This window comes from Humulus lupulus, chromosome 2 (genome assembly GCF_963169125.1).
Source record: "Humulus lupulus chromosome 2, drHumLupu1.1, whole genome shotgun sequence".
NCBI classification, from domain to species: Eukaryota; Viridiplantae; Streptophyta; class Magnoliopsida; order Rosales; family Cannabaceae; genus Humulus; species Humulus lupulus.
In genome coordinates, this window is record NC_084794.1 from 51261719 (window position 1) to 51333807 (window position 72089).

The following is a 72089-nucleotide window of genomic DNA, read 5'->3' on the forward strand; positions in this document are numbered from 1 at the left end:
GTGACCCTCAAAGAAGATTGAGTCCAATGATGAAGGAAGTAGTAAAGACTGAAGTCTTGAAACTTCTTGATTCTGGCATAATCTATCCCGTTGCTGACAGTAAATGGGTCAGCCCAACTCAGGTTGTTCCTAAGAAATCTGGGGTAACAGTGGTACAAAATAAAAAAGGGGAACTTGTTCCTACCAAGGTCACAATTGGGTGGCGCATGTGCATTGATTATAGAAAATTAAATGCAGCCACCCGCAAAGACCATTTTCCACTTCCATTCATCAATCAAATATTGGAACGTGTGGCAGGTCATCCTTTCTATAGTTTTCTCGATGGTTATTCAGGGTATTACCAAATCGAGATTGCCCTAGAAGATCAGGATAAGACCACATTCACTTGTCCTTTTGGTACTTTTGCCTTCTGGCGTATGCCATTTGGCCTGTCCAATGCTCCAGCCACTTTCCAGCGATGCATGATGAGCATATTTAGTGATATGATCAAGAAATATATGGAAGTATTCATGGATGATTTGACAGTCTTTGGAGATTCCTTTGAGTCAAGCCTTCTCAATTTAGAGTATGTGCTTAAATGTTGCAAAGAGAAGGGCTTGGTACTCAACTGGGAAAAGTTTCATTACATGGTGCCATCAGGCATAGTCTTGGGGCATGTCGTGTCAGAACGAGGAATTGAGGTTGATCAATCAAAGATTGAACTCATATCAAAGCTGCCCACCCCCAAGAATGTTAAAGACATTCGATCTTTTCTTGGGCATGCGGGATTCTATAGGAGGTTCATACAAAATTTCTCAACAATTGCTCGCCCTTTGTCAAACCTCCTAGCAAAAGATGTTGTGTTCAGTTGGACACCTGAGTGTGAGGAATCTTTCCGAACGCTCGTTGCAAAACTCACTTCTGCCCCTATCATTCAGCCACCAGATTGGAACTTACTGTTCGAAGTCATGTGTGATGCTAGCAATTATGCTATAGGGGCCGTCTTAGGTCAAAGAAGGGAAGGGAAGCCCTTCGTTGTTTATTACGCAAGTAAAACTCTTAACAGTGCTCAAATGAACTATTCTACCACTAAAAAAGAGTTACTTTTTGTAGTATTCGCACTTGACAAGTTTCGTTCCTACCTGATTGGTTCACCTATCACAGTCTTTACGGACCATTCCGCCTTAAACTACCTCATTTCCAAAAAGGATGCTAATGCGCATTTAATTAGGTGGATCCTTCTGTTACAGGAATTCGATCTGACCATAAAAGACAAGAAAGGAGTTGAAAACGTGGTAGCAGACCACTTATCTCGTCTTGAATTTTCTGATTTCGCTGATGGCCCATCCATTCGAGATGACTTCCCTGATGAACATCTCTTCGCAGTCACTAAGTTGCCATGGTACGCTCATATTGTTAATTACTTAGTGACTGGCGAACCTCCAACGGCATGGAGTGCACAAGATAAACGTAAATTTTTGGTCGAGGTTCGTAACTTCTATTGGGACGATCCATATCTATTTAAGTATTGCCCCGACCAAATTATGAGACGTTGCATTCCAGATGATGAAATTTTTAGTGTTCTCAACTTTTGTCATAATGAAGCTTGTGGTGGTCATTTTTCTATGAAAAAGACTGCTGCAAAAATCTTACAGTGTGGTCTTTATTGGCCCACTTTGTTCAAAGACACTAACAATTTATGTCGATCATGTGAAAGGTGTCAGAAATTAGGTGCTTTGTCCCGATGACATATGATGCCATTAAACCCAATTCTTGTAATAGAAATATTCGATTGTTGGGGGATGGACTTTATGGGACCATTTCCACCTTCTTCTGGCTACCTTTACATTCTCCTCGCCATAGACTATGTCTCAAAATGGGTGGAAGTTGTGCCTTGTCGACATAATGATAATACAACTGTTGTGAAATTCTTAAAGGAAAATGTGTTATCTAGGTTTGGCACACCTCGCGCTATCATAAGTGATCAAGGCACCCATTTTTGCAACTATTCTTTTGAAACCTTAATGCAAAAATATTTTGTAATTCATAAGGTTGCATTGCCTTATCACCCACAGACAAATGGCCAAGCTGAGTTAGCCAGCCGAGAAATTAAGCAAATCTTAGAAAATACGGTTAATCCTGACTGCAAAGATTGGTCCTCACGACTTCTCGATACTCTCTAGGCATACCGCACTACTTACAAAACTCAGCTTGGTATGTCTCCTTATAGGCTAGTCTATGGTAAAGCCTGCCACCTTCCTGCTGAGCTGGAACACAAAGCTTATTGGGCAGTTAAAAGCCTAAATTTTGATCTCAAGGCAGCAGGACTCAATCGTAAGCTTCAGTTATCAGAAATTGAAGAGTTAAGGAACAATGCTTATGACAACTCTAGGATCTACAAGGCTAAAATGAAAGCGTCCCATGACAAGCAGATCCTGAGAAAAGAATTTGAGCCAAACCAACGATTACATCGTTATTACTCTCGTCTGCATATCCACCCTGGAAAGCTGAGATCAAGGTGGACTGGCCCATATGTTGTGAAATTTGTCTTTCCCAACGGTGCTGTTGAGGTCATAGACCCAACTGATGGGAGAGAATTCAAAGTAAATGGCCAACGACTGAAACACTACATAGAGAGGGTGACCCAGCCTGAAGAAGTCACTCTCGTGGAACCGGTTTAACAAGTCTGAGTAGTGTTCCAAATTGTTTGTACATGTGTTTGTTTTCTGTTTATTTCCCTTTTGTAATTTTATTTTATTTGTTATCATTTTGTGTTTTCAGTTTTTCATGTTTTAGAGAATCAATATTCGCTCTATCACTCGATGCTCGCTATCCAGGTGTTCTCTTTCCTTGCTCTTTTACATTTATTATATATTGAGACATTGAGGACACTGTCAGATTTTGGTTGGGGGTAGTGAGCATTTTCATGCACGTTCATATTGATTTTTGTCATATTAATATTTTCATGGTCAAATTTTTTTAAAATTACTTATTTATTTTTTCAAAATGTTACTTTTGAGTCAATTTTTGTTATCTGTATTACTAAGAGTTTCTCTAGAGTTACCTAATACACATGCCAAACATTGTGGTAAGATGGGTGTTAGCACATATTTGCTTAGAAATTTTCCACGTTTAAGAATCCATTCTTTTGTGTGAGAGGTGAGACTTGAGAAAACAACTTTTAAATTTTTATTGATTCTTAGAAATGATTATAATTATTTGGACAAGGTATTGTGGTATGAATGGATGATGTTTTAGGGATAATATTTTCTATAGACAAAATCTTATTAGAGAGCCTTATATTATGTTCTTCATGAAAAAAAAAGAGTCGAAAAAAAAAGAAGAAAAAAAAAAGAAGAAAAAAAAATAGAAAAAAAAAAGAAAAAGAAAAACACAAGAGCAGTAGTTCTATCATTTACAATTATGTTGTCTCTTGTGTAAAAAAAAGTGTTTATTAATTTCATGTTTTATTTTATGGCTCTTAGAATAAATGTAAAGATTGTCTATTTAACTTAAAATCTCGAAAACCTGGTTTTGTGGTACTCTTTATGGTGGTTGTCCAAATAGTTTATTTCCTATCTTCGTTTCAATAATTATTTAAGAGTTTGTCCTAAATATATACCCATTTGATGAGTGCTTACTTCTTTTCCAACTCCATGAGCGAAACCCTTAAACTTTAAATATTTTCAATTACATGAGAGGTTAATGGTGTTGAGACTTTTACTTGGCATAATTTCGAAGGCTTTATGTGCTATGGTTTGCGGTAAGAAGGTTCAAGTTTGGTGCACACACTCACAACTCTAGATTTATTCAAAGTAATTTTTGATAACTCTTGTTGACTTGTTACTAACATTTTATGTTAATACATAAGTTCTTTTATAATTTTTGACCGGAAATATATCATGTTGACATTTATCATTTCGCTTGAATTGCTAGAGACTAGCAATAAGCTGGTTGGGGGTTGTGATTAGTGTTCAAAAATATCATTTTATTAGTCTTAAAAGTTCAAAATTAATTGAGTTTTAATTAATATTTTCATGGATTTATTGCCATATGTTTTATATTTGAAAATACTAATTTTGATTTAATTTGTGCTTAATTTTTAGGAAATAAAATGTACTTTTGACACAAACAAAAAGAAAGAAGAAAGAAAGAAATATAATTGAAAAGAATGATGATAAAGTGGTATTTTTTACAAGACTAGGCCCAAAATGGAGCCCAAACCAAAGTTTCAGCTGAGCCCACTTGTCCTTCCAGCCTCGAGCCGCGCCGAAGCCGAGCCACCTGACGCATCTGACGCCGCGGGTCCCACCAACTGCCAGCTGCCTGACGCCGTCTGACGCGCCAGCCACCCGAGCCAACCAATGCGTGCCACATCGCCATGCTGCTCCCCACACCCCAACAAAGCAGCTGCCACGATCTAATTGTTGTCTCCCACTTGTCCCACTTTGCACCTATTTTGCAGTCATTTTTCCCACTCTCTAGTACACGATTTTAACACATTTTGGGTCATTTTTTTCACTATAAATAGAGGACCAAATAGAGTAAAAAAGTATCAGATTGTGGAATGAATTTTTGGAGAGAAAAACACTTATTTCTTAATTTTCCTATTTTTCTTTTACATTTCTTTGAGTGAAAACAATGTCTATTTTAGGCTAAATTCTCTTGTGGAAATGCTAGATTGAAATTCATGTTTCACATTTTATTTTTAATATATTGATTCTTTATTTTGCTCTTCATTTCTATATCTTTATTACAATTAAATTTATTTTCTTCTAATTTTTATTCTAAATTTATTAGTGTCTTTTACACAAGTCTAGTCATGCTCTTCTTATGTAATTTAGGCTCTTAATTTAATTTAGGATATTTTTTATATTATATGATTTTTACTACATTCTACCATTGGTATTTTTTCGCTCTAAGATATATAATATGGTAGGTTTTTAAAATTAGAAGTTAGTATAATTTAATTAAAGAACATATTTTAAAGTGAGCTTTATTATATATATTTTCCAACTATAATTAATGGTGTAGAATTATAGTTGAGTAGAATGAATCAATTTTATTAATATATATATATATATGTTTGCATGAATGAAACTTATGCCTTCCATATTTTCTTTCTGATTCTAATTCCTCGATTTTGTTTATTTAATGTTTATATTCTTTTTCAAAGTTACATTATTTCAAAGTTTATTATTTCTGATTTACTAATCTTTCTTTTTACTTGTATTTTACCTCTCTGTGGATACGACATAGCCTGATTACTACTGCGACTGCTTAGGAGTTATTGGGTGATATCAACGACCAATCGGGTTTTTTTGCGCAGGTGTTCTCACTTTTATTGTCATAATGTCATGTGGAATAAGTCACTCCTCCTCGTTACCAGTAGGATATATAAAGTATGTGTAAGAGGACCTCCATGTCTCAATTTTATAGTAATCTGAACACAATGAATAAAAGTTCACCCCTCGCTTAAGGGATCCAGATAGTGCATGAACATATGGGATACCAATAAGTTGAAACACGCCACATGTGCATGTCTTATTTAGGAGGTCGACTTCACCATTCAACTCACCATCTAACACATGGAACTCATGCCTCCCTATTGCATAAGGGATCAAGAATCGAGCTTTCTCAGCCATATCCACCAAATCTTTTTCATAGGTCGGTGCAAGAGTTATAGTTGTCTTCTTGCTATTTTTTCTCCTATCACATAACCAAGACTACAGTGTGAAGCAAATAAATTCGACGATTGTAGTTTATCAGAAAGCTCCTAGCGTCCCGGGTTTTATTGTTGAAACTTTCAGCGTAATTTCTTGTCATTATATTATTATCCAGGAAAACTAACATTTAATAGTAATGTACATTTACAAGATTTCATAAATTAAAATACAATTCACAATGACATATCTATTTCCAGGAAAGTAAGCACGGGACCACTTATCAAAACTCATGCCTTCTAGGTATTGAGCAATAGCTGGGTCTTTTGATTTGATTTTTTCGAAGTGAGCGTGGAACTCAGATTTCCTAAAAGCATATGTCGTATTATACATCAACACATGACAATGATCAGTCTTGAATTTAGCAACCACATTCATACAAATGTGGTGGTAGCAAGCACCATGATAGGCATCAGGGAAAATAGTTTCCAAGGCATGTGTAATACTTGCATGCCTGTCAGATACAAACGCCGGGTCCTCAACTTCCCCAATCTCTTCCTTTAGCTTTGACATGAAATACTTCCAAGAATCATGATTCTCACTATCCACAATACCAAATGCAACTGGATATAGATGGTTATTTGCATCTAGTGCGACTGCACATAACATCTGCCCACCGTATTTTATCTTTTAAAAAGTGTCGTCCACACATAACACAGAACGACATGTACGAAACCCTCTTCTACTAACTTCGAGTGAGAAAAAGCAATATTTGAACCGTTCCTCCTCAGTGACAAAATCTGTCAACGTCCAGGGATTTTTTTGTTGAAGCATGAACAAGTACGATGGTAACTTCTGGTAGGATGCTTCCAGTGTCCCTCTGACATAAGAAAGAGCCTTCTCTCGGCATCTCAAAGCTTTTCCATATGACAACTCAATGCCATAATCATTCTTAATGTCTTCTCTTATGTTGTTTGCCATGTATGCATTCGATCCAGTTTGATATTTTTTCTTTATGCAATGACCAATAACCCAAGGTGCAGCTTGGTGATGGCCTTTATGTCGGAGGTCAAGTGAGCAAGTGTGTTTATTGGTGAAACGAGTTATCTCGAACATATCAGATTTAGGCATTCTCTTCCCCCTCAATCTCCACCCACAATCAGGATCCTTGCAAGTGATATACCAAACTTCAGTACCTAACTTCTTCACCACAAACTCGAAGTTCTGCTTCATTGCATACAAGTGTGTCTTCGTCTTCAACTCTAACTTGTTCTCAAAAACCTTCCCAACTTCTATTACTCCACAACTCACTCCAAATAACATGGGGAGAACATAAGAGGGGCATGGGATATCTTCAGCAGTATATGCCGGAGAACTCCATCTATTTCTATCGTCTTGTGTAGTTGGACGACTGCTCTCTGAGCCAGCAGTCCTCCGTCTTTGGCTTTCTTGACGTCTTGGCAAGGGTCGTACATTTAAATTAACTACTTGAACCATAGGTAGCATCGACAACCGATCCTCGGAGTTATCATCAGAACTACTACACCCCTCAACTCTTTCATCATCATCACCAAAATGGGCAACTGGATCGTCATTGACATAAGACTCATACTCATACCCATTATCATGCGGGAGATTTGTTGGGGGAAAAAAGTTTCATTATGACTAGGACCTCACATGCATACACTTGGCCCAGGAGTTGTTTGTGGAACAGTCGTGCATGATTGATTATGATTTTCCATATTAACACTCGCTCTAGGAGATGGATCAAGAAGAGCAATGTTCTTTGCAATCGAACTAACACATAAAGGAACCCAATGTCTTAAGGACTTTGAATTGTCAAGAATAAGAGCACTAACTCCTTCATCATCTGTGATTTCAATGGGATCTACGCTAAACTCATTGCATGTAAACGACACTTCCAACTTTAAGTCAAACAGTGATCTATCCACTTTCAGCTTTGAATACAACTTCTCCAATGATTCTATGTAACCAACATCAATTGGTACGTGTATTATAGTGTTCAAACCAGCTTTGAAATTCCATTTCTCTCATTTCAGTTCCCAAACACCGTTGTAAGAAACAATTATATTAACTCTGGAACCTGCAAATTTACAAAAAAAAAGCATAAGAAAATTATAAAAATAAAGTGTAATCGATGATGAATCGATGCCTATGTAAATATGTATTGCAGTTCAACATCGATGCCACATCGATGACATTTCAATGCATAATTGATGCTGATGGTCGCCATCTGTACATGATTCCATTTCGATGCCATATCGATGCTGAACCAAATCAACATATATGGCATCGATTCAACATCGATATACCATCGATATTATATCGAAAATAACATCTAAATTAGATGTTCGCCCCAACATCAACATTCCATCGATGTACTATCGAAATGTCATCAATTTATCATCGATTTTGAAATGGCACCCACATATTTCCAAATCCGAAGAACAGATCAAAAAATGCAGAAAAAATACCACACTCAAAAGCGGAACAGTTCGAATCTAATATCTAACAATGGCATTTCATATTCACAAGTAGATAGAATGAAATGATACTTACCCATGATTTTTTCTCTTAAAAAACGCAAAGAATGACAATTTCTTCACTTGAAATGAAACTTCCAGATTCGAGCAGTCCAATTTCTTCACTGATTTCAGTATATTCGACAATGGGTTACTGTGAAAATGGTTGTAAATGATAGATGAGAGAGAGAGATAGAGATAGAGATAGAAATGTGTGAAGTGTAAAATTTTTACTATTTTTATCTGATGAGGATATTTTTGTCCAAAATAAGGGAGGAGGCATAGTGGGAGAATTTTTACGATGGCATGTTAAAAAATTTAAGTATTTTATGATGCAAATTTCCCTTTCAAATTACCTTACCAAATAGATGTTTACCCCAAAAAAAATGTAAAACTTAATTTTCAGAAATCCCATTCCATCACTATTCTTCGCACCTGACTGATAGTATTTTCGTGTTCAATTCATGAAGGTGCAAATAAACTCATTTCGACTATTTTGGCAATTATTTTCTATCAATTTCTTTTGTTAAAAGAAATTTGTAGCTTGAATTAAGAGCAATAAACCGAGAAACTTCTATATTCACATACCTATTACAAGGCAAACTTAAGACTTTCAAAACGGAAAAGGAAAAGTAAAATAATAAAAAACGCTTCTGATTTTATACTACTTTTACATTTCACTTAAGGGTGTAAATAATACAAAATATTGCATTTAAATGAATAATTATAAATACAAAGAATTGATGTAACTATGAACCAAAAATTACAAAAAGAATACAAAATAGGCATCCTTGCAAACAAAAAAAAATCATGTTAGCTAAAAAAAAAGCTAGAGACGACTTGCATAAGATTTACACAGTAGACATGGAACTGTATTCTATCCCAGTTCCAAAATCTTAATAAAGACCAGAACCTGTGCTGGGATACCCAACTCAACCAAGTTGGTTTCTGTCCAGTTCAGTGCAGAAAAGCCTTGAACTAGTGTCAGTGGTTCCATACCCCAGATCTGTTCATGTCTATTGTTGTACTTCGACTCCCATTATCATGCTCTCTACCCGCCCAGCTTCTCTGAGTTTGGTCTCTGTTTTCTCTACTACCAAAGCTACTCTGAGACTGAGTCCGCGAGCGGTCTCTGTGCTCTCTACTCCCCCAGCTGCTATGACTTCGATCAAAGAAATCAGTACTGTAATCTTGACTGCCAAATGCCATCCTCTGAAACATTCGAATTTGCGCAGACTGTTGCGCTGAATCATAAACTTCACTTTGGCCTGGTTTAACTCCATTGTTGAGGTCCGAGATGTCATCCATTGAATCTAAGGCTCTCACCACCTGAACCAGCGACAAGAAAAGAGTCATCAACTATCCATGTAAAGGAAGCACAATGTAGTAGGCAATTTATACAAGGGGATCATTCAATGGAAGTACCTGTCCCATTCGTGGTCTTTTTGTAGCAGAATGACGTACACAAGCAGCAGCTGCCTCAATCATGCGAAACAACTCAATGTCCTTGTAATTTTGTTCCAGTCTCGAATCTACCAGCTCCTCAAAGTTATTGGTATCAAGTGCTTGGGTAAGCAGTGGTCGGGCCTGAGAGAGTTTGATTGCAACAATCAGATTACAACCAGAAGTGCAATAACAAAACAACACAAAAAGGACATCAAGTGCTGAAAGCAAAAACCAACTATCAATTCATTCTTAATTGGGAGTTTTTGAAACTAAATTGACTTTTTCAGAAGTGATGATATCAACAATATCCATGTGACAAAATGATAATTATCAAATGGGGAGCTTTAGAAAACTATAAATTGACTTTTTCCAGAGGTGATAATACCAACAATATCCATAAGACAACATATATTACTAGATGCTTATGAACTTATTACTTACCCATTCTACTAAGCTCTCATCGCCTAATGGCTGAGACCCATCCACAGGTTTGCGGCCGGTGATTAGCTCTAAAAGTACAACACCAAAAGAATAAACATCTGACTTTTCAGTCAATTTGCCACTTGTGGCATACTCTGGAGCCATATATCTGGAAAGTCACACAATACCATTCTTTAAAACATAGAAAAGGAAATTGCAACCGGCAATAGATAATTTGTTTTCTCACTTTCTTGAAATGAATAAGAACATAATAACCACAGCAACGTGTTCAATATAATCATTTGGTGAAAATGCCTTGGACACCTACCCAAAGGTTCCCATTACTCGTGTTGTTACATGTGTATTTGAATCCAGTGCTAACTTTGCAAGCCCAAAATCTGCAACCTGTTGGTGTGAAAGAATGACTTTAGAAAAGGTATTTGTCATTGTGTAAGTATTTATCTAAGACCAAAGAAGAAGAAAAAAATGCAGTAACACAGGTAATTAATTATAAAACATCTAGCCATACCAAGAAAAGTAGGCTACCAAAAGAAAAATCTTAACTAACAAAATATATAACTTCCATTTTATCTGCCATAGCACATTGACATTTGCAGTTTGAACTAGTGGCAGTAAAGCTTATAAATAACATACCTGAGCTTCATAATTGTTATCCAGAAGGATGTTTGATGACTTGATATCTCTGTGAATAATGCGAGGATGGCCTGACCAACAAAATTAAATTGATAAGAAGAAGAGAAAGAGAGGGAGCAAAAGAAAGAGAGAGAGAATGTTTATAAGAAAAGTTAGGTAAATGTGAGCAAATCTAATTACGTATTTGTGTTTGTCTGTGAGCTTCAGGGGACTATGTTTACTCCTAAGAACAGGTCAACCATAAAACATAGGCTTGAATCTTTAAAAACATGTCAATTAAAGAGAGAGAGAGGGAGGGAGGGAGAGAGAGTGAGTTTAACATAATACTACTAGTTTTCAGATAATTGAAGTGAAAGGCTATGGCAATTTAAAATTCAAGAGATATATGGTATTTTTTATAGAAAATGTAGAGCAACAAAAAGCCTTTGGGCTTAGGGTGCTTATATTTTAATACTTGATTGAGATTTTAAAAAAAAATTAACAGGAGACAACACTGTGTAAAGACAGAAGGCAAAAACACACACACACACATTCATGATACGATAATGGAGCTGCTAATGGCTTGATACCATGATAGACTATAAAATATATGAGGGAATTTGAATATGTTGTATTCCTTGGAAGAGAATGGGTACAGTCACCAATATATATAAAACAGAAGGCAACAATCTCTAGGTGCTAACCGACAACAAAATACACGTGTAAGGCTTAGCCAATACATATAACCATTGCTAACTAACAATAGAATTAACAAAGTAATTACAGTCTAATTATGGTTAAATAGTGTTTTACAAACGGGTTGAATAGAAATGTGGAATTACTTGGTGCTTGAATAAAATAAGAAACTTAGAGATTGGATCTTTTGGGTGTAATTGTAGTTGTTCTTTTTCTTTTTCTTTGCTGTAAATGATTTCTTATTTTTTTATAAAAAAATAATAAGAAGAAGAAACTTACAGTCTTCATGTAAGTAAGCAATTCCTCGAGCAGCACCAGCTGCAACCTTGACTCTCATTTCCCAAGACATAACAGGCCTGCCTTCACCTGAAAACATGCAATTCATGCGAAAAGTTAGATTTTTTATTTTGACAAGGATCAGAGCAAATTAAGTACTTTCCATATTTGTATTTAACAGATACATGGAAAGAAAGAAAAAAGTGAGAGCTATGGCTCATATGAACTCTCTGCATCTTCGCCAAAATATGGTGTATTAACAGAGGATAACGGTTAAAAATAAAAGATTCTTTAAACCTAACTTTGAAGTATGTCTCACCATGAAGATTATAATGAAGGGTATCGTTTGGAACATAATCATAGACTAGCAGCCTTTGATGATCAGATATACAATAACCTACAAGAGAAACCAAATGGCGATGATGTACTCTGCTAATAATTTCAACTTCTGCTCTGAACTCACGCTCCCCTTGTCCACCACCAATCTTCAGTTGTTTCACAGCAACTTCTCTTCCATCCACCAAGACACCTTTGTAGACACAACCAAATCCACCTTCGCCTAAAAGATTCTTTGCTGAAAAGCCATTTGTGGCCTGAAGTAATTCCTCGTATAAGAAAAACGATTTTGAATTATTTACCCCCCCTTCTGAAGGCGCATACATATACTCACTATTAGAGTTGGTTCCCATAAGGGGAGCTGGAGAATGCGGCCTTAGAAATAATGAATCTGCCAAGGAAACACAAGTCATTAAAATCATTTCAAAGGGGTCATAAGTAAAGCTGATCAATAGCTTGCAAGCTTACTAATAACATTGTTCAATTTATTTAGTAGATTTTCCGTGCTATATATCCAATAAGTGCGCAAAACAATATTGCAAACCCCTAAATATAGACTATTCTAAGCTTTGCAACAAACAATAGGTTTTGCTGAAACATAATACTCATAATTAACCTCCCAATAACAAAAAATTCCAAATGTGAATGCCATCAATAATGCTGATTTCAAGTTTAATGGACTTCTAACATGAACGCATCCCATAAGACATTTCCTAAAGTTCCTCAGTAACTAATAGCTTTTTTTTTTGAAAAAGTAACTAATAGCTTAAACTAATAGCTTAAAGTACCATATAAACAAGAAAATGAAATTAAAGTACTTGAATTTAGGAAGTAATTATATACATTACCTGAATTTTGGGAGGAGGCAAATGGAGAAGGTGTGGCATAACCAACATTTATTCTTTCTCTCTTCTTCTTCTTCCTTACAAACCACACAGCCATGACAACGAAACTGAGCACCACAAACCCAACTATAACACCAACAGCAACAGCTCCTCCAGTTTTAAGCCCTCCATCACTAGACGTAGCATTTGCAGTTACATTACCATCAGTTGGTTTGGCAGTAGGCTTTTGTGTTGGGAGAACAGGCAATGTCGGGGCAGTGCTATTAGGCAGAGCAGGATGAGATGTTGGGGAGGGTGAAGAGGATGAAGGAACCGAAGGAGCTGAAGGAGGAGGTGGTGACAATGTGGTCTCTGGGGTAGGAGGAGGAGATTTAGAAGGAACATCAGGGGACGGAGGAGACTTCTCCGGTGACTTGGCAGCTGGCGGAGGAGGAGAATCTGATGAAGGAGGATCCGGGACAGTTGCTGGAGGAGGTGGGGAAGGTGAAACAGCTGGGCGAGTAGGCGTAGTCGGAGCCGGAGGGCTTGGGGGATCTTCTGGAGGAGGAGAATCAGTGGATGGAGGAGGCAGCGATGAATCAATTGGAGGTGGCGGTGAAGCAACAGCTGGAGGAGGAGCAGTAGTAGTAGGGGGTGAAGGCGGTGGCGATGCCGGTGTAGCAGGTGGAGGCGCCGTTGACACAGGAGGTGAAGGGGGAGGCGAAGCCGGAGTTGAAGGTGGCGGTGCAGCAGGGGAGGATGGCGGTGGCGAATCCGGTGGTGGTGACTGTGGCAGTGACGGAGGAGGAGCTGCGGGAACCGCCGGAGGAGATTGAGGAGGCGGCGTTGCCGAGGTAGTAGGAGCATTCGGAGTTGTAGGGGTATCTGAAGTCTGATCGGGCTGAGATGAAGAAGAAGGAGGCGGAGACGTCGTTGATGGAGTCACCGGTGAAGAAGTGGAAGCTGGTGGAACCGCCGCAGAAGGCGGCGAAGAGTTTGGAGATGGTGATGTTGAAGCCATTTCTTTCTACTTTTTGAGTCTTCCACTAAAAATCCACTACTATTTGAGTCTACTACTACTACTACCACTACCATAAAACCACCACTACAAAAATGGCAACCCTAAAAATCAAACTAATCTTCTTCACGGCAAAGACCAAGAAATTCTCTTGACCAAAAATGAAAATCCCTCAGATCCTCAAAACCCAAGACCCAATTCACAAAACCCACCTGGGAATAAAGCAAGAGTGGATGAAATTGAACCCAAAAAGAAGAAAATATCAGAGAAATGGAACCCAGAATATGCCAACTTTATCTACGACCTGATCACCAGAATTGACAACCACTCACTTGAAACTGTATGTAATGTAATGTAATGTTGACGCAAATTCAGATGGTAATATGTATATGTAATGCATTACAATGCAAACCTAAAAAAATCACCAAATGGGAAACCCCAAAAACTCAAAACTGAAAAAACTAACAAAAATTCTCACCCACCCAGAAAGGAATGAATGAATTGTAATGTGTAGAGAATCCAAGATAGTGAAAGAAGAAGAATTTGGAGTGTTTGTCTGTAAAAGTTAGCTTCCTTCGCGGAACATGGCTAATGGTGATGATATGGTACCACGCAAACGTGGGAGCAACTTCAAAAGAGTCTCTCACTCCTCACATGCACAGCTACACTTTCACCCACATCCACATCCACATCCACATCCATGGAGAATTATGCCTCCAATCCAAACTCCTCCACTTTTTCTTTTTCTTTTTTTTTTAATATTTTCCTGTTTCTATTTTTAGACACAATTTTGCTTTTTCTTTTTATGGGGACATAATCAAAATAATAAATAAATTTGTGTAGAAAAAAAAAACACATGAACATGGAATGGCTGGCTCTATAATTCATAGTGGGAATAAATTAAAAATAAAATTTAAAAAATGGGTCAAATGAGGAAAGCCGCGTTGGAGTTTCAAAATCAAATAGTCAGCGATACAATAAATACAAAAAAAGAATATTAAATATAAATTTTCCATAAAAATCATAATTGTTTTTAAGATCTCAACTGTATGTGAACGTATTGAATGAGCTATGCAAATTAATTAACTATTTTTGTAATTTATTGTCAAGGATTATTGTCTATTTCCCTAAAGTTAAATAAAAAAATTATTTATTTTTTTGTGCTTTCTTCTTATTATTCAGTTCACTTTTTTTAGGCACTTTAAAATGAACCACCATATATATATAAATGTTTAGTCTTCAATACAAAGGTTTGTGAAGTTAGTTGAACAAATGATGGAAGGAATATGGTGTGGGATTTTCTTGTAGGGACAATCTAACTAACAATTTACTTTATGATTCTTAATTTTTAGTCGTCTATATCTGTATAGGTAGCTTATCTTGTCATAAGTATTAAGGTAACTTTTATTGTAATAATAGTATATAATAAAAAAATATTTTTGGTGAAATATTATTTTCCTAATTTTGATAAGCAAACTTGAATTTAAATACAAGTGTTAAGTGAAATCTGATATATCTTATTCAATTTCATACCTGTTAAAGTAATTTGAAAACCATTATTATTATGAAACTTTTTTTAGTTTTGCACACAATTAGAATTAGTATATACCAACAGATCTACAACTAACACATGTACTTGGTTTGGTAGTCCATGTACATGTGCAAACTAGCTAGGTATGATGTGAGTGGGTACAACTAGGATTAGCACATTTAGTGGTCAACCTATAATTTACAAACTTAAAAACAAACAAGAAAATAGGACAAAATCTAATTATGGACATATAATTAGTTGCCTTAGAATCCACAATTTGTACATGCTAATTTTGCCATAGACCATTGTGATGTCACATACCATAAGTAGCATTAGTCTCTAATATGTGACTAGTAAAATATGTTCCACTACATGAGCTTTCTCTCATAGATGTAATTTCTTTTTCACATTGGTCCTATTTTGAATCATACCTTTATTTAAGTAGTGGATTTTGCTATAAAAAAACAAAAGTATATTTTCTAGTGTGCTATTTATAATAGTGAATTTCAGATGAAAAAATAAAGGTTTATTTGCAGAAAAAAAAATTCAATCTAACCTATGTTTTTGTACTTAGTTAACCTTAAAAAAAATTTGACATTTAATTTCCTAACATTCCAAATAGTTTGCTTGCTTTTCCATCCAATTTTTCCAATAAGCTAAGGTTTTGTATGAAAAGTCTCCAACACTCTATTTGCATGTGAACAAGGCCCAATTTGTAAAGACTGATTTTAATTTTGTTTCATTTATAAGAACGCTACAATATTTTCATTTATAGTTTTACACACAAGTCTCCAATCTTAAAGTTTGGCATTAAATATATATTTTTTAATAAAATATAATTTCAAAGTTCATTCAAAAAATTTTAATTCATAATTATTCAAAAAATTAGAAAGTTCTTATTAACAAAGAAAATACATTTATTTTGTTTAAATATAAAATTTTAAGATTGATATATAAAATCTAAACAATATAAACAACAATAATACTTTTTTTGTGATTTATTTATTGTAAACTCAACAATATTATTAATATTTTTATCTTTTATTTATTTTTAAATGTATAGTATAATTATTAAAATTATCATCAATTTTATAATAACAACCCTTTATTGAAAGTATGCTACAAATATTTATTTTTTAAATAAAATTTAATAATTGTTTCGATATTTTAATAAAATTTCATATGTTTTATGAATTTATAAATTATATTTTTTTCAATGAATTTGAACTTATCAATTAATTTTGGAAAAAAATATTAGAGACTCAAGAACAAAAAAAAGTATGGTTAGAGACTATTGCTACAAAACTCTAGTTTAGTGGAGGAAAAAAAATAGGAAATTGAAAATAACTAACAAATGCAAGCTATTTAAATGTTATTAAAGTTTTAAGGATGGGATCCAAGTACATTGGTAGATTTATTAGAGATGTTTGATGCAAATAAGAAGAAAAAAAAATATAGTGTAAAAATTACACTAAAACAAAAGTTACATTATATGGTTAAGAAGACTTAAGAATTGGCCTTGCACCTTTCAAAAAAAAAAAAGGAGTTGGCCTTAATTACATTTATAACTGTAATTTTCAATCCAAACTAAGTTTTGCTGCATTTATTATTGATCGTTGGATCAGTAAAACGATTAAGATTAAGCAACAGAATCGATTTCTATATTTTACCCTTACTGGTGGGACTACAAGATAAATGATAATAAAATTAATTGTACTTTAATTATGTATAGATGAGATTAGATGAGCAGTAGTAGTCTTATCCATTCTAATTCAATTTTTATCTTAACCCATAAAATTTGATTTCATCTTTTTCATCTAAACTGTTAGAACCAAACTTCTTATTGAATGTGGATAGCTTAGCCACTTTATTTATTTTATGGAACTTGATTGAATGAAGTTATACGTGCACGTCTTTAATTATCATTTCAATAAATATATTGCTTAGCAATAACTTTTTTGTTTATAATTTTTAATTTAAATGGAATGATAAGTAAAGATATTCTCAATCAATTATTACTAGGTGTGAGCCTACTTAATATGGTGTGATTAATTTCTTTTAGCAGTGTGAGTTGGGATTAATTTTCTTTCACCACTGCTAGTATAGGTATTGCTTGGTGTGGCGTGTTTGAATTTGAATTTAAATTTGAATTTGTTTGTAATATTGGTCTGTATTTTATCGTAGTTTGCAACTACAACTAAACTTATAATGGTCTTTTTTTTTATCTATGTAACATTTATATTTATAGAATTTATATATATATTAACTGGATTAATTATACTATTTGGCAAGTGTGTAGTGTGGTTTGCGTAATTAGGTGTGCAATTAAAAATATAATTTAATGTTACTTTATGGGAGGGTGAGTTTTTTTTCCCTCATTTTCACCACTTAACAACAACACAATCTGGTCTAAATAATAGAAACTAGTATATCCAACATTTAGGTTTTAGGTCATACATTGGCAAAAAAACTTTTTCTAATGGTAATTTTATTTGGAACAATAGTCAAATTATAGGTGGAAATGCATTAGTATTGTGGAATAGTAATGCTCATTTGAATTTATCATGAGTTTTAAGTTAATATGTATGTGTAGGGGAATGATTTTTCCTAATAAATTAGGTGAAAACGCACTATTTTTTTTAATAGCTTGAGAAGAACAGAGTTCCAAATGAGCACATCGCAGAGCACAACTCAAAATGAGCTCATCGTAGAGCAGAGCTCAAATGAGTTCATCGTAGAGATGATCTCAAATGAGCTCATCATCATAGAATAGCAGAATCCAGAATAAACTCATCAAAGAGAAGAGCTAGTAAGAGCTTATTTGTAGAGTAGAGTTCGGTAGAACTTGTTTGAATTGTGAGCTCTGAGCTCAAAATGATTGAATAAGAGTGAGCTCTGAGCTCAAAGTGACTGAACAGATTGATTAGCTCTGATCTCAAAGTGATTGAACAAATTGATGAGCACTGAATTCATAGAGATTGAATAGATTGATGAGCTCTGAGCTCAAAGTGACTGAATAGATTAATGAGTCTTGAGCTCAAAGTAGATGGTCCGCGCGAAGAGATTAAGGCCGGAAGAAAGTTAGTAAAGCTAGACACGTGGATCAATCACGATAAACTTCTCTAATCTTATTCTTTGTCATTTTTCTATAAATAGTTAAAGAGGGGCCAAATTTGGGACATTGGACTTTAGTTTAGTTAAAGTTTGAATAAATTGAGGATTGAGTGAGAGAGCCATGTGCTGGCTTAAGCATCGGAGTGTCTTTTACAGGTATTCCCCTTTTGTTCTCTCCACTCATTCAAACGAAAAACACATTCATGTTCTTGGCCACCTACGAAATGTGTATGATTCACGCGATCTTCATCAACAAAGTAAAATACATTGACTTTATGATTAAACAAAATCAGATAAAAGATTTGGGGGGAAGATTCTGACACAAACAGTATGTTTTGATTTTTTTTTTTTAAATATAAATGGAAGATTAATACATAGTGATTTCTTTTAATTAGTTAGAGGAAGTACTAGATCTTATATATATATATATAAAGATAAATTTTATATTAAAAATATAAGAGTAATGATATGTGTACTTAAATATGCACCAAAACATTATACACAGTGACGCACTACTTTTTTTTAAACAGTGAATTTCATTTGAAACAAATGATTGGCAAAAAAAAAAAAAATACACCTCCCTATAATGTTTTAGTGCATATTTTGGATGCACATATTATTACACAAAATATAATAATATAGTGACATGTTTACTTAATGACAATGAGAATCATATGTGTGGTAATAACTTCAATTCATGTGTTTACTAAACTAAGGAATGAAATAGATAAATGAGGTAAGGGAGAAAAGAAATGGAATACTCCCCCCCCCCCCCCCCCCCCACAAAATACCAAAAGAATCTCATTACCCGCAATGACTTCTCTTTCTTTTTATTTAATCTTTTAAAACTAAAAATAAAAAGACAATTTTGTCCTTCAAAAATCCATCTCACCAAAATTCTACATTATTTTTTAATAAAAAAATGATATTTTAGTCAATTTAACATTTCGATTCCGTTTCCGATTATGTAAACAGGATAGAATAATTATGATTCCTATTATCCCTGTTTTCCCCCCGGACATGTGGCATGACACAATGGGTCTGTGGGCTCTCCCAAAGAGATCAAAGGCCCATCCTAAGCCCAATGAACGGGGAAGAGGAAAGTCCTAGCAGCCTAATCTCCAATAAGCCCATCATTTTGCGATGGGCGCCACCATAACGAGGGAACTAGGAATAAGAAGCGGGCCCAACTCATCTTCCCGGTCCCAACCCATCCGTATCCTCCGGGATGCGGGTATAGGTGGCAGGCTCGACAGTCTGGGAGTACAACCTTATCAAGACTGAACCCGAGCCCTAGTAAACGAACCAGGGTCCCGATGAATGGACCGGGACGTTAGTAAAGGAACTCGGACCAGACGTCCAGATAGAGCAAGATTGACCTTCCCTGACGCTGACATGTTCCCAAGAAACAAGGAAGTTGATCTCCTCAACTAACATGTAGAAGAGGTTACATATAGAATGTACACTGCTACTAGGAAACAGTACTGTCACTACTCTGACAAATCCTATCCCCAGGATCCCCTTAGAAACCCACGCGGACCAGTTTGAGGTTATGTACTATTGACAGCTGTATGGCTTGGCCATGCCTAAGTCGGCCCAATAGGCCCTGATTAACATGTATTATTTAGCAATATTCTTTGTATTAAGCCTCCACTAGCGAGCAAACCATGATTACATCCTTATTGGGCCTGGATTAGTCCAACTCAAGCCCATCGCACCTAAACTGCCTATAAATAGGACCAGTTTTGCACTATAGCGGGGATCCCAGATTTTCTCTTGTAAGCAATTACTCTGCTCAAACTTGCAGAAAACTCCATTGTCAAAAGCTCTCTAAGCTCTAATACAACTAACTTGTGGACTAAGGCTCATTAACGCCCCAACCATGTAAAAAAACATTGCTTGCATCTCTTAAATCCTTTCTTTTAGCTCTCTTATCTTTCATAATTCCAGTTTTCGAAAAACTCGGTAAACAATTCCCCTTCCACTCAGCTTTAGTAAACAACTTAATACAATTAATGCTTCCAATTCTTCTATATATTATTCTCATTCATTTCTCCATTGATTTACCCCAATTACGATTACAAATTAATACACATGCCATAGTATTGTGTGTTTACTTATGAGATTAAGGAATGAGAATGGGGAATGGATTTCATTACCCTTGTTTACTTCCCCAAATTTTGTTAGGAATAAGAATGAAATATGTGGGACCCACACCAATTTGGGATTGAGAAATGAGATTGGCATTCCCATGAGATTGGAGGATTGTCATTTTCATTCCTCCTCAAATTATAAAGAGTTTATACTTTTTTGGACATTATAATTTGTCTCATTACCTGTTTGGACCCTGTATTTTTGACAAATTACTTTTTGAATCTTGTGTTTTGTAAAATTGTTCAAATTGACCCTAAACCCAATTTTGACGTAGAAAAAATTGAACATGACAACACAGTTATTAGGTAGAATGATTGTACTTTTGTTATGAATTGTTAGTTTGATGAATTATTTGTGATTTTAGTTCAAAAATCTTTGACCAAAATCAAGTTCAGGAATTTATTTAAACTATTTTATAAAACACAGGGTCCAAAAAGTAATTTGTAAAAATATAAGGTTCAAACAGGTAATGACAAAACACATGGTCCAAAAATGTATAAACTCAATTATAAAATATAATTTTTGCCCTTATTTAGTTAAAAAAAAAAAATTGAATAAAATTTTAAAAAGTAAAATACATATATGCATATTATTTTTTAAAATATTAATAATATATATTTTAAGATAATATATAATTTTTTAATAAAATACCATATATAATCTATTAAATTAATAATTTGAATATTTATTATTTGATTTAATAAAAAATAATATAAATACATTACTAATTTATATTATTTATAATATATTTTTATTATAACTTATATTTAAAAATTAATAAAATAAATAAATCAATATCATAAGTTAAAAAAATATTTAATTATAATATTTATATAAAAAAGAGATTTTTTTTTAAATAACCAAAAAGTAATAAAAAAATATCATTTTTACTGTAGCACGAAATCTTTTACATTTGTACGAAACAAAACTTCAAAATTATAGAAATGTTACTTGCTCTTTCTCTCTCTCGCAGGCTACAACATGTCCTCTCTCAGGTGGCACCCACAGTGATTTCCGCTTGAAGCAACATCCAAACTTAACCTCAAACAACAGCTAAACCACAAACCAGACCTCTCTCAGGTGACCCACGACGATTTCGATTTCAAACAATAACCAAACTCGACCTGAAACAACAAAAGAACTACAGAGCATTTCGATGTAAAACAACCCCCAACTACAGACGATCTAGATCTGAAAAGCAACACCACAACGACAACAAAACTCGATCTGAAAAAAAAAATCACAACTACAACCCGATCTCGATCTGAGAAAGAAGAAACTAGGGGCGCACAAAAAAACTGCTAATCCGCCCCACCCGCCCAACCCATCAAAATTCGCCCGTTTTGAACCCGCCCATTAAAAAACCCGCCGAAATTGGGTTGGGTTGAACCCAACCCGCCACAAAGATGGGTTGGGTACAGGTTGCAAAAATATAAGGAGGGTCCAACCCGCACTCGCTACTTTATATATATATATATATACATTGTTAGTAATAATCTAAATCTAAAAATACAACTCATAAATGGCTCATTAAAAATTATAAAGTTTGTGACCCTTTTAATATGTTTGATGAAGATAGTGGATTTTGAAATATGAATCGTTGTATTCTTTATATTGATATATATATATTTATGGTAGTCCAAAGATTTAACTTTTTTTAATGAAAGTTTTCGTTGCTATGAGATTAATGGTGGTAACCTAGGAATTATATATAAAAATTTGTTTAGGAAAAATAGATGAAAATAGAAATAGTGTTACTTGTATTAATGATTTAATATTAGTGATATTTTTCATAACAAAACTCAAATTGTTGAAATTATTAATGTGTGGATTGATGAGTTCAATACCATTTACAATTTGTATAATTTATATAATTATTATAATTTTTTTTGTAAAGTTTTAGATTCAAGTTTGAGATGCTATAATATTTTATCAATCTATTATTCACGATGACATTGATGAGTAAAGATGGTATAAGTTTGAACTTTATAGTCTACAACTTTTTATTTTTTTAAATATCATAACTTGATAATTTTGACCTTTAAATCAACCCAACCCCCCCATAAAACTGCATAAATCTGCCCAGAAGAAAACCGTTCAAACCGCACACTTGTTGGGTAGTGTTGGGTTGCATTTTTCTCAAACCGTCAAATAAAAAAACCGCCCAAAATCCGCCCAACCCGCCCACCGTGCACCCCTAACAACAACGTCAAAATATCATAGTTGTCAGCGATCTGGATCTGCAGCAACAACAACAAAATCTAAAACATTATTGCTTTCGGGTTGTTGGCATGTTGTGTTGACGTTATTGTCAATGATCCTAGCATACAACCTGCACAAACAAGTAGACAACGCAAGGTCAACACAAAATCAACATCAAGTCAACAACGGTCTCTAATGGTGATGGTATGAAAATTTGAAGAAGAATAAGAAGAAAAAAGAATGAAAGAAAGAGATGGAGAGAGAGAGAGAGTTTATGTTTCTTTGTGTTGATGATAGTTTTTTTTATTATTTTAAATAGTATATATTGCGTTGTTTTGGTGTTGAGACAGTGTTGCCAAAACTGAAATATGGGACAACACTATCAAAACGTTAGAGAAATGATCAAACAACTCAACATAAATCCTAAAACAAGACTTAAGCAACAAAACAAAAACATAAAAGGAATCATTAACGTGAGATCAACACGAAAACAATAGGAAAACTGAAAATAACAAAATAAATCAAATCAAATGTAACAACAACAACAAAAATAAATCAAAAGATGAAAGCATCAACAAAACAACTTATAAACAACTAAAGATCAACTTAACCATTAAAGATCTACAGAAAAACTCACTGAGTCATAAAACCCAAATCAACATAAGTAACACCGGAACAACACCAGTCAAACAACAGAAAAGATAATAAGAAATCACACAACAATCATTCATAAACAACAACAGATCATAAAATAAGAAATTAGTTTTGCTCGCATTAGCTCCCATGCTTCCTTGAAGCCTATTCGTGTTTATGATTTCTTTTTGGAATCAACTAATTTTGCATGAGATATGATATATACATGGACATTTATGAACTTTTGGGAGTTCAATAAAAGAGAGAAATGGATCAAAATGTGAACTTTTGGCATTTTCAATGCAAGAATTGTTAGAATACTATAATCTGAATTTAGCCCTAATTAATTCAAGAGAATCAAACAATAAATAGCCAAAGGTTAGCGGAAGCGTACCGGAGTCCATTGAATCGATTGTACAAGGTTATGATCTTCCGAATTTGCAGTCAAAACTTTTGAGAACCTTAGTCTCTTGATGATGGGGATTCAAGAGTGAAAAGATACGTTCTGCAAATTGGGGATCATTACCTCTTTATTAATAACTGACAAATCAATAACTAATCTTTATTTACTATTTCTAATTTGGCCCCTCATCAAATCAGAAATTGCCTTTATGGTATCCACATATTAAAATCATGATAATCATGCCCTTAAGTCATATATTGTAACGCCCTACTACCTTAGAGTCGTTACTAAGTGAGTTTAAAATGGAAATTTGTGCAACTAACTGACTCTCCGAGGTTTCTAAAACCAAAAGTGTGACTAAACCAAAGTTTAAGGCTGTATTCTTTGAAAATGTTTAGTTTCATTGAAAACATTAAGTATCAAACATACGGGATCCCAAAATAAGGTTTACAAAATATTTACAACTCAAAAATAGATTTACACTTGATCAACTATCAAAAGAATGGTAAATACAGTCATATACAAAAATGCCCCCAACCAAAGCAGTCGGGCAGGCCGAATATGTACGCGCCGCCCCCACGCTCTCCATACTCATGGCCGGTTGACTGACTCCTTACTTTTACATGCAACACGGAGCACCCGTGAGCCGAAGCCCAGCAAGAAAACCCAAACAAAACATAACATATGCATAGGATAAAGCTGACATATAATCCACTGATAAATAGGAAAACCATCAGACTAAACAAGCACGGCCATGCCGCCCCAGAGGCCTTACCAAAGCATGGGGTCTCGGTCCTCACCGTAAGGATAACTCATGTATCCCTTGGGTCCCACCCTGGCTATAAGCATCCCATGTGCTGAGTGTTACTTCCGGCCCCAAGGCCGTACCCGGCCTTTGCCGCTCTCGGCCTTAGCCGTTCATTTCATTATAATCGCACGTATAATACATTTTGAAATAACCATTCAAACATATAATAGTTCATTTAAGATTACACATTTGCACATAATACATTCTAGGGCCATGCCCTGCAATCACACTGTGGGCCCATGCCCTATTCTCGGGTGTTATGGTTTTCTTACCTGTATTCCGAGCTTCCTGATGCACTAAAGCCGCGAGCACGGTCCTCTAACCCGAGCTTCCCAAAGACCTAGTCACAACACATATAAAACATCATTTAATACTAATCAATTCAAAAATCACTTCCCGGAACCAATTCCACACTCTCGGGACTCCCAAATTCCTAAAACAAATCATTGGAAACATCCCCCGAACCCCCAGAGCAAAAGCTCAAAATTGCAAAATTTCAAGTCCTGAAAAATGGCCTAGCGCCGCGGCGCTGCCCTATAGGGCCGCGTCGCCCAGCAAGTCAGAGAGCCTCCCCCCGCCTGGAACCAGCCTTGCGCCGCGGCGCCCAAGAACAGGGCCGCGGTGCCCCTTCGCGAACCCAGAATTTCTGGGTTTTTCTCCTTCAATTCCCTCATCCAAAACACCTCTAAACCAGCCCAAACACATATCTCAGCCCCAAAACCAAATTGAAACCTCAAATGAACCATCTTACAACCTATAGACACTAGCATCAAGATCAAAAACACAATCACACCCAAAAATCCACACCTTTGATTTCAACTTCAGAAAATTTAAACCCGTAGCTCAAAACTTAAACCATGCTTCAATTTCTTAAACCAAAACAGAAACAAACCTTAAATTTGCATAAAATCCTTACCTCAAGTGGAGAATACAACCTTAAGCTTCTTTGATCTCCTCCTAGACTCCCACTTCAGCCCCTTTCTACACCTCTTCTTCTTGCCCTAGCTTTTCTTTCTTCTTCTTTTTTCTTCTCTTCAATTTTTATCAAAACAACAAATGACCCAATGCCCAAACCGTGTACCCCAATATCCCAGCTGAAAGTTGTCTAATTCCCTTGCCAAATGACCACTTTACCCCTTCCTAATAACCCTTCCTAACTAAACCTTCAAGGGCACTCAAGTCCTTTCACTTCTATTTTAATTCTACCATTTTCTATCTAAAACTTGTTACTCACAGCAGTTACAAACGGTTACCCAGGTTACTCAATTGCCAATAACTATAACCACTCATTCACAACTCAACCTATAAGATTCCCAAAGTACCCCTAGGCTCCTCCCGAGCCGGGTACAAAACCCCGTTGTGACTTTTAGACTAAATAGCTCACTAGGACCGTCTCGCCGCGTGCATCACAATAAAAACTCCACACACACATGGTACAAATCACATAATACAATTATCACATTTATGCCATCAACGGGCTAAAGTTACCAGTTTACCCCCAACATACGAACGGGGCCCACAAGCATAAATATACAACCTAATCATGCATTCTAATCGCATATTCAATCAAATTCATATAATATCCTGTCAATTCATTTATTGCCCTCCAGGCACGCTAAACAAGGTCTTAAACCTTATTAGCAACTTGGGGTGTTACATATACTTTATTCCAAAATAGACCACATAATTTCGACTCATTTATATGATGACCCAACACACATTTTATATATACAATTGTGACCCAAATAAATAAATTTCTAACAATCTCCCACTGGGCCACATATGTATATATATATAAATGTGTTAACCGTATTGAGCTCATAACTTTATCATCATAACCATAGCCATGTGCAATCTCGTCCATTAACTATATCAACATAGGATCAAAGCGAGTTTCGTTGTATCAATCACAACTAAACCCATCAATGGTCACATATATCGATACAGTTAAATGACATAGATCAATCATGATAATGTGGTATGAAAATTACTTGCATGGTGATCTATTCATGTCAATTTTCAATTGGTCCTACTTTACTTTATAGAGATCAAAACTTTAGCTTAATGTACAAAGTGAAATAAACTGAATAACATAATTTCTAATCAGAAAAATATCCAATTATACAAGTTTCATGAAACACATAAAAAACACAAAGGATAATAAAGACAAACTCCCACTGAATCTAGATATCCTCATACTCTAAAACACCCATACGAGCAGTGTGCTCATGAAAGACCTTCGGCGACAAACCCTTAGTAAGGGGGTCTGCAATCATGGAGTTTGTACCTAAGTGTTCTATACAAATCTGTCCACTCTGTACCCTTTCTTTTACAACAAGGAACTTGATGTCAATATGTTTTGACTTTGTCGAGCTCCTGTTGTTGTTGGAATACAATACAGCTGACTTATTGTCACAATACAACTTAAGTGGTCTTTCAATTACATCCACAATGCGCAGCCCGGTGACAAAGTTTCTCAGCCATATACCTTGGTTGGATGCCTCATAACATGCAACAAACTCTGCTGCCATGGTGGATGAAGCTATGCGTGTTTGTTTTGCACTCCTCCATGATATAGCTCCACCACCTAACAGATATATGTAGCTCGAAGTGGATCTCCTACTATCTTGGCATCCCGCAAAGTCGGAGTCAGAATATCCAATGATCTCAAAGTGATCTGACCTCCTATATGTGAGCATGTAATCTCTTGTTCTCTTCAAATATCTCATAACCTTTTTGGTTGCTTTCCAGTGATCAATTCCTAGATTGCTTAAGTATCTGCCTAACACTCCAACAATGTACGCTATATCCGGACGCGTACAAACTTGAGCATACATTAGACTCCCAACAGCTGAAGCGTAGGGAATCTTTTGCATTTCTTGAATTTCAAGGCTTGCTTTAGGGCATTGCTTAAGACTAAATTTGTCTCCTTTAACGACAGGGGTATCACCTGGTCTACAATCTTGCATGCCAAACCTTTTGAGTACTTTATCGATATAGCTCTTTTGTGATAATCCAAGAATACCCCGAGAACGATCTCGATGTATTTGAATTCCTAAAACAAAAGAGGCGTCACCAAGATCTTTCATCTCAAAATTTCTTGACATAAATCTCTTGGTTTTGTGCAACATGCCTATATCATTTGTGGCAAGCAGTATGTCATCAACATACAAAACCAAGAAAACATGTTTACTCCCACTGAACTTGTAATACACACAATCATCAACAACATTCATCTCAAAACCAAACGAGAGATTCACTTGATGAAATTTGTGGTACCATTGACGGGAAGTTTGTTTGAGCCCATAAATGGATTTGATCAATTTGCAAACCATCGTCTTTGGGTCTCCCGACACAAAGTTTTCAGGCTGCATCATATATATTGTTTCATCAATGTTTCCATTGAGAAATGTTGTTTTCACATCCATTTGATGAAGCTCTAAATTATAATGTGCAACAAGTGCCATGATTGTCCTAAAAGAGTCCTTTGATGAAACTGGAGAAAAGGTCTCCTTAAAGTCAATCCCTTCCTTTTGAGTATATCCTTTTGCTACAAGATGAGCTTTATACCTTTCCACATTACCTTTTGAATCCCGTTTTGTCTTAAAAATCCATTTGCAACCAATCGGTTTCTTTCCTTCTGGTAATGGGACAAGCTCCCAGACTTTATTGTCTTGCATAGACTTATACTCTTCATTCATTGCTTCAATCCAATTTTGAGAGTTAGAACTTTTCACGGCCTGATGAAAGTTGATTGGGTCATCTTCCATCATTCCATTGTCATCCTCATGTTCTTGGAGAAATATAATATAATCATCTGAAATAGCACTTCTCCTTTCTCTCGTGGATCTCCTTAATGACACTGGTTCTTGAGGTTGTTGAGTTTGTTCTTCTAGAGCAATTACCTCATTTTCATTTGGGGTTTGTTGAGGTTTCACATTCACTTTCTGATCAATGATAGGTGTAGGAACCTGAATATTGTCAAAAATGATAGCAGAAATTGGGTTTGAACCCAATTCCTCTTCAAAAGAAATATCTCTAACCTTATTTCTCCCCCCAAACTCAACATCCTCGAAAAATGTTGCAGTACCCGTCTCAAAAATATTTTTAAGTGTGGGATCATAAAACTTATAGCCCCTAGATCACTCAGAATAACCAATAAAGTAGCTGCTCACTGTTTTGGAGTCCAATTTCTTTTCATGTGGCCTATAAGGCATTGCCTCAGCTGGACATCCCCAAATGTGAAAGTGCTTTAAACTAGGCTTTCGGCTTGTCCAAAGCTCATAAGGTGTTTTTGCAACTGCTTTAGTTGGTACTCTGTTCAGAATGTAAGCTGCTGTCTTTAATGCTTCTCCCTAGAGAGACTCAGGTAAGGTAGAATGAACAATCATGCTTCTTACCATATCCTTAAGAGTCCTATTGCGTCTTTCAGCTACACCATTCATGCTAGGTGATCCTGGCATGGTGTACTGTGGGACAATACCGTATTCCTCTAGGAATTTAGCAAACGGTCCTGGACGTTGTTCGCCTGAGCCATCATATCTACCGTAGTACTCACCACCACAATCGGATCTGACGTTTTTAATCCTTTTGTTGAGTTGATTCTCAACTTCAGCTTTATAAGCTTTGAACACATCCAGAGACTGTGACTTTTCATGAATAAGATATAGGTACCCATAATGTGAGTAATCGTCTATGAATGATATGAAATATTGTTGACCATTCCATGATGTTGTAGGGAATAGCCCACAAATATCTGTATGAATCAATTCTAAGACATCTGTAGATCTGTTGGCACCTAATCTCTTAGTTTTGGTCTGTTTTCCCTTGATACAATTGACACAAACATCAAAGTTTGTGAAGTCAAGAGACTCTAAAATGCCATCAGCCACAAGACGCTCAACTCTACCTTTTGAGATATGACCTAAGCGCTTATGCCATAATGAGGCTGAATTTTCCTTATTTAATTTGCGTTTAGTACCACGTGATTCCACATGCAAGGTTTTATTATAGGATGCAATTGTTTCTAGCAAATAAAGGTTGTCATAAGCATTCAAGTAACCAGTTCCAACAACATTTGAATTTAAAGACAAACTAAATTGATTGTTTCCAAAAGAACAACAATATCCAAATTTGTCCAATAATGAAACATAAACTAAATTCCGTCTAAAAGACGGTACAATAAAAGTGTCTTTTAAATCCAAATAAAAACCAGTTCCTAATAACAACCTAAAATGCCCAATAGCTTCAACTTCTACCGATTGTCCATCGCCCACAAAGATGTGTCTTTCACCATCACTTGGCTTTCGGTAGCTCAGGCATCCCTGCATAGAAACACTTATGTGAGTAGTAGCACCAGAATCTATCCACCAAGTGTTTCTAGATACTAAAGATAAATTAACCTCAGAACAGACCAAAGTAAGAAACATACCTTTCTTTGCACGCCATGCGTGATATTTTGTACATTCCTTCTTCACATGTCCAGGCTTGCCGCAAAAGAAACAACCTGTTGGTTCCTTATGTTGTTTCTTTTGCACTAGACCCTTAGCAGCTTCATTTTCACGCTTTCTTTTCTCGCCCTTATCCTTAGAGGCACTGGCCAAGTGAGCACTTTCAGTTTTATCTTGCTTCAACCTTTCTTCCTCTTGCACACAATGAGAAATGAGCTCGTTTAGAGTCCATTTCTCCCTTTGACAGTTATAACTGACTTTGAACTGATTAAAATGTGCAGGAAGCGATATCAAAACCATAAGAACAAGTAAATCCTTAGAAAGCTCAATCTTAAGTGCCTTAAGTTTTGAAGCAATTTGGTACGTTTCCATAATGTACTCCCTAACATTTCCTCGACCCTTATACTTCATGGACATCAAGGAAGCCAGAAGTGAAGTCATTTCAGCCTTATCATTTCTAGCGAAACGTTTTTCAATTGCATCGAGGAAATCCTTGGCCTTAGTGATCTCTTAAGATTCTGTGCCTCCGAAGGCTTCTAGAATGCATTGTTGCATGATCATTAGACTCATGCGATTAGAACGATCCCATCTCTCAAACTCCATCTTTTCATCAGGAGTGCTTTCTGTAGTAAAAGGTGAAGGTTGTTCTTGCCTTAATGCATAGTCTAATTCCATGCAACCAAGGTTTACAAGTAATTTTCCTTTCCAAGCCTTGAAATTTGTCCCATTAAGCATGGGAATAGAGTTAATGTTGGCAGTTATTGTAGTAGGAGTAGATGAATTAACTGAATATATAACAAAATAACAACAAACAAGCTCACATAAGAATCCATATAAAACAATAAAATTCAAATAATGGTTAATCCCATCTCAAGATACCAAACACATCATTAATATCAAGTCTTTGGACAGTAATATTAACTGTAAGCGGTACTCTTGTTGTAGCGAACAACCATTGACAATAAATTATGTCAAACAATATGTAATCTTTGGACTAACATATTATTCACACACAATACATTATAATTGTCACACATTTATCACCACAAGTATGTATGAAACTTGGCCAAATATTAACTCACTTTTGGGTTAGTTAATAAATGCATCAATTACATACACATTATTATCTTGATATTTTAATTGAATTAATCTACACAAAAGTGATCACTTTGGTGATATTTTGTTTTAATTAATTTAACTAAAATATTAGATATCTTTAATTAAATCCAAATCCAAAATCAAAATTTATTGTTACTGTATTATTCCAAAATTAATAAACTGTATATAAGAAATATATACAGGCAAGTTAATATAAGCAATTACTGTATTATATGCATACAAATATAAGCAATCCCAAATTCTCCTCAAAAGAACAGACATGATTACTTTTATATATATATATATATTCAGAACTAGTCCTTATATACATTAACAAAACAGATATACATATATACCAACTGTAATGCTAATTCTTTTACAATATATATGAAAGTTCATATCTACATAACTTTTATATACATTAATGAAATAAGCATAGTAGATATACAATTGGTATATATGTATATACTACAAAAGTTAACAAATATTCCATTAATTACATAACAGTAGATATATCTACATAATTTTTGAACAGTAGGATTAGAATTAGCACAGAATCGCATGAACTTTTATATGAAACACATATAGATATATATATATAATCTAAACTTTCAGTACGCATATTTATATATATATATATAATCTGAATAATTGCAGATTGTACCGGAGTACGCATATGCCATATATGTATATGTCATATATTATCAGTACGCATATGCCATATATATATGTATATGCATACAGGCATATAGTAATTAACAGAAACAAAACTAAATAATTGCAGAAGATAGTAGAAGATCATAACACTTTAACAGTAAATCCTCAAGAATTAATTTAAACCTGGCTCTGATACCAAATGTTAGAATACTATAATCTGAATTTAGCCCTAATTAATTCAAGAGAATCAAACAATAAATAGCCAAAGGTTAGCGGAAGCGTACCAAAGTCCATTGAATCGATTGTACAAGGTTATGATCTTTCGAATTTGCAGTCAAAACTTTTGAGAACCTTAGTCTCTTGATGATGGGGATTCAAGAGTAAAAAGATACGTTCTGCAAATTGGAGACCATTACCTCTTTATTAATAACTGACAAATCAGTAACTAATCTTTATTTACTATTTCTAATTTGGCCCCTCATCAAATCAGAAATTGCCTTTATGGTATCCACATATTAAAATCATGACAAACATGCCCTTAAGTCATATACTTTATTTCAAAATAGATCACATAATTTCGACTCATTTATATGATGACCCAACACACATTTTATATATACAATTGTGACCCAAATAAATAAATTTCTAACAAGAATGACCAAAAAGATCCACATCCGACTTTTATGAATAATTATTATAGAAAGTATATATAAAAAAATAAAAAATAAATCATCCCATTGACACTTATTTTTTCTTTTAATGAAAAACAACTCAAACAAAATAAAAAACAATAAAAGAAGAGAATGATCAAATATGTTGTACAACTAATTAAGCAGCACAAGTTTTTAGGGAAAAACAAAAAAAAATGAATAGTCTAAAGTGTGATCGTGTATTAAAAAAAGAAGGAATAGAGAGAAGAGTGTAGAAGAAAAGTGGGAAGAGATTTAGGTTGAAATTAAAAATATTAAAAAATACAAATAATCATTACAAAGTATACGAATTAGAAAAAAAAATATAATTGTAATATGTAAACTTAAGTTACCTTATAAACAAAAACAAACAAAAAAAGAATAGTAAAAATGTAAAAACTGACGTGTGGCAGTAAATATGTTGAAATTGTATCATTTTTGGTACTTTATGTAAAATTCTCAAAAAAAAATGTAGCTTATAAAATTTCTACTTTAATCAAGGGTATTTTTGTAACTTACGAATAATTTATTCTAATTATAAAGTAAAGTAAACACATCAATAGGAATATTGGTGATTCTGATTTCGATTCCTACAAATTAATTAAACAACTTATTTTGACTCCAACTTAGCAATCCAAATGAAGGTCAATCAAGCTACTAGTAATTCTGATTGTACATCATTCTGACTAAGTGTAAGTAAACGAATCATACTTATATTGATAATAATGTGCTATAATTGGCAATAAATTAAAGATTATTTTTTAAAAAAATTAACTTTTGCATTTTTGAAATGGAAGAGTGAGAAATTGGAAAAGGGAAAAAAATTAGGATATAAAGTAAATGCGCTATATTAATAAATATTCAATTAATATTATTGAAATGAATGTAACCATTTGGCGGGTGGTAAATAAAAGTGATGCAGACATATTATATTTACATATTTTTTAGAAAGTAACGAAGCACAAATTATTGCATGATGTGAGGGAGTGGGTACAAATGCTCGACTAGGGAAGGCACGAAAGTACTAGTCAGCTATTATTGTCAAACTAATAAACAAATAAACTAAACTAAGCTAAATCAAATGATTGACATATGATTAGTAGTTTGCCAATTCCAGAGTGTAGTTTCAATAACCATAAAATGCATTACTTGTATGTGGTAGCTCTAATGTAATAGAAAACGTGTTCAAGATGCATTATATATATATATATATGTTGTAAAGAAAACTTCCTCTTACATTAAATCAATACATGTCATTCAAAACATGTTTCAAAATGGAACATTTTGCTATAGTTTTAAAACAGTTCCATCTTAGGTTAACTGAAAATAAAAATGTATAATTTTGTTTATATTTAAAATTTATCTGAAAATTACACTTCAACCAAGTTTTGAGTTATTAAGGAATAGGCCTGTAATTTCACCAGTTTGAACTTTGAAACATAATTTGAGTAATATGCCACTTAAGTTGGCTCAGATTCTGGATGCGACTGTGTAATCCAACCTTTAATTATTATTGTGCTAAAAATGTAATGCACAAAACCTGATCTGAGATTAATATTATTGAGGCATTGATGGTTCTCATTTTGGCCACCATTTCCAGTACAGTAGAATAAGGAGTATTACCCTTTTGCTACATTGCTAGTTTATATTAATTTCACTGACCAAGCTTGCTTTCTATTTATTTTTACAAATTAAATAGACACTAATAGTAAACAATTTTTTTTTTCCGTCTACCTGGATTTGGCAATGAATAACATAAAAACATTCAAACGAACAATTGATAAAAAGAACTTCAAATGGCCATCTCAACCACGTGAAAACTATCAAGTGAACTCTTAAATTTTTTAATTACATTTGCACTAACAGGGCAGCTGGGGCATAGAAACTTTAGTTACAGAACTCAAATTAATGGGAGAATTAGTTATCAGAAAGTGAAGTTTATTGGCAAAGCTTTGAATAGTGCAGGTATACAGTTAGCAAGTAACTGATAATTCTTGAGCAATTTAATATCTATCAGTATATGAAGGAGATGAGAACAATTACAGATACCATGACAGAAATCAGTGCTTCTTCTTCTTCTCATCATATTCAAGCCAAGATAAAGAGTTGTAACTAACCAAGTATTTATTGCTTCTCCCCATAAGAGTATTTTTTTTTATATACAACACAGGTCTATGCATCATCTGAGAATACAAATACAGAAAACAGAAAAGCATAGTTTAGTACCAGGCAAAGAGAAGTATTTTAATACAGATGTTCTGTTTAGATAACGATCTTATTACTCTTCAAACATATTCATACCAGCATAATCCACATGGACATAGTCAACCGAAAAAGGGTATAAAGTGATTAATCGCCAAACTTGTATAAATAGAAAAAGTAAATTCAGGTACTCTGAATATTGACTGCAAGTGTTCTTATTACTTTTTTTTTTCCCACTTCATCCCAACTGTGGTGCAGGCAGCAGCCATATTCAGTGACAGTAGTGGCCATATAAACAATATTTCCCTCCTCCTCCATACTCCTCATCTTCCCCATCTCTGCTGTGAATCCACCATAGAAGATTAGTGAGTGAGTTCCCATCATCATAACCATTCAAGGACCTAATCTTCTGCAAAGCACTTTCTTTATCATAAAGCCCTTCCAAGGCATAGACAAAGCCTTTCCATCCTTCTCCAACGCCTTCTCTTTGAAGAGCTGGTAATGTCCAAGTGACAAGCTCCCTGGCGAAACCAACATTAGAGAACAAGGCCTCAGTAATAGGCAACAAGGGTAGCACTTGAATTCCAAGCCTACACTCTTTCCAGGCAGGGGGTGCAAACCAAAGGCCACTGTCCCTTTTGTTAGACCAGAGAACACCCACCACCCTATTCTCTCTTGTGAAATCTTCCTCATAAAGTTTATCTCCCTCCTTTACTTGCCACCACATTTGAGCTGCCCCAATCTCCAATGCTGTAAGCATTGATCCAGTGGCTACAAGATGAGTGTCTCCATAAGCCAACCCCATCAAAGCTGCTGAATAGTAAGCATTCACTGCCTCACTCGTGCTTTCTTGATTCCTCCCATCTGCAAATTCAGTGAGTCCTCCAGCCCATGAGTGCAATTTATACAGGTCAAAGCATCTCAAACGTGGATAAACTGAGCTTGGTCTTTTGCCCAGGGTCATAAAATCTGCCATAAGGGAATAAGCTTGAGGCTTGTACTTCCTCCCCCAAGCTGGATCGATTTTCACAAGCACTGCAATCCCATAAAGAAAATAGCCTAGATGATAATGGTGATCATTATATACTCCAAAACCAAAATCTGCACCAGAATCCACTGCTCCTTGTTTAGTCACAATCCCACCCCATTTTCCATCAAACTGAAATCCATTCCCATTCAAACTCCCATCCAACCATGGCTCAATTGCATCTTTTAAGAACTTCTTGATCGCCGGAATCACCTCAAGAAAACACACCTCTTCAGCAATCAATGCCAACCTCGCCGCTCTTGCCACCAACTTGCCATAGAAATATGAAGAAGTTGTGGTTATTGCTGTAGCACTAAGCGCCTCCACATCTTTTTGCAGAACAGAAACAATTTCAGCATAAGATTCTTCTTTGACACCTCGAATTGAATGCCAAGTAACTGAAACAGGATCAGGCTTCAGCAGCCATGAATCACCAACAACACCAACAAGGTCACCATCAATACTTCTGTATTTGAAGTTTTCCAAAACAGTAGCATTACAATCATCACTAGAAAGAAGCTGAAGATGAAGAGGGTGAGCTAGCATAAGCAAGTCTCCCCACCCTTTCTTCTCCCATTTGTATTCCAAATGGAACGGCTTTGTCAATGCAGCCTCTCCTGATACAGGGTAGCAAGAACTGAACCGGTCCAACACCGCCTCGTATTCGGGATCAGAATCGGGCAAAAGGGCAATCCTTAAAATACCAGAAAATTCACCAGAAGTTATCGAAGAAAGGCTGTGAGTCAAACTGATTGATGATGATGTGTATATAAGCCAAGTCTGGTTATTGTTAAGCTTGACAGTGTACTTTGTCCCCGAGCTATTTGACGAAAACGATAGAATCGCATGGATGGTCGAGATTGAAATCGCAGTGCCATTAGAGACAGAGCAAGTCAGAAACGGGCTGCCCCGGACGAGAAAAAACCTTAGATTGGAAGAGGGAATGTCCAAAGTGACACTAAGATCATTGAAAGAAGAGATAACATGGCTTTTCTGCGAACCTGGGTTGGTGTTTCCGGTGGCGGAGATGGTGAGATCAGCCACATAAACTTGGTACAAGAAAGCTGAGTTGGAGAAGCGAGATGGGTAAGAAAGAGAAAGAGAGGAAGAAGAGGATTTGATGAGGTAGGGATGGAAGTACTCGGGCTGATCACCATTTTTGAGGACAAAGTTTTGAAAAAAAGAGTTGGTGGGAAGTGGGGACGAGAGGAGGTTGGGGGAGAAGAAGGCGGAAGGGTCGGGGAGAGCGGTGGACTGAACTTTGGGGAAGAGGAAAGGAGTGTTCTTTCCTGGCCTTCGGAGTGGTGACATGTTGGGAGATTCAAGAGTAGGAGATGGTGATGATGGGTACTCAGGTTGAGGCTGATCAGGGGGTTTATGAAGCTTTTTGCGAGGTTTTTTGAAACTCTTCGTAACCAGGGTCTTCACTCTCCTCCTCAATTTTTTTAACATTATAATAAAATATTTTATTATTATAATAATAATGGCAAATTCCTTTAAGGAAAGTAACAATGATATTTCTGAAAATAATAATCGGTTGATATTTGTTGGAGGGAAACTAGGAGGAAATGGAGGAAGGGTATGCAGTAACCAAAATTGACCCAAAATTGGTTGATGCTTAGAGGTCTTATCGAAGTTGAAGCATATTTATGAAATGACCCAATTGGAGAAATGGTGGGACTTGGAAGAAGAAGAAGCTTGGATGAATTTGAAGGGAAGATGAGGCCTTTACTTGGGGTTTAGTCATTACACCAATGCAAGGGATCATTTGTTCTTTCGATTATTTCATTTTGTTTTTAATAATTGACAATGTAAATGTGTGAAGAAAAGGATAACATAAAATGCTTCATAGGTAAGGAATTGTTATGAGTAGTCTGCGTGAAGGTGTTTCTTTTTTGAATTTAGATTGACATTAAATTTAACGCGGTTATACCACTTTGTACATATATGAACTTAGATTTAATTCCTCATTGAATAATAGTTATGTGGGATTTGGTGAATTTGTATTGATGGGATTGAGAGGAATGATATACTTATCTATCTTACTATGCATTTGCTATAAACAAATCCTAGTAGTTGTAGTCGTGGACTCAACACTTTGGATTGGGTTTGGGGTTGGCCTTAACCAAGGGTAAGCGTTTACCACTTCACCAATTCCAAATCATTGCTAATAATAATAATAATAATAATAATAATAATAATAATAATAATAATAATAATAATGCAACTCCCATATGGCTACATCATACTTTTCTTGTGACAGCAAGGAATAATATATCTTCTCATCTCTCTTCCATAGTTAGTTGCATTTGTCCATCTTCAAAATTGGCTTAATAAACGTTTTTCTTACTTGACTTTTTGATGAGCCCTCCAAATTGGACACGAACACAAGCAATTTGAAAAAAATAATAATAATGTCAAGAGAAATATATATATATATCTATTCTATATAATAAGTGTGTAGATAACGAAAATTCTTAGTTTTAACGGATTTTTATTTTTTTAATGTTAACTTTAACGGAATATTCTTATATTTAACAGAATATTCTTATATCTAACGGTAGTTTGTAAATACTTAAACTTAAATAAAATAAAATAAATAATTAAAAAATTAAAATAAGATATTTTTGAGATATTTTACAATGATAATTTTAAAAAAAATAATAAATAATTAAACAAATTAAAATGTGATATTTTTTTTAGATATTTTACAATGATAATTATTTAAAAATAATAAAATTATTAAACAAATTAAAATATGATATTTTTTAGATATTTTACAATGATAATTATTTAAAAATAATAAAATTATTTTAAAAACTTAAATAAAATTTAATTAAACTTAAACTCACTTATTAGAATAATATCATATTAAATATATAATATAATCTACTGTTAATTAGTAATAAATTCTTTTTTTTAAAAAAAACTAGCAAGAAACTTAAATTTAAAATACATGTATAATATTTAATATTACATTAAACATATAATATATAATTGTCACTCTCAAATTCAAAAACAAGAACAAACATAAACTTAAACAAAAATAAATAAATTATTTAATTAAAATATGATATTTATTTGAAATTTATATGACATTAATATAAATTTAATAAAAATAATTAATAAATTCTATAAGTAAAACCAATCAAACGTACATATTGCACGTTGTTTGTATCTAGTATATATAATAAGTGTGTAGATAATGGAAATTCTTGGTTTTAACAGTTCTTTTTAATTTTTTTTAATGTTAACTTTAACGGAATATTCTTATATTTAACATAATATTCTTATATTTAACTGTAGTTTGTAAACACTTAAACTTAAATAAAATAAAATAAAATAAATAATTAAAAAATATATATATGATATTTTTGAGATATTTTACATTGATAATTATTTAAAAATAATAAATAATTAAAAAAATCAAAATATGATATTTTTAAGATATTTCACAATGATAATTATTTTAAAATAATAACTAATCAACCAAATTAAAATGTGATATTTTTAAGATATTTTACAATGGTAATTATTTAAAAATAATAAAATCATACAATTTATAACTTAAATAAAATTTAATTAAACTTCAACTCACTTATTAGAATAATATTATATTAAACATATAATATAATTTATTGTGAATTAGCAATAAATTGTTTTTTTTTTAAACTAGCAAGAAACTTAAATTTACAATCCACGTATAATATTTAATATTACATTAAATATAATATATAATCTTTTGTTGTCACTCCCAAATTCAAAAACTATAACAAACATAAACTTAAACAAAAATAAGTAAATTATTTAATTAAAATAGGATATTTATATGACATTAATATAAATTTAATAAAAATAATTAATAAATTCTATAAATAAAACTAATCAAATGTGCATAATGCACGTTGCTTGTATCTAGTATATATATATATATACAGGGGAATTCTCCTATAAGAGCTTCACTTTAAGCTCTACCGGTAGGGCTCTCAATGTTTACAACCCGTGAACAGTTTTCGACACGATTTTTTTTTTATGACCGTGTATATTGTAGCTATTTAGAGCATCCTGCAAATTTTCAGAAAATTTCGAATAGCTTATAGTACCGAAAACTAGGTTCAAACATGTTGTTGCACACGTGACTAATTTTTTTTATACGCGTGGAAAACAACATGTTTGAACCTAGTTTTCGATACTGTAAACTATTCGGAATTTTCTAAAAATTTGCAGGATGCTCCAAATAGCTACAATATACACGGTCATAAAAAAAATCGTGCCGAAAACTGTTCACGGGTCGAGAAACACTGAGAGCCTTACCGGTAGGGCTTAAAGTGAAGCCCCTATAGAAGAATTGTCATATATATATATAGGGAGCGATTACAACGCATCCCTTTTTTTGCAATATCGGTGCATCCTTTTTCTATTTTGGCACCTGAATAGTTATAATCCCAATTTTTTTTATATGATGGTGTACATTATAGCTATCTAGAACATCCTACAAATTTTCAAGAAATTCTGAATAAATTATGGTACCAAAACAGGGTCTAAACTGTCTGTTGTACGCGTGCCTATTTTTTTGTGTACGAGTGTAAAATTTGACAGTTTGAACTCTGTTTTCAGCTTCGTAAACTATTCAGAATTTCTTGAAAATTTGCAGGATATTCTAAATACCTATAATGTACACCGTCATATAAAAAAATTTGGGATTATATCTATCCAGGTGCCGAAAATAGAAAAAGGATGCACCAGTGTTGCAAAAAAAAAGGATGCGTTGTAGTCGTTCCCTATATATATATTTAAATCTTTCAATATATTAAATTTTAAAAGTGAAATTTTACACTATATGCATCATAATATAGTTAAATTTTTTAACATGCCATCATAAAAATTCTCCCACTAATGTGCCCCCTCCCATATTTTGTACAAAAATACCCTCATCAGTTAAAAATAAGGGAAATTTAACACTTCACACATTTCTCTCTCTATCTCTCTCTCATCCATCATTTACAGTCATTTTCACAGCAACCTAAATAGCATTGGAATATACTAAAATCGGTGAAGAAATTGGACTGCTCAGATCTGGAAGTTTCATTTCAAGTGAAGAAATTGTCATTCTTGGCGTTTTTGAAGAGAAAAAATCATGGGTAAGTATCATTTCATTCTATCTACTTGTGAATATTAAATGCCATGGTTAGATATTATATTCGAACTGTTTTGGTGTTGAGTGTGGTATTTTTTCTGCATTTTTTGATCTGTTCTTCGAATCTGGAAATATGTGGGTGCCATTCAAAATCAATAGTAAATTGATGGCATTTCAATGGTACATCGATGGAATGTCGATGTTGGGGCGAACATCTAATGTAGATGTTATTTTTTATATAATATCGATGGTATATTGATGTTGAATCGATGTCATATATGTTAATTTGGTTCAGCATCGATATACCATCGAAATAGAATCGCGTACAGATGGCGACCATCAGCATCGTTTATGCATCGATGACATTTCAATGGTACATCGATGAAATTTCGATATTGGGGCGAACATATAATTTAGATGTTATTTTCGATATAATATTGATGGTATATCGATGCTGAATCCATGTCATATATGTTGATTTGGTTCAGCATCGATATGACATCGACATACCATCGAAATGGAATCATGTACAGATGGCGACCATCAGCATCGATTATGCATCGAAATGTCATCGATGTTGAACTGCAATACAGATTTACATAGGCATCGATTCATCATCGATTACACTTTATTTTTATAATTTTCTTATGCTTTATTTTTTTTGTAAATTTGCAGGTTCCAGAGTTAATATAATTGTTTCTTACAACGGTGTTTGGGAACGGAAATGAGAGAAATTGAATTTCAAAGCTGGTTTGAACACTATAATATACGTACCAATTGATGTTGGTTACATAGAATTATTGGAGAAGTTGTATTGAAAGCTGAAAGTGGATAGGTCATTGTTTGAATTAAAGTTGGAAGTGTCGTTTACATGCAATGATTTTAACATAGATCCCATTGAAATCACGAATGATGAAGGAGTTAGTGCTCTTATTCTTGACAATTCGAAATCCTTAAGACATCGAGTTCCTTTATGCATGAGTTCGATTGCAAAGAACATTGCTCTTCTTGATCCATCTGCTAGAGCGGGTGTTAATATGGAAAATCATAATCAATCCTACACGGCTGTTCCACAAACAACTCCTGGGCCAAGTGTATGCATGGGAGGTCCTAGTCAAAATGAAGCTTTTTTTCCCCAACAAATCTCCCGCATGATGATGGGTATGAGTATGAGCATTATGTCAATGACGATCCAGTTGCCCATTTTGGTGATGATGATGAAAGAGTTGAGGGGTGCAGTAGTTCTAATGATAACTCCGAGGATCGGTTGTCGATGCTACCTCTGATGCAAGTAGATAATTTAAATGTATGACCCTTGCCAAGTCGTCAAGAAAGCCAAGGACAGAGGACTCCTGGCTCAGAGAACAGTCGTCCAACTACACAAGACGATAGAAATAGATGGAGTTCTCCGACATATACTGCTGAAGATATCCCATGCCCCTCTTATGTTATCCCAACGTTATCTAGAGTGAGTTGTGGAGTAATAGAAGTTGGGAAGGTTTATCAGAACAAGTTAGAGCTGAAGACGAAGGCACACTTGTATGCAATGAAGCAGAACTTCGAGTTTGTAGTGAAGAAGTAAAGTACTGAAGTTTGGTAGTGGGTGGAGATTGAGGGGGAAGAGAATGCCTAAATCTGATATGTTCGAGATAACTCGTTTCACCAATAAACACACTTGCTCACTTGACCTCCGACACAAAGGCCATCACCAAGCTGCACCTTGGGTTATTGGTCAATGCATAAAGAAAAAATATCAGACTGGATCGAATGCGTACATGGAAAACAACATAAGAGAAGACATTAAGAATGATTATGGCATTGAGTTTTCATATGGAAAAGCTTGGAGATGCCGAGAGAAGGCTCTTTCTTATGTCAGAGGGACACTGGAAGCATCCTACCAGAAGTTACCATCATACCTGTTCATGCTTCAACAAAAAAATCTTGGGACGTCCAAAGAAGAAACAAGGTAGGCCTAAGAAGAAACGTCATCCTTCCAATGGAGAGAAAGTGGTTGTAGAACGCAAGTGCAGCATATGTAGAGGTATAGGCCATAATAGGGAAACTTGTAAAGTTCGAGTTTGAAATTTATGGCATCGATGTTAAACTTTTTATTGGGTACTAATGGTCTTTGTTAATCTTTTTATTTGTGTATTAATGGACTTTGTTAATCTTTTTATTTTTGTATTAATGGGCTTTGTAATCAAAATGACATTGTTTATATACAAAACTAAGAAGAAATATAATATTGTGTACCATCGAAATGACATTGTTTATATACAAAACTAAGGAGAAATCAAAATAAATGTTCTAACATATGGAAAAAGTCAAGGGTACACATTCTCATAAAAAATGTCGATGCATAATTTATCCCTGAAGTACTAAATGTGGTCCTCAATGGCATATGATAAGGGAATGTCTCAAAGATTAAACTCCAAGTGCTTGATGGCGAATACGCCGCAATCATCGCTGAAACCAAGAAATTGCATTTGTGAGTGTATTGAAAAATAAAGGAGAACAGTGTACACGTAGTGCATGTTTATTGAAGGATTTAGTAGTAGTAGTAGTAGTAGTAGTAGTAGTAGTGGTAGTAGTGGTGGTAGTGGTAGTAGTGGTGGTAGTGGTGGTAGTAGTAGCAGCAGCAGCAGCAGCAGCAGCAGCAGCAGTAGTAGTGGTAGTAGTGGTAGTGGTAGTGGTGGTGGTGGTGGTGGTGGTAGTGGTATAGTGGTGGTAGTGGTAGTGGTGGTGGTGGTGGTGGTGGTGGTAGTGGTGGTGGTGGTGGTAGTGGTGGTGGTAGTGGTAGTGGTGGTGGTAGTAGTAGTGGTAGTGGTAGTGGTAGTGGTAGTGGTAGTGGTAGTGGTAGTAGTAGTAGTAGTAGTAGTAGACTTGTCGTGTGCATGTTTATTGAAGGATTTAATTATAGTTTAAATAAAAGAAAGTTCAAGAAAGCTCTAAAAAATCTTCCAAGACCATTAAGATCATGACATTTGTGACAATCTTGTTTATTTGAGGATTTAAGCATTTTAAGTGGATAATTCAAAAATAGAAGTTTCTAGAAGTTGTAGACTCTTCCAGAACTTGCTGGAATCTCGTATTACTCAGTCAAACCTGATTAATAAATTCAAATTATGCTGAAAAAGTGCAATTACATGTTTAATATATTCACGTATGCCGATACATCGCAGCATAGGAGCTGATGTATCGCCACACGGGGAATACGTAAAACACGTCAACTTCGCACAAACGAAACGACGAACACCCAGGACATAAGGCCAGGCGATATATCAGCCCTAGGGCCATATTGTCAAACGATGTTGAAACCGAGCTTGATTCATTTCCTAACCTCTACTAGCCTCTGAACGTTTTGACCGAGTCTTTAGCACCTGTTGAACGAATATTCAAATATTTTTTTCAATTAATACTCATTATTTTTATTCAAGCTAAAAGGAGATAGTTCACTCCTTGACCTCTATAAATAGGACCTAGTACCCAGCCATTTTTCTCATTCTTCAAGCTGTGTTTAGAGCCTTCAAGCTGCTAGGGTTACTATAGAGTGATAAACACTTGGGTTGGGATAAAAGCTTTATCGTCTTAAGCATTATAAACACTTGGGAAGTGAGATTTATAGTGTGTTTTCAATATCAAGGTGTAGTTCGGTTCTAGTATATTCAAAGGTATTCATAATCTTAAGTTCATTTCTATATGGTTCCTTAGTTTCCTTTAGTTATCTTTACTCAAATCCTAACTCGTTGTTTCCATTCTTGGTTAGGTATTTAAGTTCTTTGAACTTAAGGGTTCTTTTCGATAAGTTTCTTCTTGGTGGTTTAGTTCATTTCTTTATCATCTCTTTCTTTAGAATTACTCACATTCTTATTGTTGGTTTTAGGAGTGTTCCAAATCCCGTCCTTGTTCTCATAAATCCCGGTGTTGGTAAGGAAAATAGGATAGATTTTGTATGCTTTTATGTTTTGATATATGTTTATGTTATATGTATGATATGTTTTTAGTAGTTTTAGTATATGAATTGTTTAGATAGCAATCACATAATTTGTTTAGATAACAAATATATAACTTGTTTAGATAACAAGTCCCAATAAATTATTCCTTGGGCATATGATTGTTTAGATAACGAGCCCCATAAATTTATATGACTTGTTTAGATAACTGTAATGCCCCAAATTTCCTAATAAGGTTTAGGACCTTGATTAGGAGGCCGGGAGGGCCATAATTGATTTATTATAGTATTTAATGATTATATGCATATTTACGTGAATTATATTATTATATGATGGTGGATGCATGCATATGGGAGAATTTATTATTGTGAGGGTATTCTGGTAATTTGGCCGCTGTGGGCGTAATTGTATATTTTGGGTGCATGATTGTGATTAATTAAAATAGCCACATTATAAGGTAGATTGGTTCGAGCTTTTCGACATGAGACGATCATGGGGTGTAAGTGCTTGGTCTAGTCATAACGGGATTAAGTTCGGGCTCGGGGTGAGTCTCGGGGTGAATTTAATGACCAGGGCATTACCGGGAATTAAAGGGTAATGGAATATGGATTATTGGTGTTTGAGGTTTTTTTAGAATAGCGGGAATTGGAGGGTGTTAATCGTGATTAACGAGATAGGTGCGAAAGGACGGTTTTGCCCTTGGTGGCTGCTAAGGTTTTATTTTAGACCTAAGGGTATTTAGGTCTTTTTACCCTAAGAGATATATATCAGCCATTAAGGCTATAGAAGAGTAATGAAAAAAACAGAGTTTCTCTTCCTTCTCTCCCGATAGATTTTCTTTCTCTTTTCTCTTTGGATTTTCGAGCCCAGTTTGAGGAATCAAGCCAAGGAACCAAGCTTAGCTAAGCCAGGGTTGTGCTCCATCATTGAATAGGGTGTGTTGCTGAGATTAAGGTGAGTTTTTAGCCACTAGAACTCTTGGTTTTGCTCTATTTTCTAAGTTAAGTTTCAGCTGGTTTTTAGGTTGGAAACTTGGGAATTGGTTGGAGTTTTGGCTAGGGTTCTTGGGGTTGTGGTCCCTAGGACATGTGGAGATGGTATTTGGGTTCATTTGGGAGTTAATTTGATGTTTGGAAGCTTTTGGATTGGGTTAGAAATGGTAGAATCGAAGAAGGAAAAATCTGGGAATTGGCTGGCTGAAGGTAGCGCTACAGCGCCCAGTGTAGGGCGCTACAACGCTACCTGCAGGGAGGCTAGGCGGTTGGTGGTTCTGCCTTGAGCGCTGGGGCGCTAGAAGGGCAGCGCTGTAGCGCTACCCTGTTCCTTCAGAACCCTGTTTTGGGTGTTTTTAAGGGTTTTTGACTTGGGGTTTCAATCTTTAAGGCCCGGGATCGAATCTACTCACTGTGTGGGCGTGTTTTGAGGTCCCGAGAGTGGGGTTTAGGTTAAGACCCTATCTTTGGTAATTTTCATTAATTGGAGATTGTTTTGGTTATGACTAGGTGACCGTTAAAGGATTAAGGATCGATCGTTCTCAGGGGTCGTTCTTACTCTAACTCTCACTCGAACCGGAGGTAAGAAAACTGCACCATGTGTATATGTGACATGCATGGCTATCATTGATGCATGATGGTTGATTATTGAGTATGACATGCATGGCTATTCTTGATGCATGTTGGTTGACTGTTAAACGTGACATGCATTGCTGCTATTGATGCATGTTGGATTGTTAAGTATGATGCGTGTGATGCACGATAAACATGTGATTAGGACATGCTTTGTATACTGGGTATGATGTTGTTCAGAGCTTGAGCCTCTGTGTTGTGCATGGACCTAATTGTACTAGTACCTGTTAAGTAAGCGTGCTGAATGCCTTGTCTATGGATATTGGATATGTGATATATGTTTGGTGGCATGGCTTACTTGTGTATGGCGCTGGCTTATTAGTCAGAATCGACAATGGTGTCAGATCCGTTTGTGAAGCTGTGACTTATTAGTTAAGTTCACCACGGGCTGAGCACTGGTCGTGTTTTACCGACCCAAGGGTCTGAAGTGGCAGTGCGTTGTGAACGTCGGGCCAATTAAAGATTAGATCTAATCGAGGTCGGCGTTGAATGACTCATATGGGGTATTAGTGCTGGACCGACCGGAAGGTCAATGAGAACTATAAGCGCTTGCATGGTCTATGACCAGATGTTTAAGGCCAAGGTATATGACCTCGGTGACTATTTGTCACATGGCCAAGGGACGCTGTCCATAGCACGACTCTAGAGTCGGGAGGAAGGTTATGTTGGTGACCACTCACCATACACCTGTCCTAATCAAACTTATGAAAGGATCACCTATCAGTTAAGCCCTGGTGACCCTATCGTCACATGGCTAGAAGGAGCGATGCTCATTACTGTGACTTTTGGCTATTGTCACCTATTTTCTTGGACTGATAGTCCTGAATGGTTATTATGATCGTTGTTGAATTATATCATGCTTTATTGTGTTTTCTTGCTGGGCTTTGGCTCATGGGTGCTACGTGGTGCAGGTAAAGGCAAGAGGAAGCTGGACCATCCTTGAGTTGAAGAGCTTAGGTGATGACGTGTACATATGCAGCTGCTCGTCCGCCACGACCGAGGTTTAAAGTGGAACTAGGGTTGAACCCTGTTTTGCCGCTTCGAACGGCCTGTTGTAAATATTTTCTGTAATAGACTCTGAAATTATATTTTCGGGATCCCAATGTATGTTAAACGTTCTAGTGAAACCTTACATCTTAACCAAAAATTTTAATCCCTAAACCGCTAATCATACTTAGTTACACGTTTTTGGCCAAATGACTCGATTAGCGAGTTTAGCACTGTTTGCAAGGCACACCGTAACGGTCCCTGGAGTTTTGGGGGTTACAATAACTAAGCCCGTAAATTTATGGGCATATGATTGCTTAGCTAGCAAGCCCCGAGAAGTATGATGACCATTATAATGCATGTGTTTATAGTCATATGTTTTGTAGTCTTATGTTTATGTTTTATGATATATGTGCTAGTAGATTTTTCTTACTGGGCATTAGGCTCATTCCTTTATTTTTATGTATGCAGGAAAATAGTTATGGCGGCGGAAGGATTCTTGGCAGCTTTGTTTGTGTATTAAGGATGAAGGGATTTGATGGACTGCGTGAACGATTTGAGGACGTCATTTTAGTCTCTTTAAATTATGTTTTTATGTACTTTCCGCATTTAGTTTTGTAAACAATTTCCTTTAGTTTAAAGTTATTTTTTATTTTAAAACAATGGGATCCCATACCCCGTATTTATGTATTTCAATATTTACTTTGGAGTTTTAATAAAGTCGTGAATATTTCTTATGTATGTTTTCTTCAAAAGTAGTAGCTAAGTCTAGTAGTTTTTAATGGTCCAAGGTCTTAGAATTAGTTGGGTCATTACACATCACCATAAAATTAATGTGCTCGAACAACCATCAAAATGTCATCGAAATAGCATCGAAATTAATAGATTTATCAAAATATAACTAAAACCAAGAAAGCATCGAAATACCATCGAACTAGAATCGAAATTGCATCAAAGTCAGAATCGACATATCATCGAAATTTCATTGATTTTATACAAAAAAATTGAAAACCATGCAAGCATCAAAATGGCATCGATATACCGTCGATTACGCATTGATTGACTATCGCCTTCATTTAATGGTCCATCGAAATACTATCAATGGAGCATCGATGAACAATATTTCAATTATTTAAAAATATACACATACACTGAATGTCATCGAATTACCATCGATTAAGCATCGAAATGGCATCGACGTGTGTTATCCAATAAATCAGCATTGGTGACGTGGCAAATAATCTCTGGACACGTGGCTGACACCTGGAAGCGTCTGCTAGAGCATCGACCAGAAGACACAGTAGAGGCAGGGTAAGCTCTCTTACCCACGACCAAACTGGTCGATGGTTCCGTGTACAAGGCAACTTTTATGGGAAGATCTTTATGAATCCCGAATTTATCTCATACAATCTTCTGGATATCCGATTATTCGGGGAGGAATATCTGTAACAATCTCTGGTAACCCTCCTTGAGCCTATAAATAAGAAGAGATAGCTCAAAGGAGGGGACTTTTTTTTGAGGCTATAAAATCATAGGAGACGATAGTAATTCTCCAAGTAAATCTGTATTGTCCTTTAGAGGAGAGTGAAACTCATTGAACCCTGGTTCTTTGATTACCCTTCTGATTTTATATCAATACCATTCTAAGTGGACGTAGGTCATTACCAGATCCTGGGGCCGAACCACTATAAATTACTGTGTTTTCTTTACTTTTGTCATTGCGTTCTTCTCTATACATTCGTCCACATCAATCACGTTTTGACTCCGTGTCAGTTGGCCAAATCTTGGGTCAACATTCTGGTGCTTTCATTAAGAGATTGACTTGTTGCTATTAAGAAAACCAATGGCGAAAGCGGGAAGGAAAACTGGGCAGGCGACCGCCGCTGCACCGTCGAATCCACCACCTCCTCCTCCCCCTGCAAGCATGGCGGAAGATGAGCCGCAACTAGATTTTGAAGAGGAGGAAATGGACGATGCGACGCTGAAGAGCACCCTGGGCGCATTGCAGGAAGAATTGGCTAGTCTGAGGGCCAATCAAGAGACTGCCGCAGAAGTTATGGCGCGGCAGCAGCAGGAGATTGATCGGCAGCGTGCGGAATTGAGCGAGAGACAGGCAGAGGTAGATCACCGCCAGACCGAAGCCATGGCCGCCCTCGAAGCAGCCTTGCTGTTGGCTAGAAGTCAAGCCGCACCTGCCTCGCAGCCTGACCAACCCGCGAATGGGCCACCCCAGAGGGGTCCCAATCCTAGCCCACCAATTCAGCCTTCAAGTCCGCAAAGGCCCGAGCAGCCTCAGACACCCCATGACGATGTCCCGTTGGACCCTGAGGCAAATCCACCATCCCAAGCTGCTCGGGGTAATCCCCTGCAGCAAAGGCAGAATAGGGCCGAGCGTCAGCCTCGTAGTCCTAGACGCCATGAGAATGATGGGCCAAACCTACCGAACAGAGGTCCCTACCCTCCTGGTAACAGGAGGGACTCAGAGTTAGGCTCTGCGGTCCGAGGACCCCCACGGCATGATAATGCACGGGGACACCGCGACCAGTGCAGGCCACCCTCTAACGCTCGGGGCGTTTCTGCCAGAGACGGGAATAGAGGGAACAGTCAGTCTCACCATAGCCAGTCAAGGTTCAGAGATGGCCACGGATACAATGAGGCCGACTCAGGCAAGGGAAATGCTGGTGGGAGGAATGGAGAAAGAGGTAAAGGTAGGAGCCAAGTACCTCAAGGTGACCAGCCAAATAGACAAGATGCTGGGGGGCAGCCCAGACAAAATAATGTCTTCAACCGGCTCGGAGGTAGCGAGCAGCAAAGAAGAGAAGAGGACCTGAGAGACGTACTCAACGATCATCGTGAGAGGCACGGCGAAAACATCCCCCCAGCAACAGAGGCCACCGCAATTCCTGCCGCAGTGCAGGCCCAGATAGACGCACTCAATCAGGCTGTGCAGCAGCTGGTCGGAGGAAGGACTTCTTACATCGACCACGATAGGAGGAAAGGCACTCCTTTCATCCAAAGGATAGCTAATGCTGAAGCTCCCAGCAAGTTCAAAATGCCTACGCTCCCGAACTTTGATGGATATGGGGACCCAGTCTCGCATGTGAATAAATTTGAGATTCAGATGGACATTCAGAAAGTGTCCGAAGACGCTCGGTGCAGGATCTTCCCTGCAACACTTTCTGAAGCAGCGCAGGAGTGGTTCTTTAAGTTCCCCCCTGCAAGCATAGTTTCCTGGGAAATGTTCGTAAGGGAGTTCTACGGACAGGTCTATGCGGGTCGTGTGCACCCAACCAAAGCAAACCAGCTGGTCGAGATTCGCCAGCAGGACGGAGAGTCAGTGAAGGATTACGTCCAGCGCTTTATGCGAGCGGCAGCTGGAGCAAAAACAGTAGGAGACGAAGGCAAGATGATGGCCATTACCGCGGGGGTCAAACGTTGCTCTCCCCTCTGGAAAAGTCTCCGAAAGGAAGGAGTTAAAACAACCCAGGAGTTCCTGGACCGAGCTGATCGTTACATCAAGCTCGAGGAGGCCATTGCTGATGATGGAAAACCCTCGAACAAGGGTAAGAAGGCCGCCGAACCTGCCAAAGCCGCCAATGGTTCCAAACCAAATGGCAACGACAAAGGCCACGGAAATGGCAACAGTAATGGCAAAAATGGTGGGAAACGGCCGTATAACGAGCCTTCCACCTCCGACAACAAACGAACCAAGGGTAATTGTTATGAACCTAGGCTCACTAACTACACTGCCCTCGTCGAGTCTCGGGGAGAGGTTTATCAGGCCACAAGCTCTAGTGTGCCTTACAAGAAACCGGGACCCATTCGAAAAGACATTTCGAAAAGAGACACTACCAAGTTATGTCGTTACCATAACGACTACGGACATGACACTAATGAATGCAACCAGTTAAAAGACGAAATCGAGTTCCTTATTAGACAAGGACACTTGAGAAGGTACGTACGGGCCTCGGGAACTTCCCAACGAGAAGCTCCAGGTGGCAACGAGCAGGCATCTACACGCCAACGCTCGCCACCATTACAGCCTGCTCCTGTGGCCGGAACACTCTTAACCATCTGTGGAGGCCCACACCTCGCGGGAAATAGTAGAAAGGCCAGAGAACGATACGCTCGGACTCTACGTCACGACCAGGACATCGAGATGATGACTGTGGTGGATCGTGCACCAAAAAAGGCTCGGTCAGAGGAGGGTGAGATAACCTTCTCTGATGGCGATGCCCAGCACGTTCGGTTCCCACATTCCGATCCGCTGGTCGTGGACATCCAGATGGCCAATATGATGGTAAAAAGGGTACTAGTCGACACAGGAAGTTCAGTGAACATCTTGTATAAATCAACACTGGAACGAATGAAGTTGTCCGTAAAAGACTTGGAGCCCTGCAATCAAACCATATACGGCTTCTCTGGAGAAGGACTCGCCCCAGCCGGAATAATAAAGCTTCCAGTAACGACGGGTACAGCGCCCGCAACAAGGACACTACTCACCACTTTTGTAGTGGTCGATTGCCCTTCGGCATACAACGCCATTATTGGAAGGCCCATACTGGTTGATCTACGGGCCGTCATCTCTATGTGGCACCTAGCCATGAAATTCCCGACGGACGCGGGGGTAGGACGCGTCTTAGGGAACCAAAGGGAAGCCATGGAGTGCTACAACGCCTCGATCACAAAGGCGAAAAGTGGGACATCAAGGAGCACTACCCCAGATCGATTGCAGATGGCAATAGACATGCAAGCCCAATCCGATGGTGAAGTCACCAAATAGGGTGTTGCCCAAAGTGAGGATGGAGATTTGGATCCTCGCTTTGGGAATTTTGAAGAAAATGTTGGACCCGTCGAGGACCTGGAGGAGGTCCAACTCGACCAAAAAGACCCGACCAGAGTCGTAAAGGTTGGGAAGAACTTAGAGCCTACTATAAAGCAAGCACTGGTGGAATTCTTGCAAAAGAACCAAGAGGTTTTCGCCTGGACGCACAAAGACATGGTTGGGATAGATCCTGCAATAATCAGCCATGCCCTAAACATAGATAAAGCCTTTCCACCCGTGCAACAAAAGAGAAGGCTGCTTGATAAAGAAAGATCAAGGGCCTTGAAAGAAGAAGTCGAAAGGCTTAAGGAGAACGGGTTTATCAGGGTGGCGTTTTATCCATCGTGGGTCTCCAATCCGGTGCTGGTCCCCAAGCCTAACGAAAAATGGCGGACCTGTGTGGATTTTACGGACCTCAATAAAGCCTGCCCAAAGGACTGCTTCCCGCTCCCAAGGATCGACCATCTGGTCGATGCAACTGCAGGACATGAGATCCTCTCGTTCATGGATGCATATTCAGGCTACAACCAGATCAGCATGCATCCCCCTGACGAGGATCACACCAGCTTTCGGACCGATACAGGCTTATACTGTTACAAAGTGATGCCCTTCGGACTGAAAAACGCAGGTGCGACTTACCAACGGCTAGTCAACCACATGTTTAAGGAGCTGATCGGTGCAAACATAGAGGTATATGTGGATGACATGCTGGTAAAGTCTAAGAAGGCAGAAGGACATGTGAGGGATCTATAAGAATGCTTTAATGTGCTAAACAAGTACCGGATGAAGTTGAATCCCCTCAAATGTTCCTTTGGAGTCGGATCAGGGAAGTTTTTGGGTTTTATAGTGAATTCAAGAGGGATCGAGGCCAACCCCGACAAGATAAGAGCCCTGATCGACATGAAGTCGCCAAAAAGGATTAAGGATGTACAAAGATTAACTGGGAGGATCGCGGCCCTGAGTAGATTTATCTCGAAATCAACTGACAAGTGCGTCCCATTCTTCAATCTACTCAGGGGGAATAGGAAGTTTGAATGGACGGGAGACTGCGAACAAGCATTCCAGGCCTTAAAAACTCATATGGCGCAACCTCCCATCTTATCAAAACCAATCGAAGGAGAAACTTTGTATATTTATCTGGCGATTACCGAAGTTGCTGCTAGTGCGGTACTAGTACGGGAGGAAGAAGGCGTACAGAAAGCAGTCTACTATGTCAGCAAAAGGTTGATCGGTGCAGAATTAAGATATCCGCCAATCGAAAGATTAGCATATTGCTTAATTCTAGCCTCCCGGAAGTTGCGTCCCTACTTCCAAGCCCATCCTATCACAGTTCTAACCGACCAGCCCCTTCGGCAAGTCCTCCAAAAGCCTGAGGCGGCTGGAAGATTGTTAAAATGGGCAGTTGAACTAGGGCAGTTCGATGTAACTTATTCACCACGGGCAGCAATAAAAGGACAAGTCTTGGCCGATCTTGTCGCGGAGTTCACCGAACTCCCAGGCAGTGAGCAGTGCGAACAACCTGAAGCGCCCATGCCTCAAAACAAAACTCCTTCGTGGAAACTATTCACGGATGGTTCATCCAACGAATCCCACGCTGGAGCAAGAGTGATATTGATAACGCCGGAAGGGCATCGATTTCACTGCGCAATCAGGTTCGAATTCGCAGCATCAAACAATGAAGCGGAATACGAAGCACTCCTAGCTGGATTGAGAATGGCCAAAGATATGAGCATAAAGACGCATGATATTTACAGTGACTCTCAGCTAGTCGTAAATCAAGTCCTGGGAGAATATCAAGCGCGAGGCTTAAAGATGATGGCCTACCTGAATAAAACGAAGGATTTGCTAGCCCAGTTTATAAAGTACACCCTCCAACAAATCCCGCGAGACCAGAAATCGAATGCAGACGCCTTAGCTAAACTCGCGAGCGCGAAGGATGCTGACACTTTGAACATTGTGCCAGTAGAAAGATTGAGCAAGCCAAGCATACAAGCAGCTGAGTCCAGTATGGAGATTCGAATGGAGGATACATGGATGGCGCCTTACTTGGAGTATCTGGCGAATGGTGCACTACCAACAGATAGAAACAAAGCCAGAACTCTGCAAAGACGAGCCGCTAGGTACATACTGGTCGATGGTGTTATGTATCGGAGAGGATATTCAATGCCACTACTCAGGTGCGTTACACCAGAAAAAGCTAAGGAACTCATGAGAGAAGTGCATGAAGGCTTCTGCGGAGATCATGCTGGGGGGCAGAGTTTGGCAAAAAAGATTCTAAGACAAGGCTACTTCTGGCCAACAATGAACGAGGATTCGATGGAGTATGTACGAAGATGCGACAAATGTCAGAGGTTCTCCAAGATCCCACGAGTAGCTCCAAATGAACTAAAACAGATGCAGAGCCCATGGCCCTTCACAGTATGGGGGATAGATTTAATTGGATCCCTGCCAACAGGGAAAGGAGGAGTAAAGTACGCAGTTGTGGTAGTCGATTACTTCACAAAATGGGCCGAAGCTGAACCACTCGCAACCATCACGACCCAAAAAGTTCTTGACTTCGTCATCAAAAACATTGTATGCCGGTATGGATTACCCCGGAAGATAGTTTCAGACAACGGGACCCAATTTGAAAGTGATTTATTCACCAATTTCTGCGAAAGGCATGGGGTCATTAAAAGCTTTTCTTCAGTCGCACATCCCCAAGCGAATGGGCAAGTCGAAGCCGTGAACAAAACCCTCAAAGACACCCTGAAGAAAATATTTGAAGAAGCTAAAGGAGAGTGGCCAGAGCAGCTGCCTGAAGTCCTCTAGTCGTATAGAACATCCCACCGAACAGCAACAGGGCATACCCCATTTTCCCTAGCCTACGGATATGAGGCCATGTTACCTGTCGAGTTGGATCCCCCCTCACATCGGCGTTTGACTTACGACCAGGACATGAACAGCCAGCTGATGATGGAGTCCCTAGACTCGATCGAAGAGATGCGAGAAAAATCTCAACTCCGAGTTGCTGCTTACCAGCAAAAAGTCGCCCGGTACTTTAACTCCAAAGTTAAAGAAATAAAATTCAACGTCGGATATTTGGTGCTATGACGAGTTTTCTTAAATACCCGCGACCCCACTGCTGGAGTGCTCGGACCTAACTGGGAAGGACCTTACCAGATTGAAGAAGTCCTTCACCCAGGCACCTACAAACTTGCACGCTTAAACGGAGATCTCGTTCCACGTTATTGGAATGGAGAACACCTGCGCAAGTATTATCAATGAACAGTCCTTCTTAAAGGACTGGCTTGTTTAAATTTTTCTTTTTAATTTTTACAAGTTTTGCAAAGAGGGTTAGCCACGTTGTATGGCTAACTGCTCGTATATGTAAGATTCTATTTCAGAATCACTCGTAAAGACATGTTTAGTCCATTTTTAATACGAGATTATAAGGGACTGTGCTCAGCCAGTCATTCTTGCCAACCTTTGTGAATTTATATTTACAAATATTTGTTCATTACGTGTGTTGTTTTGCTGTATTACAAGTATCAGTTTTAATACGAACAGGAATGTTCGAGCAGGTTATGGTCAAGGCAAGTGACCCAGGACCTAAAGCTCCTCGATCACTTGGGGGGCATATAAGGCACATTGATAGCAAAGCATACTCTCAAGGTATGTAAACACATGAACAAAATAAGTGAAAGCATGCTACAATACTTAGAGTATTTTTCAAAATTTGTGTTTTGTTAAATCATGGCAAAGTACTATGCTAAGTTCGGTCATACGGACAAATGTTATAATAAGTAAAGATATTATAGCATCAAGATTTAAGCTTTTACACCGCAAGCATCGCAGCTTGGATGTAACTGTTCAAGTAAAAAGATTTGCTGCCCGTGCAGCAAAGTTCAAAAAAAGAAACTATTATCTTTACATCACGACCCTTGGGTCGTATATCCAAAAAGAAGAAAAAATAAATGAGAAGAATTCACGAGGCATTCGAGGCGGGAGGGTCCTGGGTAGCATCCTGGTTAGCCACATCCTCAACAGCATCTTATTCTTCCAAACCAGCGACGCTTGGAGTGGCAGGGGTCGCGGCTCTTGCCTCCTCTTCGGCCAGTTGGGCAGCACATCGGGCCAACTCCGCAGTTCTGACTTCCTCTGAAAGGTAGCTAAAGTCAGCACCCTGATTGTGTTTCCAGAAATTGTAGAAACATCGGAGTGTTGTCCTCTTGTACTTTTCCAGATTCTTGGAGTTTTCAAGCTCCAACTGCTTCACTTTGCCCTCGAGGGAGAGAATAGCCTCATCCTTGGTCTTGAGTACCTCCCCCAGATGCTTGATTTCGCGGAGATGGGTTTTGTTGAAGTCTCGGTACTCCTGCCTCAACTTGACCGCAGCTTCCTTCGCAGCTTCAGCCTCAGACAGCTTAGTCACCGCTGCATCCCTCTCTCGGACCACTGCCTCCAACTCCTTGGCATGCTTAGCCTCAGCAGCCGAAAGCTCCTCGGCCGCCTTCACCTGATACCTCTCGATGGCTTTTGCCTCGGCTTGCTCGAGGTAAGTCTGGGCTCGGGTACGAGCAGTAGTGGCAGAAAGTAAGGCCTGTGCACAAAGAAAAAGGAGTTATAACTCATCACGAGGACTAAAAAACTAAAGACTCGAAGAATAAAGAAACACTTACGCTGGAGATTTCGTTCAGAGCCCTGTTCAGGATCTGGTCGACTGGCAGCTCTTCAGCTTGGACCATTGCGGCCCTAACACGGTCGCCTTTGCCGATGCGATCGAGGCGGTCCCTGGTAGATCGAATGGCATGGCTCATGAGTCTGGCCCCATGAGCCTCTTCACGAGAAAGCTGCTCCCTGGCAGGCGCAGCTGGAGGATTCGGCCGAACAGGAGTAGTTTGCTGTTCAGAAGGAGCTGGAGGAGGAGTAGGAGTTCGCCCAGTGGGCGCAGGACTTTGCCCAGTAGGCGTACCCTGAGGAGGATCTTCTGATCGACCCTTCTTGGCTGGAGGGCCTCAACTAGATTCACCAGTTCTCTTCTTAGGCTTCCGTTGGAGTTGAGGAACTTCCTCTTCCTCCTCGGCCTGGTACATGTCAAAAATGTTGGGAGTTGACATATCTGCATGAAGATAAACATAGTAAGTTAATAAAAAGGAGGCAGGTGAAAGTAAGTTAGACAATTGAAAGGAGGTAACAAAGTAAATACCCGAGCTACAACTACTGGTCGCTACACTATTGACTCTATTAGTCATATACTCATTATCTGGCATGAAGAAGTCTGACCCTAGATTTGGAGCATATGTAAAGTTACCATCCCCGTCAAACAAGTGACAGGGAATCGGCAAACCATTTAAAAGTGAGATAACTTTACCATCATCATCGGAAGATTCTCCCAAGTCAACAATAGGCTCTTTGGCTTTTTCTTTCCCCTTGGCTTGGGGAGCAGAAGGCCTTTCTGCGGAAGGGCTACCCGTGGGTTCCCTGATCCTAACTCCTGTTGGCCTCCTCCTAGGAGGAGGCACAGGAGGTTGCTGCTCGGGAACCCCCTCGGCAGTGGCTTCGTCCACCATGGACCCTCTATTTTCATGGCGAGGAGCCAGGAGGCCAGACGACCTCAAGTTCTTTTATATTATCAGGGTCTTGACACATTTTGCTGCATCAGACATCCTGGCCAGAGTGTTAGACCTCAACACCATGTCTGGTGTTGGGGTCGGACGTAACCAAGGGCCTGAAAAATAGATTAAGTTTGAGAAAGATGAAAGGAAACACTCTATGTTAAAGTATCGACCAGTCGAAGACAAGTTCTTACCTCCTCTCGCGAAGGCCAAGTTGTTACTGGTTATGTCCGGAGTAAAGAAGTACTCCTTGTTGTAGTGCCCCACGTTTGATATATGGGTAGTGCCACTCAAGAACGTCCGGCCGGTCTCCTGGTGGCAGAAGTGGAAAAAGCCCGTCCCGTTGTGCTGTGGGTTGGACTTGAGGTCAAAAAGATAGTTGACCTCGTGGGGTGAAGGTTCTGGCCATTTGTTAAGTTTGTACAGGATATAGAGTGCGGCCAGCATCCTATATTAGTTTGGAGTTATTTGGAAGGGAGCGACGCCGAAATAATTGGCCACCCCCACAAAGAAGGGATGAAGAGGGAGATAAGCTCCCGCCTCAATGTGATACCGGGACCAGGCGCTGTTCGCCCCTCCTGGATGGTTATCCCTCTGGTCCGTGGTGGGACGTATAATGGTTACCCCCGTGAGGGGGAATTTCCTGAAGCAGTTAGCTACCATTCGAAGGGTCACTGAATTGGCTGGGGAAGTATACCACTCGACATCAGGCGGATTCCGATGACGAGGACGAGCCCTAGTTTGGATATTAGGGTCAGGAACAAGATTTTCTCGACCGCTAGTCGAGGGAGCCCTAGCCTGTGAATCAGGCTGGGCAAGAGGAGTAGGGTTGCTTTCAGACTCGAGCCTTTTCTTGCCAGAAGACTTGGAGCGGGCCATTGGGGAGGAAGGACGAGGTCTGGAAGAAGATCGCGAGAAAGGAATCTCGTGGACACGTACAGCTGGTTGTTCTTCCCCCTCGAGCAGCTGGGCAAGAAGGTCGTCGTCGATGGGTCTTTCACCTCCCCACAAATCTGGCATTAAAGTCTGCAAACAGGAGAATGGGGAGGTGAGGAAATAGAACTTTAAAAAGCTTTTTAGAATAACGCTGGTCGAGTATAAAAGTTAGGCTTTTATACAATAGCATTCTATCAAAAAGTTAGTTTTTCTACAACGAACAGTTTGAAAAGCGGATCAAAGGGTGAAAGTAAAAAGTTTTTCTGTGAAAGCTTTTTCAACTCCCCTTAGGGCGGGAAACATTTATTTTTCAACTGGCTTAAAAATCGAAATGTTACTTCGGTTTTACGTCCTAAAAAGCATGATCCTGGATTTTAAACTAACTCGTAACTCTACTGCGCCTACAAAACATTTTGTCTACAAGCATTTTAAACCAGAAACAGAAAGACTTAAACAGTGTACCATCAGAAGCATGCACCACGAGAAATTAGAAGCATGGGGTTTCAAAAACTTACCAAGAAATGTGATCGTGAAGGTGGAAGAAGGGTCTTCGGAGATTAAAGAGTCCGCGGTCTGAGTCTTGGAAGTGCAGGAAAACGGTCTCCGGAGAAGATTAAAGCTCTGGTTTTTAGGGTTTTCTGCAAAGATAATGGCGTGCGTAAAAAGAAAGAAGAGGCTCCGACGGTCTTATATAAGTTTGTCTCTGATATTAAAAAAGTGTAATCATTAGTTTTCCTTTTTCAAAGTATGGGAAAATGGGATGGCCGTCGAAATCGTTTCTGGGGAACTGAAAAGACATGATTAGACAGGAGTGGATTGTTTTTTTTGAGAGCACACGAAGGGTTCTGACACGTTAGGAGGGGTTACCGAAGAGTCGTTCGTTCAAAGTTTATTTGCTGTTCGTAGTAAATAAACTTTGGGGGGAAAATGTTATCCAATAAATCAGCATTGGTGACGTGGCAAATAATCTCTGGACACGTGGCTGACACCTGGAAGCGTCTGCTAGAGCATCGACCAGAAGACACAGTAGAGGCAGGGTAAGCCCTCTTACCCGCGACCAGACTGGTCGATGGTTCCGTGTACAAGGCAACTTTTATGGGAAGATCTTTATGAATCCCGAATTTATTTCATACAATCTTCTGGATATCCGATTATTCGGGGAGGAATATCTGTAACAATCTCTGGTAACCCTCCTTGAGCCTATAAATAAGAAGAGATAGCTCAAAGGAGGGGACTTTTTGTTTAGGCTATAAAATCATAGGAGACGATAGTAATTCTCCAAGTAAATCTGTATTGTTCTTTAGAGGAGAGTGAAACTCATTGAACCCTGGTTCTTTGATTACCCTTCTGATTTTATATCAATACCATTCTAAGTGGACGTAGGTCATTACCAGATCCTGGGGCCGAACCACTATAAATTACTGTGTTTTCTTTACTTTTGTCATTGTGTTCTTCTCTATACATTCGTCCACATCAATCACGTTTTGACTCCGTGTCAGTTGGCCAAATCTTGGGTCAACAACGTGGGATCGAATGAACATCGACCCACAAATTTTTGCAAAACTTAAACATAATCTTCTAAAACGACGCATGATAACTCTACAATTTAGAGTTATTTTACTACTTTTTATGTGCTAATTGTTGCTTAATTCTTGAGTTTTTAATTGATTTATTAAAGTTTTTTAGTAATTTTGAATTTATTGGGTTTATTTTGATTTTATATATTTTTGTGTGTTTTTATAGTTATTTTGTTGTAAAATGTTGTAGTTAATTATTTAAATTATTGTGTCTAGTTAGAAGTAAAAAATGTGTGTTTTATTGAAACTAAATGTTAAATTAAATTTTAATTAATATTTTCAATAAATTAATATGATTTATTGGATAATTGAAAATATTTAATTTTGATTTAATGCTTATTTTGTTAGGGATTGTGGTGTATTTTTGCTCTTGAAAAGCAAGAAAAATAAAGAAAAAGTGTGGCATTTTAAGGAAAAGCAAGAAAAATTGGCATTTTTCCCCATGGTCCAAGCCTTCCAGCTGTGCACCACCTGCCCAACCTTCATTAGCCCACGTTTGGGCCTTCTCCTCTCCAAGTCTGCACCAGCTCCAAGGCCCAGCCATTTCCCAGCTATCTGCTGCCTCTCTTCCAGCCGTGCACCACCTCTCCAGCCATTTGCCATCAGCCGTGACCAAAGCACCCCAGCCATGCACTCCTCAGCAAAGCTCCATGGGCCTATTCCACTCCTTTGGCCCAATCCAGCTCAAGCAATCACCTGATACACTCCAGCTGCCACTTGATACACCCACGCCCACTGCCATGAGCCTCCAACAGCCACCCACATGCATGCTTCAAATTCCTTGAGCCCACAATTTGTACTCTTGTCCCCTATATTCAAAAATGTCATTTTTTACTCTACTTTCTACACATTTTACCCCCAAAACATCATTATTACACCCTATAATTTACTCCTATTTGCCATATTATAATTAATTAAATTAATTTAATCAATTTAATTAATTTAAATTGATTATTTTAATTATCATTTTTGGCTATAAATAAGGGAGTTTGGTGTGAATTTTTGGGGGAGGTTACCATACCAAAAATTCTACACATTTCAAAACCTCTCTATTCTCTTCATCTTCTTCTTCTTTTTGGTTATTTTCTATGTATTTTTAGAGGAAAAATTTGGGGGTTTTCCTCCAAGTTTTCCCAAGTTATGTTTGTAATTTTTAGTTTGTATTTGCTATTTTAGTTATGAGTTTCTAATCTTTTTAAGATTATTAAGGTGATGATGAAACAATATGTAACTAGATAGTGTTTATTTTGTATGTTGATTTCCCATTTTGTGCAACAAAGTTTATGGATTTTTCTTATTCAAATATCTTCTTTCATCTTAATTATCATGTATTTTGGATTATTAGCACATATTTACACTTTGTTCTTCATTAGTGCAAAAACATAATATTCTTTGTGTAAGATGTGTCCTTAAATTGTACACATCCATGCTTAGAATAAAAATATTATGTTTTGCCTTATAAATAATGTTCATTGATTTATTTGTTATTTCATTAGATTGATTTACTCTAAATGCTTTGAAATTATAATTTTGAAAAGTGAAGGAAAATCTTATCTTTTTAGAAGTAATTTGTGCTTAAAATTATAAATCTATTTGTAAAATGATAGTTTAATTTATTTTAACTATCACTAAAACTTGGGAATCAATATATTTATAAATATTATTGAACTTATATTTTGTGGATTCTAATCCTTAATAATCTTCTTTACCATCTTGATTTTTACTTTTAATTTATGTTTATATATTTGTCTTTAATATCTTTATTATTATCTTTAATTTTATTTTTATTATTACAAATTCTCATCAATCTTTGGAACTAGGTTATAATTTATTACTTTTGATTTAAAATGGTTTTCTTTTCGATTTTAGACAACTCCTTTGGGTTCGATCTCGTGCTTACGCGAACACTATATTCCATATACAATTCGTGCGCTTGCGAGTTATAAATATTTAAAACATACCCGTTTTGGGTCCATCAACGCACATAGAATCAAACCCATTTAAAACAATATTTTTACAAAATAAAGATTAAAATCAAACCCATTTCATCGATTTTATACATTACGATTCAAATTTAAAAAGAAAACTATAAAAATTGACTTACCGTTGCCGGCGATGGAGAAAAAGGTGGCTACGGCGGCTGTGATGAGAGAGAGAGCTTCGCCTAAGTGAAATAGTGAGAAGGTGAAGGGTCTGAGAGGTTGAGAGAAAATTTCACTGAGAGAGAAATGAGAGAGTTCAGTTGGGATGGAAGTGTTTAATGTTAGGGGTGTTTTTGTCCAAAAAATTAGAAATAACATATGTTTGTGAGAGTAAGTTATGTTGGAATATTTAAAAAATTAAGTATGTTTGGGAGAGTAAGTTATGTTGACATATAGTGTAAAGTTTCTCTTTTAAAATTAAAAAACAATAAATTTTGTTTACATGATACTTATTACAGAAATGGCCATTTATTATGATTTTTTTTAAATGTACATATATATATTATAAAGATAACTAAATTTTTTATTTAAATGTCACAATGACAAACTCTATTACAATTCAGGAATGTTTTTTGAGAAATTTTAAATCTCCCACAAAAGATGACTAATATAAGCTTACCAAGTCCATAATAATTAAAAAAAAAAACATAAGAGAAATCCCAACCTAAAGTCTAATTAAGCTAAGCAACAAAGCTTCCACACTACGTGGAGTAAACTAAGCTTCTCTTCTAAATGGATTTTTGACAAACTAACCCCATCAATAGCTAAGAACCAATAAAAACAACGCCATTATTTAAGCTTAATACACAAAATCTAAACAGCAACTCACGAGTTGGGGTGGATCACCAACCAAATAATCAGTGTCCAGCAATCCATATAAGAAGAAGATTCATTCAAGCATTGTCTAATATAGTCACGTCAAACATCTTTACTAAACTAGCACCGTGAAGCACTCTTAAGAAATCTATGAGCCTCGTTATTAAGGTAATGAGACATAGCGATCGTTATTGTAAAAATTAAACTAAATGAAACCTTGTAAAACAAATAATTTACATATAAAACAACACAAGCCAAAAAATAAAAGAAAACAAGAACCGATAGTATTTGATATGTTTGGCAGTGTCAGTTATATATTGGATATAATTTGAAATGTGTGTATATATATATATATACTAGGTACAAGTAGTGCAATGCATCTTAGTTTTATTTTAAAATTTTATTAAATATATTTATTAAGTTTTTATGATTGTCATATAAATTTCAAATAAATAAGCAATATTATATATATAAAAAAGAATGACATAAACATATTAAAAGAAAAATTAAACATAAACATTAATTATGGTTTTTTCAATATATATATATACATGATAACATTTTAGATCATAAACTACATTGTTTATTGTATAAAACATTCATGATATTATTCAAATTACACATTTATAATTGGAGAAAAAACTTATTTATTCTTGATAGAAGATAGATGTTATTCTAATTTATTTTGTAGTTACGCAATAATACTATTTGTATACACACGACACATATATATAATGTATTATAATATTTGTTGTTATCTAATATTATCTAATATTAATATATATTTAGTTAAATTATATTAAGTAATAAAAATAATGTTTTCTTTATATATATATAAATGATAATTTTTTAATAAAAATTAAGATTATGTATTATTATGATAATAATATTTGAATTTATATTAATATAATTATTATTTATCTATTTTTGTATTAAATGGTAGTATAATAATGATATTTTATAATATTTGAATTTATATTAATATAATTAATAAACATTTATTTTTAATAGCTTTTAAAGGAATATTTTGTTATATATTTTTAATATTTCGTTAAAGTTAACAAACAAAAAAATCCGTTAAAATTAAGAGTTTCTGTTATCTACACTCTTTTTATATAGAAGAGATATATTTAGTATCCGTTATCCCTATTATCCACCTGTGACACGTGGTATGACCCACTGGGTCCGTGGGCCCTCTTAAGAGGTCTGGACCCATCCTGAATCCAATGAACGGGAAATGAGGAAACCCTAATATCCCGAGCACCATCGAGCCCAGCAACATTCAATAGACGCGAGCATAATGATGGAACAAGGACTAAGATGCAGGCCCAACTCATCTTCCCGGCCTCGACCAACCTACATCCTTTGAGATGCTAATTAAGGCGACAGACTAACTCTTCACTGAAGACATACCTTATCAAGAATCCAGGGGAGATCTTCAGTGTCACGATGTCCACCTTGGAAAATGAACCCGAGTCCTGGTGAACGAACCAGGACTCCGGTAAATGAACCAGGATATTAGTAAACGAACCTGGACCAGACGCCCAGATAGAGCAAGCCTAGTTTTCCCCGATGCTGACCTGTCCCCACGAAATCCGGCAGTTGGTCTCCTCAAATAACCTGCAGAAGAGGGTACGCCCGGAACGTACACTGTTCCTAGGAAACAATACTACCACTACTCTGACAGATCCTGTCCCTAGGATCCCCTTAGAAGCCCACACGGACTAGTCTGTGCTAACGTACAATGGGCAGCTGTAAGGCTTGGCCACACCTAAGTCGCCCCAATGGGCCCAGATTAACAACATGTACTTATGTTACATTCTTTGTATTATGACTCCATTAGAGAGCAAAGTGTAATTACATCCATATTGGGCCCAGATTAGTCCGGCCCAAGGTGCTTGACTGCCTATAAATAGGGCCAGTTGTGCACTGTAGCGGGGATCCCAGAATTTCTCTAGTAAGCAAAAACTCTGCTAAAACTTGTAGAAAAATTCCATTGTAAATACTCTCTAAAGCCTAATACTAGTGACTTGTGGACTAAGGCTCATTAACGCCCTAACCACATAAAAACTGTAATTTTTCATCTCTAATCCTTTCTTTTCAGCTCTTATTTCATAATATATTTATAGTTTTCGAAAAACTCGGTAAACATTTTGGTGCTTTCATTGAGAGCTGAAGGAAGCTTGAATCAACCTCGATCATCTGCGAAAAATGGTGAACACCAAGCATACCGTGTTTGATCCTGCTCACTAGCAACAATAAGACAATGGAGAACCATTGCCCAATCAACCATTTCCTTAAGACCAACCCAAGGATATGCCTTATCAGGGGCCTCTGCCTGACGACTCCCAGAACTTTGAGGATGGGGGTGACTACGACGAAGGTTATTACGAGTAAGATGAAGGGGAATATGAGGATCACGAGGCCGAAAACCCCGTTGATCCTGACGAGAAGGATATGGATCCTAAACAAGAGGATTCAGAGGTGGTCCGTCTAAGACAACAAGTCCTGGATCAAGAAACCAGGATAGCTAAACAAAAAGAGGCCACCCACCAGATGCAAGAGTCCCTACTGGCTCTTCAGGCCTTTATTGTTGTCCAAGGATTAGCAGCCAACCCTTCAATTGTTCCTCCCCCAGGAACGCAGCTGCCTGTCCCACCTCTCAGGACTGCGTACCCAACGACGCTACCCCTATTCCTCCTCCGGGACCATCCACGCATCCCAGAGCCGACCCGTCAAATTCTGCTCATGAAAAAGGAAAAGCCAAAATGGTTGATCCTATTGGAAAAACAAATCCCCAGAAAAGAGCTCATCCCGTTCCAAAAACTGGGGCTAACCCACGGCAATTCCTTAGGAAAGAACGGATGAATCATGTCCCAAGACGAGATCATCCGAATGATTCGCAGGGGAAGCGCTTGCAGGGTACTAAGCCCCAGAATGTCCTTAGATAAAACGAAAGGGAACGACGTTTTTATCCCAGCGCCTCTGTGAACAAGAATCACGAAGGGCGCAAATGTGAAGAAGAGCCAGAAGCAGTCGGTTCGGGAGACGATACTTCTCGAGTAGACTTGTGTGATGACCTCAATGCCCGAAAGGAGCGAGCCTGGAAGGAAAAGATTCTCCCCTGAGGAGGCGACTTGAGGAATAACCTCAACGACAGGAGGAACGACAGAGTTCCCCTAGATGATGGAATGGCCAGACAGTTCATGGAACAGTTGGTTGCTCTTAAAAAAGTCACGGACCGCCTGGTCCGGAAATAAGAAGGCGGAGGTTCCGACTCCGTTGAAGAGGAAAATGAGCCATGCGCCAAGCACATACTAGATGTTGTGCTACCAAAGGGGTTCAAGATACCGGACATACCCGCCTATACTGGGAACACGAACCCCATAGATCACTTGTCCCGCTACAATCTCTTGATGATTGTAGCTCACGTCTATGACAACGACAAGTGTCTATGTTTCTCAATCACTCTGATTGGACTGCAAAAGATTGGTGGAAAAGACTTAAGGCGGGATCGATCCAGTCTTGGTCCAGATTGTAGTCAGCTTACCGCAAACAGTTTGTGACTGCCATAAAGCTGGACATGCAGGTCAGTGCGCTGGCTAATGTCAAACAACATCCCACGAAAACCCTTAGGGCTTACATCTAGCGCTTTATGGAGGAAGCCTAAAAAACTAAGGTGGATGACGAACAACGCCTGGTGGCTCTCTAGTCTGGGATAAGAGCTGGGTCCCCTCTCTGGGATGACATGCAGTGCAGCAAGGTGGCCACTCCTGAAGAGTTCATCAGGAGGGCACAAGGTTTCATCAACTAGGAGGAGGCCCGAATCCAAGCCTTTGGGTGGCAGCCAGCAACCTAGTCGACCGCCCAAACCTTTCCTGGATACGGAGTGCAGTATCCGACAAATATTTGTTCGGCATCCCTAGTCGTGTCTGGATCCGCTGAGGACCCTTGGGATGCCATTCATGACCCCGATGGTCTATGGGCCCACTTCGACGGGATATGCTCTGGCTCCATCAGCCCCATTTTTTGGGTACGAAGTGGCACCCATCGAGTACAGTGCCACTCCTAGTGGTGCCCAACCGCCTCAAGCTGGAGCAGCTGAGGCAAGCATACACCCCTCCTGGGGAAACAGATCAGGCAATAGTCAAAACCAATTCGAACCATCAAAGAAGGGAAGAAGGGGGTACGAGCCTTAATACACGGAGTATACCAACTTGGTGGACACCCGAAAAATATCTACCTTGCAACAGGCAATGTAGTCCATTACCAGAAGCCAACCCCCATGTTTAAAGGGGGAAAGAATTTGAGGGATTCCAGCAAAAGGTGCGCTTACCACAAGGACGTGGGTCACATGACCGAAGAGTTTCGTCAGCTGAAGGACGAGATCGAGAACCTGATCAAACTGGGGCATCTCAATCAATGGGTCAGGATGCCAACAGGAGTTCTGGGACTGCCAGCAGCTCTCAGACAACCTATGGCCCCAGGAGCACCCAGATTGTACCGACCTCCTTAGGGAGGGTACACTCCAGGTTTGGGAGCTCATGCCCCCCAAGGGGCCCCAATAGTGCAAGCACCTGGGCCCGGAATGTTATATCCTCCCGAAACCGCACCTCCACAGGTAGATGGCAACGTGACACCATATCAGGAGGCCCACATCTAGGAGGACCATCCTGGAATGATCAGAAAAGATACCTCAGCGAGCTCGATCATGACCACGAGGTATGCAACTTGCCCATCACGTACACGAAAGAGGATTGTAATGTCCCAAATTCCCTAATGTGGCTTAGTGCCTGAATTAGGGGGACAGGAGGGCCATAATTGATTTAATATGCGATTATGTGATTATATGCATGAATATGTGAGTTATATTATTATATGATGATAATTGCATGCATGTGGGCCCACTTCTTATAAGAAGGGCATTTTCGTAATTTTGGCTCATTGAGGGCATATTTGTATATTTATGTGCACGTATGTGATATATGGGTGAGAGCACATTATTATGTGGATATGTTTGAGCTATTCGACATGAGATGATCCTAGGATGAAAGTTAACGGTTTGGTCATAACGACATTAATTACCAGGCTCGGGGTGAACCTATGGGTAATTTGGTGTTTAGTACTTTACCAGGAATGAGCGGGTAATGGGATATGATTTATTAATTATTTGAGGATATTGAGAGTAACGAGAATTGGAGGACGTTAATTATGATTAACGGGGTATGTGGGAAATGACAATTATACCCTTGGGTGGCTTTGAGGAATTAAATTGGCTTAGGGGCATTTATGCCATTTTGGCTATATGATAGGCTTAAGTTAAGATGGTTGTAGATGGACTAAGGCAAAAACATTGTGTTCTTCTTCTCTCTCTCACTCAGTTTGGAGTTTTGAAGCAAATTAGGAGATTGAAGCTTAAGGATTTAAGGCTTGAGAGTTTAGGATTGGATTGCAACAACTGAAGGGATTCAATCCATAATTGAGGTAAGGTTTTCAACTTGAAATTTCAAGGTTTTACTCTGTTTTTAAAATGGTTTGCAAGTTGAGAGTTTGATTGTGTAATTGGGTGTTTGATGATGTTTCAAGTGGTATAAAGCTTGGGTTTTGATGTTAGAATGGTGATAATGTTGTATTAAGGTTTGGTTGTGATATTGGGATTGGTTTGATGAGTTTTGGTTAAGGTTTAGATTGAAGGAAATGTAAGGGAGTTGGGTTCGCGGGGTCAAGTCGCAACCGAGTTCATGCAAGTTGCGACTTGAATGAACCCCAGAGCCTCCCATGGGCTCTGTCTGGCAAATGCACTGCGAGCCTCAGGGTCAAGTCGCGGCCCGCCCCTAGCACCCAGACAGGGGGGCTTTCTGTCTTGGGGGCGTGTCACGACCTTTTGGGGGCAGGTCGCGACCCGCCTGTCTTCTTTATGCCAGGTTTGGTCTTAACAAGTTTTAAGCGCGTGTTTTCGATTCTCTTGGCTCGGGATCGAATCTACTAATCGTTTTAGTAAGATTTGAGGTCCCGGGAGCTGGGTTTTAGTTCATGAACCTTTTATTACTTATTTTATTGATGGGATTTCATATTTGGTTATGATTAGGTGACCACTAAGTTCCTAAGGACAGGATCGTTCTCAAGGGTCGTTCTTTATTTATTTTACGCTCGAACTTGAGGTAAGAAAACTGCACCCAGTATGTGACATACATGATTATTGATTAGGCATGTTGATTGCTCTATATATATGGGCATTGGCTGCATTATGAATGCATGGCAGGGTTGCTTATTTGTGAATGGCATTGACTTATTAGTCAGAAACGACAATGGTGTTTAGTACTGGTCGGGAAGTTCTGATTTATCAGTCATGATCGACAATAGTATTGGGCGCTGGTCGTACAAAATTGACTTATGAGTAAAGAGTGGCATTAACGTTCTGACCGCAGGCTGAAATGATTAGATCTAATCAACATGAGAATTAAATGCTTGACCGACCTATTGGTCGAAGAAAACTAAAGCGCTTGGCTAGTCTATGACTAGTTACTTAGAGCCAGGACCAAAAAGTTCCAGGTGACTTGATAGTCACATGGCTTAGGGCGCAGGACCCCAAAGAGACTTATTAGTCATCTATTTAGGGCGTAGGACCCCAGAGAGACTTATTAGTCATCTATTCAGGGAGCAGGATACCAAAGAGACTTATTAGTCATCTATTCAGGGCGCAGGACCCTAGAGAGACTCATAAGTCATCTATTCATGGCGCAGGGCCCCAAAATGAATAATTATTTATCTATTTAGAGCATAGGACCCCAGGATTGACTTACTAGTCATCATCTGATTAGGGCTGAAGCCCCATAATGATTACATGATCATTTATTTACATTGAATACATGCAGTAATAAGTTTTCTTGCTGAGCCTTGGCTCACGGGTGCTATGTGGTGCAGGTAAAGGGAAAGAAAAGCTTAACCAACCTTGAGTGGAGAGCTTAGGTGGCGATGTGTACATATGTGACCGCTTGACCACCACGGCTAAGGTGTTTCTCAGGGGAACTAGGGTTTAACTCTATTTTTGCCGCTTAGGTCGGCGGCTTGTAACTTTTGAACTGTGATGAATATTTTGGATTGTAAGCAACTTTATACACACTTTTATGGGATCCCATGTACAATTTAATATTTTAAATAAAATCTATCCATTTCTTTTGACTGAGATTTTCACCCTGGCCCATTAATAACACTTAGATGCACGTTTATGACCAAATAACTCTTTTAGCGAGTTAAGCACTATTTAAAGTAAAAAGTGTGACGGTCTTGGCTAACTAGTGCGTTACAAGGATGCCTGAAATGTTCATTTCCCGCATCATGACCTCTTGATCATTGATGCCCAAATCACCAACAAAAGGGTATCCCGAGTGTTGGTGAATGACGGGAGCTCCGTCAATGTATAGTTCAAGCTGGCCTTCATAGCAATTGGTCTGACAGAGGCAGATCTGGCTTCTTGCCCGACACAGATCTACGGCTTCAATGGAGATTCATTTCTCTCGATAGGTAAGATTCAACTACCCGTGATGTTGGGGAATGAGGTTCAGGGCTCGTTCAAATATTGCATTTTCATAGTGGTGGACTGCCCCACTGCGTACAACGTAATTTTTGGCCTTTAGTCGACTTCAGCACCATCACCTCCATCTGCCACCTCTGCATGAAGTTCCTATGCGATAATGGAGGAGTGGGAACTGTACGGGGAGATCAAAAGAGCGCTCGAAAGTTCTATCATGTCTCCGCCCGACCAATCTTCATGGTCCATGAAGAGCCTCATGAATAGGAAAATGCTGATCCAATCCCGCCAGCACGGAGGATGGTCCGGGAAGACGATGAATTGGATCCTCGAATAGAAGCGGATAGGGCATTAGATCCCACGGAGGAGGTGGAAGAGGTGTGCATCGATGATACCGACCCGACAAAAGTAATCTGAGTCGGGAGAAACCCGAACTCGGAGGTCAGGGCTACCATAATCACCTGGGTGAAAGAGAACCAGGATGTTCTGACATGGTCTCATTCAGATATGACCAGGATCAACAGCAACGTCATATGGCACGCCCTAAACATTGATGAAAATTTAACTCCCGTCCGGCAGAAGCGGAGGCCCCTAGGGACGGAGAGGGTAGAGACCCTCAAGTAGTCAAGAAGTTATCCTTGATCAAATTCATCTGGGAAGCCTTATATCCTGTTTGGCTAGCCAATCTAGTGTTGGTATCAAAGCCAAATGGAACGTGGAGGATCTATATCGACTTCACAGACCTCAACAAGGCTTGCCCGAAGGATAGCTAGTCTCTGCCCTGGATTGACCAGATAGTGGATGCTACGTCCGGGTATGAGTTGTTGAGCTTCATGGATGCCTACTCCGGCTACAACCAGATCTCAATGCATGTAGTAGACCAGGAACACACCAGCTTCCAGACGGACAAGGGTGTATACTGCTTCATTGTCATGCCCTTCGAGCTAAAGAATGTTGGGGCCACCTATCAAAGGCTGGTCAACAGGATGTTCCAGAACCAGCTAGGACATAACATGAAGGTATATATAGATGACATGTTGGTCAAGTCCAATACACACGGATGACTTGGCAGAAGCATTTGCCATTATCCGGAAGTATGGGATGAAGCTGAACCCAAAAAAGTTCACTTTTGGCGTGGCATCCGGGAAGTTTATGGGCTTCATAGTAAGCTCAAGAGGAATAGAAGCCAACCCGGACAAGATCAGAGCGTTGATCGAGATGCCATCGCCCTAAAATCACAAAGACGTTTAAAGCTTGACGGGAAGAATAACAACTTTGAGTTGCTTCGTCTCGAAGCCCATGGACAAGTGCATCCCATTCT

At 37.8% G+C, this 72089-nt stretch overlaps 2 protein-coding genes across 2 annotated transcripts; both read right to left on the minus strand.

The window, feature by feature from the left end:
- Positions 1–8823: 8823 nt before the first annotated feature.
- Positions 8824–14639, minus strand: LOC133817782 (proline-rich receptor-like protein kinase PERK8). Its single transcript, XM_062250380.1, has 8 exons — positions 12841–14639; positions 11976–12383; positions 11660–11746; positions 10706–10776; positions 10380–10456; positions 10073–10220; positions 9611–9772; positions 8824–9514 (listed from the first exon to the last, which is right to left on the minus strand). The coding sequence occupies exons 1-8, from the start codon at positions 13835–13837 to the stop codon at positions 9170–9172; spliced, it is 2295 nt and encodes a 764-aa protein (XP_062106364.1). The 5' UTR covers positions 13838–14639; the 3' UTR covers positions 8824–9169.
- A 19855-nt stretch (positions 14640–34494) lies between these two features.
- Positions 34495–37538, minus strand: LOC133817783 (glucan endo-1,3-beta-D-glucosidase 1). The gene is made up of 2 exons (XM_062250381.1): positions 34875–37538; positions 34495–34756 (listed from the first exon to the last, which is right to left on the minus strand). The coding sequence occupies exon 1, from the start codon at positions 37252–37254 to the stop codon at positions 35047–35049; it is 2208 nt and encodes a 735-aa protein (XP_062106365.1). The 5' UTR covers positions 37255–37538; the 3' UTR covers positions 34495–34756; positions 34875–35046.
- Positions 37539–72089: the final 34551 nt, after the last annotated feature.

Excerpts from the sequence above, each read along its gene's own strand:
- LOC133817782 (XM_062250380.1), bottom strand. The coding sequence starts at position 13,837 with ATGGCTTCAACATCACCATCTCCAAACTCTTCGCCGCCTTCTGCGGCG. Across the intron at positions 12,384-12,840 it reads TGCCTCCTCCCAAAATTCAG|ATTCATTATTTCTAAGGCCG; the intron begins GTAATGTATATA and ends TTTCCTTGGCAG. Across the intron at positions 9,773-10,072 it reads ATGAGAGCTTAGTAGAATGG|GCCCGACCACTGCTTACCCA; the intron begins GTAAGTAATAAG and ends AAACTCTCTCAG.
- LOC133817783 (XM_062250381.1), bottom strand. The coding sequence starts at position 37,254 with ATGTTAAAAAAATTGAGGAGGAGAGTGAAGACCCTGGTTACGAAGAGT.